The sequence below is a fragment of the Ursus arctos genome, unplaced genomic scaffold (assembly GCF_023065955.2).
Source record: "Ursus arctos isolate Adak ecotype North America unplaced genomic scaffold, UrsArc2.0 scaffold_27, whole genome shotgun sequence".
Lineage (NCBI taxonomy): Eukaryota > Metazoa > Chordata > Mammalia > Carnivora > Ursidae > Ursus > Ursus arctos.
This window is the reverse complement of record NW_026622952.1, coordinates 9817738-9889826: the sequence shown is the minus strand read 5'-3', so window position 1 is coordinate 9889826 and position 72089 is coordinate 9817738. Positions and strand designations below refer to the sequence as shown.

Below are 72089 nucleotides of genomic sequence, written 5' to 3'. Positions count from 1 at the left end.
AAGATCTCTCCATAACTTTCAAATAAACAATACAATAGTATTAATGCTAGTCACCATGCTGTAACTTATATTCCCATATCTTATTTTATAACTGGAAGATTGTACCTTTTGACTCCACCCATTTTGCCCCCAATCCCACCCCCCACCCTGCCTCTGGCAACCATCTCTCTGTTCTATTTCTGTAATTTTTTTTTCTTTTTTAGATTTCACACATAAGTGGGATGTTAGGGTATTTGTCTTTCTCTGTCTGCCTTTTTTTCACTAGCATAATGTCTTTAAGGTCCCTTCACGTTGTTGCAAATGGCAAGATTTCTTTCTTTTATGTGATTCAATAATATCATTATATAATTATACCACATTTTCTTTATCCATTTATCCTTTGATGGACACTTAGGTAGCTTCCATATCTTGACTACTGTAAATAATGCTGCGATAAACATGAGGTTGCATATATCTTTTTGAGTTAGTGTTTTTATTTTCTTTGAATAAGTACCCAGAAGTAGAATTACTGGATCATATGGCAGTTCTCTTTTTAATTTTTTGAGAAACTTCCATACTGTTTTCCATAGTGGCTGCACCTATTTACATTCCCACCAACAATGCACAAGAGTTCCCTTTCTCCATATCCTTGTCAACACTTGTTATTTCTTTTTGATAATACTCATTCTAACAAGTGTGCGTTAATATCTCATGTGGTTTTGATTTGTATTTCCCTGATGATGAGTGATGTTGAGCCTATTTTATGTACCTGTTGGCCATCTACATGTCTTCTTTGGAAAAATGTCTATTCAGATCCTCTGCCTATTTTTAAAATCTCATTGTTTTTGTTGTTTCTAGTTTTTTGTTTTATGCTATTGAGTTGTATGAGTTCTTTATATATTTTGGACATTAGACCCTTGTCAGATATATGATTTGCAAATATTTCCTGCTTTGGTAAGTTGCCTTTTCATTTTGTTGATGGTTTCCTCTGGTTGTGCCGGAGCTTTTTACATTTATATGGTCCCACTTGTCTTTTGTGGTTCCACAGAAATTTCGGATTATTTGTTCTATTTCTGTAAAAATGCCATTGTGATTTTGATAGGGATTGCACTGAATCTATAGGGATTGCACTGAATCTATAGACTGCTTTGGGTATCATGGTCATTTTAACAGTATTAATTTTTCCAATCCATGAGCATGGAATCTCTTTCCATTTATTTGTGTCTTCCTCAATTTCTTTCAGTATCTTCGTTTTCATTGTACTGGTCTTTCACCTCCTTGGTGTTATATTATATCATCTGCAAATAGTGACAGTTTTACTTCTTCCTTTCCAATTTGGACGCTTTTTTTTTTTTCTTGCTTAACTGCCCTGGCTAGGACTTCCAATACTGTGTTGAATAAAAGTGGCAAGAGTGAGCATCCTTGTCTTGGTCCTGATCTTGTTTCAGCATTTTGCCATTGGGTATGATGCTAACTGTGGACTTCATAGACTCAATTTCTCTAATAGCTATAGGCCTATTCAGAATATCTATTTCTTCTTGCGTGAGTTTTGGTATACTGTGTCTTTTAAGGAATTGGTCCATTTCATTTTGATTATCAAATGTGTGAGCATAGAGTTGTTCGTAGTATACCTTTACTATCCTTTTAATATCTGTGGGACTTTCGTGATGTCTCCCCTTTCATTTCTGATATTCATGATATGTGTCCTCTTTTCTCCTTAGTTAGCCTGGCTAGAGATTTACCAATTTTATTGATTATTCAAGGAACTAATTTTTGGTTTCATTAATTTTCTCCATTGGTTTCCTGTTTTCAATTTTGTAGATTTCTGCTCTTACTTTTTTTCTTCTTCTCTTACTTTGGTTTCAATTTGCTCTTCTTTTTCTAGTTTGCTAAAGTGGGAGCTTAAATGTCTGATTTTAGATCTTTCTTCTTTTATTCACTCAGTGCTATGAATTTCCCTCTAAACACTGCTTTTGGCACATTCCACACATTTTGGTAAGTTGTACTTTTACCCTCATTTAGTTCAAAATATTTTTAAACTTCACATGAAATTTCTTCTTTGCCCTGTGTGCTATTAAGAGGTGTGTTGTTTAATCTTTATATATTTTTTTATTTGTTGCCGTGTTCTTTGTTGATATTTTTGTCTTTTGGTCTTTTTCTGCCTTTTGTAATTTTAATTGAGCATTTTGTATGTTTCCATTTTCCCTCCTTTCTTAGTATATCATTCATACTTTTTTCTTTTACTCTTTTTAGTGGTTGCCCTACAGTTTGCAATATACATGTAAAACTAATCCGACTCCATTTTCAAATAACACTGTACTTCATAGTTTGTGCTAATATCTTATAACAACAAAATTACCCTAATTCCTCCCTCCTGTCTCTTGTGCCATTGCTCCTATTCATTTCACTTATATTTGGTGTGTGTGTGTGTGTGTGTGTGTGTGCGCGTGTGTTATACCTTTTGAAGCTACCCCACAATTCTAGTGTTGTCTGTTCTGGTCTATTTTCTCTTTGCTTTTAGTTTTGACAGTTTGTATTGAGATATCCTTAAGCTCAGACATTTTTTTCTCAGCCATGACCAATCTGTTATGAAGCCTATCAAAGGCATTCTTCATTTCTGTTACAGTGTTTTGTTTTGTTTTTTAAGATTTTATTTATTTATTTATTTGACAGAGATAGAGACAGCCAGCGAGAGAGGGAACACAAGCAGGGGGAGTGGGAGAGGAAGAAGCAGGCTCCCAGCAGAGGAGCCTGATGTGGGGCTCAATCCCAGACTGCTGGGATCATGCCCTGAGCTGAAGGCAGACACTTAACAACTGAGCCACCCAGGACCCCCCCCCCCCCCGTTACAGTGTTTTTGATCTTTAATATTTCTTTTTCTCTTTTCTCCACAATTTCCCTTGTCTGCTATATTTCCTGTCTGTTCTTACATCCTGTTTACTTTATCCATGAAAGACTAGTATATTAATCTAGTTGTTAGTTGTTTTAATTCCAGGTCTGTCAATTTCAACATGCCTGCCGTATCTGAGTCTGACTTTGATGCTTTTCCTGTCTCTTAAAATGGATTTTTTTGCCTTTCAGTATGTCTTATAGTTCCTTCTTGATAGGCAGGCATGAGATGTACTAAGTAGGAGAAACTTTTGTAAATATATTTTAATTATGTTAGTGAGGTGTTAGGCTAGGGGAAGTATTCCTTAGTCGTATGATTAGGTTTCATTCCTTTAGTGAGAGTTTGCCTCTGAACTGTGAACTTCGCTAATTCTTTCTAGTTTTTCCTTTCCTAGATGGAACAGGATGGAACAGGTTTTTTTAATGGTAAAAGGTTTGGATAAATATTTCACAAATATGATAGATTGAAAACAAGCACATCAAAATATGGTCAACACCATTAACCATTAGGAAAATATAAGTTAAAACTATGAGTTACAGCTATATATATAATATGTGTTACTTCATTTATAGAATATTCTATAAATGGCAAAATTAGGACAGAAAACATATCAAGGGTTGCTATGGACTGAAGGTGGGGAAAGGATTGACTAGGCACGATAAAACATTTGTGGTGGTGGAAATGTTCTATAACTTGTTTGTAGTGGTGATTTCACAATAATGCAGTTCTCAAAATTCATAGAATTAAATACCAAAAAAGGCAAATTTTAGAATATATCAAATACATATGAATAAACTTGACTTTTAAAAAGTAAACATTAAAGCATAGAAAATAAAGTGAAGGGGCGCCTGGGTGGCACAGTCGTTAAGCGTCTGCCTTCAGCTCAGGGCGTGATCCTGGTGTTCTGGGATCGAGCCCCACATCAGGCTCCTCCTCTAAGAGCCTGCTTCTTCCTCTCCCACTCCCCCTGCTTGTGTTCCCTCTCTCACTGGCTGTCTCTCTCTGTCAAATAAATAAATAAAAGCTTTAAAAAAAAAAGAAAAGAAAGTGAAGACTATGTATGATGGAATTATTGAATAAATTATGCATATACACAGGATAGAAAAATATTAGTTGATATAAAATAATTTCCACAAAACATTCAGTGAGAAAGGCATCATTCAATAATCAAACATAAGTGTAAATGAGGTTCCCAGAAGGAGCACCAAAATATTGACAAATTTTTAAAAATACTTAAAATTATAATTTAAGAAATATTTCTAGAAACCAAAGATTGGAATGTGCAGAATAATTAGCAAACTATGTTCCAGAAAGGGTGTCACAAAATGATCCATATTGAAACCCATCCCAGTAAGGTTAAGAATATATCCTAACTTAGCCAGTCAAAAATCTATTCACTGGTGAAGGGGTAAGTAGCAGCTGGCATGAAATTTTTCCAAAGAAATATTCAAAGATAGAAGACAGGAAAGTAAGGCAAAATAGACAGAAACATTGGTAGGAAAAGGCATTTTTTCTATGACTGATCAATGGAAAGAAAAAAAAATGTTACCTTTGGGAGAAGCTGGGTGAATACACAGGACTGTATTAATTTCACACATTTTTGAGGGTCTATAATTAATTCAGAGAGGGCAGGGAGACAAGATGTTACCTAACCTAAAAAAATACAAATAAACTAAAATACACAGAATAAAAAATGATACAGCAGAGATAACTAAATAACTGAAAATTCAGGAAAAATTCAAATTCTGAAAGTAAGGGTTTTTTTTTCCCTCTTAGGGAAGTGATTGTTGGATACAATTGATTTTATTGATCCACATCTCAAACCTGTTCATCTTCCCTCCATCAGAAGCTGCTCTATTCATGTATGGCACCACCATTTCTCACCTGCCTTCCAACTCATCTCTTTGATTCTATCTTACACTTCTCGATCATTCTTCACACAATAGCCAAAGTAACCTTTTTAAAATGTCAACTCTACCAGGTCACCAAAAAAGTCCCTTTGCTATATTAAATATTTTTTAAAAATTTCTTCCACATTATCTTCTATTTTTTAAGGTTTATTTGTTCATGTAACTTTTTAAATTTTCATCTTTATGTAAGTATGGAGTCTTTTTTCCCAAATAGTTAACTATTTAAACATTTAAACAGTTAGCTAGATTCAGGTATTAAATAGGACTTTCTCAACATATTTATTTGTGATGCCAGTTTTATTATATAACAAATCCAAAATACTCTTGTCTATTCTTGAGTTATTTCCTCTCTTAAGTTGGTCCCTCTGTTAATTTTATTTTGTTGTCTTGTTTTTATTTTAATTTATAGTATATTATAAGACCTGGTAAGAAATCTTCCCTTATTACTTTTATTTTTTATAATAATTTTTTATTATGTTATGTTAGTCACCATTCCCTTATTACTTTTGATATTCAAAATTTTTAATTTTAATTTTTGAATCTTCAATCAAACATTTGTCAGGGTTCCCAATCATTTTATTTTTAGAGAATTCTTTATTCATGCTTCCAAATTTTAAAAAAAAGACCTTTGAGATTTTCAATTCATTTGTGTTTAAACATATAAAGTAAGTTGGCATCCATCAAACAATCAATCTTCTTGTCCAAGAATGAAATGAGCCTACTGGCTTAATTCCTGATCATTTCAAAATTTTTCATTGATGATGCTTCTAATTGATGAGGCTTTCAGTTACTTAAACTTTTTTCCTCCAATGGTCTTATCTTCCTCCCTACCTCATTTATTCACTCCTATAATCATATCTTAGGCCTCTTATGCCAATAATTACATCTCTTCTATATCAATTCCACACACCACCTCCTGTCTTTCCAGTTCACTGCCTTTAGAAACCCAACTCCAAAGGCCCTTAAATCCTTAGTTCTTATAATCTCTTTTCACTTTCCTCCACACTCTTTACATCCTCACCAGTTTCCATACACAGTTTAGATACTAGGTTCTCATTATATTGATGATTATTCTTTTGTATAGATATAGTCAACTAAGCTGCCCTTCTCTCCATAGATCCTACTCGAAATTAGATCCTCCATTAGATCCTACTAGAAATTAAACCCTGATTAAATTCAATTCTCTTTCTACTTATACCAGTATCCATGTAGCAGAATGTGGTTGGAGAAAAGCATATACCCTGCTGACTACCCTCACTCTGAATTCATGACCACCATCCTCAAAGGGCCCTCAGTACCCTGGGACAATCCTACTTCCTTTACCTATTCCATTCGATTTCCACATCACCTAGTAACTACTTCATACATTTGTTGCCGCCTCTAATCATCTTTCCCTTTCTCCTCATTTTCAACTGTTGATGTTGCTTTCAATTAAGAGAATAAAAACAATTACCAAAACAAAACAAAAACTTTCACATGCTCATATCAGTACAACTTCTATGTCACCTACACTTGTGTCCATACAGCCTAACTTCCATTCTGTTTCAAGAGTTGAACTCTTTGTGTGGCTTTCTAAAACCACACAATGGTGATATAAATCTACCTGTAAACTGAATTCCATTCCCTTTTGCTTACCCAAAAACAGAGCTCTAGTAATTGTTCCCTACTACTACCGCATCACAAGATTACCCTTCTCTATAGATTAAGTCCAATCAGTATATGAACTTTTCCCCATATTAAAAAAAAAATGTTATGTGAAGACCTCTTTCACCAAACACCTCATTTATCAGCTTCTCTTTGCAACAAAATTTCTGAAGAGTTGTCTATCTGTGTGATTCCCAATTCTCTTCCCTTCCATTTTGTTTAGAACTACTCCAGTTATACTTACACTCCCACATTCTATCAAAAAAGATTTTATCAAGATCACTGAAGGTCTCTTTCCTGTTAAATTTAATGATCAATCCTCATCAATCTATCACTAGCATCTAACTTGATGATTATATCCTCTGATTCCTTTTTTTTCTTTTTTCTTTTTTTCTTTTCTTTTAGGTTGGTTGCCCGGACAGCACAGTTTCTTTCTTCCTCTCCACTTTTCATCTCCTTGGCTGGTTTTTCCTCATCTTTCCTCCAACCTCCTAAAAGGGACTGTCTCAAGTCCCCATCCTTGGTACTTTTCTCTATCTGTATTCTCAACCTTGGTGATCTCTTTCAGTTCCAAATATTTTTATTAGGTCGAATCATATGAAATTGCTGTCATTTACAGTCAAAAATCATCAAGCATTGTCAGTTGTATATGGTTTAACTTCTATCCCATCTACATGGTGCCACTTCTCAGCTCAGATGTATCTTCTAATATGGCCAGATGTCTACTCAGCATTTCCTTTGGCTGTCTAATAGACATCTCACCCTAAAGTGTCATGACTGAACTCCTGCTCATTTCCACCAACCCACTCCTTTTTCATGCTATCCCATTTAAATTGATGGCAATTCCATCTTTTCAGTTGCCCAAACCAAAAGTCTGAGTCATCTTTGCTCTCTTTTTCCTACTTCCCATATGCAAGCTGCCAAAAACAAACAAACAAAAATCCTATTGGTTCTACCTTCTACCTATATCTAGAATCCAACCAACTTTCCATGTCCCTCCCCCCGCCCCCACTCTTAGCCTGGTACTAATCACCATCTTCTTTCTCCTGGATTTTTGCATTTATTTTCTAACTCCTTGCTTCTGCCTTTACCCTGCATGCGCTATTCCCAACAAAGTAGCCACAGTCATCTTTTTAGAACATAAGTCAGATTATTTCACTTCCCTTCTCAAAACCACCCATGGCTCTCATATCACTCTGAGTAAAAGTCAAATTAAATGCATTAATCTTTTGGACCCTACTAATTTGGCTTTCAGTGACTTCATATTCTTATATTAGCCTCCCTCCATCGTTGGACTTTGGCCTTGATGTTCCTTTTGCCTGGAGTCTCCTTCCCCAGACAACAAAGGAGTGAACTTCCATACCTATCTCATATTCTTTCTTGAATGTAACATTTTCAGTGAAGCCTACCTGAGCAATCAGCCCTCCCACTGAGCCCACTGAGGTACTCTCAATCTCTGCAACCCTGGTGAATTTCTTTTAATTATTCCATAGCACTAACCATCTTCTAGCACACTACGCAATTTATGTATTATATTCATGGCTTACTTTTATCTCTCCCTGTCAAAACGCAAGCTCCGAGATTGTCTTCTTTGTTTATGGAGTGTAGTCTAAGTACCTGGAATAGTGTCTGGTACATAGTAGGTAATAAATATATATTGATTTACCCATAAGTGTACTTATTCTTTAATTTTAAAAACATTACCTCAATATTAGAAAAATCTACAAAATTTTACTTTCCATATTGATTGAGCTGAACTCTCTGCCATATAAAATTGTTACAGTTCTATTTCTCCAATTAATATCAGCCAGATATTCCTACCTTAAACTACGGACAAGCCTCATTTTCCCCTGATAGCTATCGCTTTTTGTTCATGCTTCCCTGCTTTTTTCTTTGGACTCCAAAATGCTGTCCAAAATCTTTGCCATGGCCTGTGTTGACATGCAAATTTAAACAGAAATATCACTATATTTACAGTCTTTAAAACCTCCATGACGACTCACAATATAAAGTTTCTTTAATAACCACAGGTTTCCTAAATCCAGTTTTAACAGAAATGAAATTTCTTTAACTGATTTTTTTCCCCTCTCCTTAAACTTTTTAGCTGACACACTAAATTGATGCAAGTCATGTGATGTATTGGAATATGAATCTGCCATCCATCTTGATACATCCCAATTCAATGTGTCAGCTGAATTCATTTTCAAAAGCCCTGCAGCTCCACAGAAATGCAGCTTTTTAAAGTCACATAAAAATAATAAAAGATCGAAGGTTGGATGTTAACTTTTTAAAACACCACAAGCAATAAAAGGGACCCCTCAACATGAAGTGCTCCATCCCCATCCCTCATAATGGTATGCACCACTCGACAATGATATCCAGGATATGGCCCATCGATCTTGGACTTCTTCCATGTTCTGTTTCTACAGTAATCCAAAAATCTTTATAATTAAGTGATCTCACATATACGCTGCCATCCCACATGCGGACATCACAGCTGCCATAGAATATAACATTTGCATGTAACAAAAAATCTTGCTCTCTACTCCTTTCAGTAACAGCATTCTCTCTAGCCGTCCCAAATGAGGGATGTGTAACTGACGAATATATGTCTCTATATATAATAGAAATAAATTGTGAAATCAGATGTTGCATCTTCAATGTTCATTTATTGGCCCTGGATTTCGGTATAAGAGGTCTGTTTCTCTTTGCCGAAAACAAATGCTTAGAAGAAATGTTCTCATTATGTAATGGTTAATTTTATGTGTCAACTTGGTGAGGCTATGGTATCCAGATATTTGGTCAAACACTAGTCTAGATGCTACAGTCAAAATATTTAAAAAATCAGATTAACATGTTAATTAGTAGACTTTGAGTAAAGCAGGTTACCCTTCGTAATGTAGGAGGCCTCATCCAATGAGTTGAAGGCCTTAAGAGAAAAGACTGATGTCCTCAAGGAAGAGGGTTTTTGCCTTCGGTCTGTCTTCAGACTTGAACTGCAGCATCAATTGGGTCTCTAGCCTGCTGGCTTTCCCTGAAAATTTTGGATTTACCATCCTCCACATTCCAATGAGCCAAGTCCCTAAAATAAATCTCTCTCATGCTCCTCTCTCTCTCATTAACATGTAATACATATATGTTAAGAGACATATATTATATCATTCATGTATGATACATTATGTATATATTTATATATACATCCTATTGGTTCTGTTTCTTTGGAGAACCCTGACAAATACACCTGATGTGGAATACTACTAAGAAACAATCTTCGAAAATAATATGAAGGAAAGTTAAAATTGTCATCCCCTCTTTCTTAAATTTGGTATCAACGAACCAAGAAGCTTATTCATTCAGTTATTTTTAAGAATCCATGTCTCTAAGAAGGAAAATATTTCCTAATTTGGACTCACAACAGAAGATTATATAACACTTGTCATGATGGTATATTTCATGATGTAAATGTTTCTCTTTGCTAGTATAGGCTCTTAAGTATCTTTTACAGATGGTTTTAGAGAGCACTACCCTTGGATTACATTTGCAAAATTGTTTTTTTAATCAAAGTGTTTGAAACACTGGGCTTAAAAGTTATTCTCAAAAGTCTTTTTTCTTTTTTTTCCAAAATAACATAAGTAGGAAAAATAGGCTAATGTCAGAGCATATTTAATATGCTTGAACCTTAGGGGTGGGGAGAAGTAAGTTGCTTATCTGGGTGAAGCACACTCTTTCTTACAATCAGGAATCAAATTTGGCCATCTCTGTTTTGCATTTAGCAAAACTATGTGACCAAAAAATTTCTGAAATATTTTATATTTCTTTTTGAGTCATGGTTTAATATGAAACTGCAAGACATTGTGGTGGTTACAACTATGAATTTGAATTTGAATTTTTGCCACTTAATAGCCATGCAACATGGGGTGAGTTTTAAGTCCTCTGGGCTTCTGTTTCTCATCTACACAGAGAGAAAATGATTATATCTTCCTCATGTTCTGTGCTGCTTAAGTGAGTTTAATGCATGTAAAACTCTTAGAATGTAAGAAACACTCAAGCCATGTGGTCTTTATGTACAATTCGAGAAGTTCTAGTTTATATTTCTGATGGCGTTTACGTGTAAAACTAGTTGAAACTAAGAGGCACATCTGAGTTGAGTGTAACAAACAGGAACTAGTTACTAATAATTTGATTTCACGAGTTTTGTTTGCTACATACGTTTGGGCATTTTGGCTAATTGAACACGAGCTGTGCGTCCATGTGATGGAGTTGCCCATGTCATGACTTCATTTGTGGATGCAGCCTGATGATGGTGACAAGTAATTAGCTCTCCTGGATAGAGGGTATCCTTCTGAGAAATTTTCTGAAAGCCATGCTCTTCTGCTATCGTAGCAACAACTTGTCGGCAAATAATTCATCTTCAAATTCATTTCAAAATAATTTTCCCATGAAATACTTGAATATTTTTCCTTGTTCATCCACCTTCAATCTCGTTCCCTTGCCATATCTCTAATGAGTTGCATTCTTTCTTTGCTATTAGATTACATCTCTTTTTTGTTTCTGTTTTTGCTTTTATGTCTTAATTTCCTGCCATAACAAAAAAGGGTATTAAATGCTTACCATTCATTTTACTTTGGATTCTCTTTCTCATTTTCACTTTGCATTTGTTGTATTGTTGTTCCTTTTGTTTAATGACAGAAAGTAAATCTAAAAATCACCTTCAGATATCATAATATGAATATCTAAAACATAAAATAATCCATTAAACAATTTCCTCCTAAATAAATTGACTGGATCTCAGTCGGCTTTTCAACCATATTTTTTCTATTGTCTCTTTAATCTACAAAATCAAACTAAATTCATATCCTCCCCTCAACTACAAGGGAAAAATAAATCTTTACTTTTCCCCCACTGTTTCTTTTTTACGTAAGGTAGTTGCCATATGGACATGTTAAAAATGACATCTAAAATTGTATGTATGCAGATGTTCCACAAATACTGGTTTTAGAGAAATACATTTTTTTCTGAAAATCTGGAACATCAGACATGTTCCATCTTTATTTAATGGAACAGTCTAAACCTTGCTAAAATTATAACTTTCATGATTGATTACATCATTGATCAAACCAAAGCTATTCTGGCATTAACATCTGTTAATCAACCAGATGTTCTCTATGGTTTCAGTGACTGAAGAAGACTCTTTCCCTGCTGGTTGTGGACTAATGGGGAAGTGTTTTTTGTAAGGGACATTGCTCAGTGCTGAAGAAGGAACAATATAAATTCTAAAAAAGCAAAAATGGATAATGAGTCTCTTTAGATTTGTACTCTGGCACACTGGAGTTGAATATATACAATCTGTGTTCTTCTTTGGGTTAATAAGTATGAGTCACTTTCTGACATCAATTCCAGTCTTATTTTAAGGGAACATATTTTGACTCCCTTTCAGTGAAACATCTGCAATCCACACACACATGCATACACACACACAAATAAGTTACTTGTAAACCAAAGATCTTTACCTAGTTTGTAACTCAATCTCTTTCTAACCTTTGGCTTATCCAAGTGAAATGTCAATATAGAAATATACCTACTAGCAGTAATGCCAAGCTCTCAGTGACTAATTCATAATCAGAATCTCTTAGTTACAGGCATGTGGAATAAAAAAAAAAGAATGTTCCAGTGAACTTAGTTTTATCTTTTTTGTTTAGATGAAGGAAGGAAGGAAGGAAGGAAGGAAGGAAGGCAGGCAGGCAATATCATAGTCTTTGATTTGTCTTATCCCTAAGGATGTCTTAAATTGACATAGGGCCCAAAGTTATCCCTAAGAAATATGAGCTCAAAGGAAATTTTAATTTTTTTGATCTTCCTTTCCATCTCATTCCATCCCTACTATTTACATAAGATCTGCTCTAAAAGAAACCAAAAGTTATAAGTTGCAAAACATTTTAGCCTTAGAGGTCTAAGGGGAAAAGGTAATCCCAAAACTAAGGATTGGTTTTCGTGTTATAGGAAGCTGAGGAAATATTTACAGGTTTAAGCCCTGGCTTGTTTTAGCAGCAGTTCACAGATCAGCCTTGGCTCCTCCCCTCTCTCCTTGCCCAGCACATGCATGTAATCCCTGTCCAGGTAAGCAGCCACGGCAAGGGAAAAGCAGGACTCAGCACACCTACCCAAAGACAATGTAAGTAATACCACACTGGAGCTGCATGATGCTCTTCCTGTCACATGTTTTTCCCCTTACATCATCTCATTTTCGTCCTGACAACAAATCTGTAAGATAAGCATGGTACCACTGATTTCATAGCCAAGGGAACTAAGGGTCAGAACAATCAGGTGGCCACCCAGGGCCCACACATTCTGAGAGGCAGCTGGAATTCTAACCCAGTTTTCAAATCTCACGGTAGAGGAGTTCTTCCTCTATTCTCCATAGTAAAGGAGGAAGCTCACTGAAATGACAGTGAAAGGTCAGAAGGATCAGCGCTGAACAAGCTGCCACTTCTTCCTCTGTGTCACAAATTCTCTCAATCACATACACGGACCCAAAGACACACACTCAGATGTGCTCACACGTCATCCTGGATCCCTCATGGGGGGAGGACATCTCCAGAGACAGGAGTCGGCCATGTGACAATTGTCTGTATCCATGGAGAGTGAAAGAACACTGATAAGTTTATGCTCATAAACAACCCTTTAAAAAAAAAATAAAAAGAGCCAAGAAGCGCCTGGGTGGCTCAGTTGGTTAAGCATTGGACTCTTGATTTTGGCTCAGGTCATGGTCTCAGGGTCATGAGATCAAGCTCCAGGTCAGGCTCCACACTCAGCACAGTTTGTTGGAGATTCTCTTTCTCCCTCTGCCCCTCCCCCCCAAAAAATAAATAAATATTAACTTAAAAAAAGAGCCAAAAGAATTCATATTTTGGAATGATTCTTGCCGGGTGGGACAATTACTAACCTCTTCTGAATCCATGCACTGTGTTGAGTTTGTATCCATCCATATTTCACCTTAGAAAAATCACAGTGAGAATTAATAGCAACTCTCTCAACAGTTAGAGGGTTGAAGAGACTTTGATTTTACAGCAGAAAATTGGCATTACCATTTTGAGTTTCTCATACAATATTCCAGATTTTCTAGATATTCCAATTTTCCAGAGTTAGGAAGAGCTGGCTTTTTCAGGAGACAAATCGCTTCCTTTCCCAGCTGAGTAAGTTTCCAGCTGCAGCCAAAGCCAACCTGAAAAATCTCCATTTCTCCTTTTCACAAGACGACCACAGACTCAGGTGGTATGAAGGAGAAAGGAACTAACTCCGTGAGGTCTACCTCACAGCTGAGAAGTAATAAAAATTGCTTCTACTTCGTAATATGGCTCCTATTCACCTTCCTGTCTTCTGTCTGGACTAGGGGAGAATTTTTCAGCTAAGTTGCCACATAAAAACACCATTTTCTAGCACCCTTAAAACTTTAGAAAAAGCAGTCCTCTGTAGATCTTAAGAGATTCCCAAAGACAAGCTCAGCTAATTGTTGACACAAGACAGAAGATTCAGCCCACCACCCTTAGTCTCAGTCTCTCCAAGATTAATCCTTTTTTTTTCTTTCTTTTTTTTTTTTTTTTTTTTTTTTTTTTTTGCCTTTACTTATGTGGTGACTGGTAAGCTCTGTAGCCTTGTGATTACAAAGTAGGTTGTCTTGGGATATAAGAGTTTGTGTTCAAACGCCAGCTCTACCAATTCTTACCCTCGCTTTTTTCATCTGTTTAGTGGGGATAATGATAAGTAACTTTCAGGGTGATAATGAAGAGTCTAAGAGTAAAATACACAAAGCACTTAGCACATTGTCTAGTACACAGCAAGTGCTTAATAAACAGTAACTCGACAGAGAGCATAGGACTATATATATACCCACAAAGAAAAATAAGGAATATATCTCATACACTTCAAAAAAAAAAAAAAAACTAAAATAAAGGAGAAAGAAAACTGCTTAAGATATAAGTCACAACTGAATTCTAATTCTTTTCAAAAGTCTTTCTGAAGTTTAATAATTTTAAAAATCCTGCATGTAGTTATCATACTATATTCCTAGTCCTCTTTACAACACCTCAATCTGCTAAATCCCAATCCCCAGCTCCAGTGTTAACCCTTCTAATTGAACTTGTTAATGCTATTGGCTCAGAGGAACAAGGTAACAGCCAATCAAGACACGGAAGGCAAAACTCTCTTCACATTGTCCTTTATAATTTAAAGGAATTGAATGCCTTGTATACTCAATAGGCAATTCAGAGCAATGTCAGGTTGATTTCCCAAAGGGTAGAATTCGATGTTATAATCATCACACATATGGAATCCAGCTTCACACACTGGAAAAAGAGCAAAGCTAGAATGTATTCCTTGTTTGAAGTTAATTAAAGTGGTAGTGAAACAACCCATAAAACACTGTCTGCAGTCAACTAATTCTACTCTAGCGAGGATCTTGATTTATCTTGCTTCTGGTGCATATATTTTTTCAGTTCTGCTGCTCAAATAAACAAGAGAGTCTTTTTTGTGTGAAAAATTACCAGAGGCACTTCAAAGTGGATATTTCAAGGGCTCACGGCTGGTCTTTTTCAGGCTGTCCATTTCAGGTTACACAAAAAAGAAACAAAACTCTTCTCTGGTTTTATTTCCCCTCTGTATTTTAGTAAGGCTTTGGCCTTCGAACACACACACGATCATTTAGAGAGCGAGATCACTCTCCATTGTTTTAAGGCCACCTAGGATACAAACAGAGGCACGTCAGTCATTTACACAGGCTAAATATGGAAACCAGACTTTTTTTCTGTTTATCTACTTCTCTTCTCCTCCCTGCACCAAGAACAGAGTCTGAATAGGTTATAAGTCCTCATGAATGCCTGTTGTGAAGGCATACATAAATTCTTGTTTTTTAACCTCTTTATGTCCACTCACGTTCTCTTTGTATAATCAGTAAGAATCAGGCAATTCCTAGATGCCACAAGCTATTCTTCCTTTTCCAAAATTTCACACCAGGAGGCTTCTCTGAATTCACTATCACGTCCATCCCAATGGTCTAACTGTTGTCCTCTTGTCTTGCTAGCACTCGCATTTAGAATTACTTACTAGATGGCTAGCATTGCGCGAAGAGTATTATAATCAGTGACTTTCTTAAACCTTAAAACACTCCTGGCAGGTAGATATCATTTTCATTTTTAGGGAGGAGGAAATGAAGGTTAGAGAATGTTAATGATGTGATCCAAGCTGCATCATAGGGATGATACTAAGGCAGAGTTCCTTTCCTTGTGGTTATACTGCATTGCCTTAACTAATAATTTGACTCAAATTTGTAAAGAGAGAAGGGACTTAGAGAACATTGAGTCCAACTGCTTCATTTCACATGTGGGGAAACTAAGTGAGATTAAATGTTTAGCCCAAGGTGTCAGGGCTAAGCAGATCTAAATTAGAAGCCATAATCCAAATTCAAGTCTATGCTCTTGTCACATTTCTAGAATCCACAATCTACTGTATAATTCAGCTCAACAAATACCACACTTGCCAATGCTTGTATTCATTGCTAACCGATGCCCTACTTTACCTAGTCTCCTGCCGCTTTACCTTTCTTGCACTTTTTTTGTCTTCACCAATTCTCATTTCTCAGTCTCTCTTTTCCTCTGCCCCTCCCCTGCTGTATGTGACGTTTTGAACTCCTCTTCCTTTTGCCCTAGTCTGCTTTGGCTCCTTTGGCTGTCTTGTCTCCCTATTTTTTTCCCACATACCTGACTGCCTTTTTCAACCTCCTTTGCTTACTTCTCCTCCTCCATCATGTCTCATAATACATGGCCGCTCATGGTTCATCGATGGTTTTCCCTTCATCTCAATCATGACTTTGTTTATACTACCCCCTCTATCCTAATAATTCCCATGTCAGAAACTCCATCCTGATGCTCAAACTCCAATTTAACACTATGTGCAGAATATTTCAAGCAGCATGGAGTTAACACATGCAACACTAAACATGTCCAACCTTGAACTCATTTTCTTTCTTTCTCATCAAACTTGCTTTTTAAAATTTTTGGTTCCATGGCATTGCCATCTACTGATCATCGTAGCAGAAATTGACCCATTGTTCACCAATATCCATGTTCTATTTCTTAATGCCACCCATTTCCTGATTCCCTTGAGGTTAAATGGATCGTGTGACTTCATGGAATTTGGGTGGAAGTGGTGTGAACACTTTCTGAGTCTGATCCTAAAGCCCTATGAAACATTCCACTCTGTCTTCCTCTCTTACCTCACCTCTTGGCTCGATACAGAGGCTTCAAGTGTAGGAATTCAAGTTCCTGCAAGGTTGTGGAGCTCAGAATGGTAGGAGCCCAGGTGTCTGAATTACTTCATGGAACAGAGCTGGTCATGGTCACTCCTCTGTCAACTCTCATTAGAATGGAAGTAAAAAGAAAAAAAAATCATTTTTACTGTGTTCAGCCACTGTGTGGGGGTTGTCACAGAAAATAGCTTACCCTGACCAACAGCATCACCTAAGTAAGTAACTTTAGTCATTAATCACCCTGTTCTTTTAGTTCTTTTATAGACCCAGTCATTCCCAATTCCCATTACTTCTTCCTAACTATCATTTTTTTAATCTCTCCATTTTTACCACTATTATCCCAGTGTAATTGTTCCCATTTATTTCATGTTTTCATATCTTTTACTAGATCTAATGCACTTTATTCTCCATTGTCCTTTGCGACAAATATTTAGTCAAATTCTTTTGTTAACACAAGTCAACATCTAAAATATCAAGGCTTAAAATAATTCCATGGCCTTAAATCATTGCTATCAGGGTGAAGTCTAAACTCGCTATCTTAACTCAAAAGATTGTTGACAGTTTTCTTTTCTACTCTTTTGCTGCTCCAAATCATTCAGCGTTTTACTTAAACTATTCACACCCTTATTCCATCGATTTATTTATTCTATTTATAAGTACGTAATTATAAAGAATCATAATTCTTTTTTCTCTGCTGTCAAAATTTGTCAAGGACGAAAACCATATCCATGGTACTTTCTCGAATCCAAGGTCAGACATGATTCCTATACTCTTTGTGTGCGTAACTGCTATCACATCATTCACCTTAGTTCTGAATATCCTTGTCTCTTCACTACTTTGAGAAATTCTTACAGCCAAATATAGGGTTTTTTCCCAGTGTTTATTTTCTGGTTCCGAGTATTCATTTTCTAGACCAGGCTTTATACTTAAAATAAGTCCCAATAAAGATTTGGCAAATTTTTGAGGAAAGAAATGTACAAATGCAATGTCAAACATATTGCACTTGTGAACTGCATTGCTAGGCATTGCTATTTATTAAAATGGTTCATGATATACTGTCTTCGTTCAAAACAAGGTCTAATGGTCTCTGTCTGTATATTCCAACTCATCAAAGATTTGTTATTGTTGTTTTTTTATAGTTGTTCATTTATCTCAACTCTTTGAAGAGGTTGGAGTTCAAAGCTGCCTTTTAACTTTTTTTTTCATTTTTTTATGACATATTTTAGGCTTTCTTGAATTAAGAAGCATAAAACCACTTACCTTAGAAATTGCATGAGATCAAAGTAAGATACCTCTGGAAGGACACTGAAGAATTAGGAAACGGTAGTAATATTACCATATAATCATTTTAATTTACCTATTTTTCAAAGCCAAAAGAATCCTCCTTCGCTTCTCTAGACCACCAGTGACCCCCTCCTATAAACACATAGAACATGATGTATCACTCATTTGCTAATTAATTGCTACCTTTTTAACATTCTCTGTTGCTGCTTAATACTATTATTATGCTACTTAATTTCAATAAGCACACACCTTATCGCTGCTAGATTTTAAACGCTTTAAGCATAAAACCTCCCTTGGATATGAGTGGTCTCCTCCATAACTTATTAAAATAATGACTCAATTTTTGTTTTGTTTTAATCCTTAGAATACACAGTGAAATATTCATGCTTTTTGTTTTATTTGGAGAAGGGGGGACATTTCTTTGGCTTAGTTTGGTTAATTTAACTTTATTTTCTATGTTTGGCCTTTGCTATCCCTTACTTGAGTAATGGTGGTCAAGGCCCTTAAGTCCAGCAAAGCTCACGTGGTGTATTTTAATTGAACGGGAGCTATTTGGTGGGATGATATTAAGGGAAATCATTTGTGATTCATATTATTTTGCTCAGTACATGAGTGTCTAAGCATACATGATTCTAGAATTGGTTTTGAGAAATGACAAAAAGAGAGGACAAGATTCACTCTGTGTTAATAATAGTGGAGTTTAAATGCCAAGACTGATTTTCACTCACTATTTTCACTCCTCTGGGCCCTGGGACAGTCAGCTATCCTTCACTTCTTTTTTTTTTTTTTTTTTTTACCATATATACTGTCAGGAGAGAATTTGCCTCTTTCATGGCTATGTACTTGCCTCAGATTCTTATTCATATATCATTTGAGTGAGGGAGAATCGAAAGCAAATGAGGGCTTGCAACTGGGTCCTCGAGGCTATTTAATTAAGAAATAAACCCCAAAGTGGCCCATCTGTCTTCCTGCACCCTCCATTTTGAACTGGGGAGAAAGAGAGAGGAAGTAGTCAGAAGTAGGGGCAGAATTGAAGCTAATTATAAGAAAATTAGAACACCAGTGTTGCTAAGCATCCCTCTTTCTCTTCTCCCCATAACAACAACAGCAACAAGAAATTGCAAGTGACTCCAGTTACTTTTGGAATGGGAAGGTAAGGCTCTATAGGTATTCAGCGTTTTTCAGAATTTTCTGCAGGGCAGCTCCATTCCAGCCTCAACGCTGCCATAATGCCTGGCCAAGCAAGTATCCACTCAAGAAACCATCTCTCCACCGGGCAGCACCCTGCCTACGATGTGGAGGATGGACAGTTTCATATGTTGGAATGTCAGTATACAACCTGCTGTTCAAGTTCTCTGGAACCCCCGCGCCAGAAAGTCTGCTTGCAGAAAGGAAATCCTTAATCGAATGTTCAAAGCTCATGACCTCTAAGGAGGTCTGAACTTTTCTCCCCACGACCACCCAACAGATGGAAAAAAGAGAAATCTACTGCCATGGTGTCTGAGGGATGAAAATCTCAGTTAATATTTGTTAATAGCCGGAAATCCTCAGACAGTATTTCTCTTCATTTCATCTGCAAATCCCTCACTGTCCTTTTATGTATAACAGAGTTAATTCCCAGAGCCGGCACGAAAATAACAGACACTGACAGCTTCTCCTTCAGCTCAGTTTGGGGAACGTGTAGTGTCGGGTTCAAAATGGCGCTCCCCTGTCCTGTTGCCTTCTGTTCCCTAGCGAAAAGAAAACTTCAGCCAAACTTAATGAAATCTTCCTCGAAGTCAATTTGCATTGGTCTGTCCCCTGCCCTTTGTTACCAATAGGTGGAGCTGCTGCAAAGCAGATCAATATACATACAGTGCCTACGGGATTGTGTTAGACAGCTGCAGAGACTTGCACGCACTCAAGCATATGCGCTCCGGGACACCCCAACAGCAGGGGCACTAGCCGTAATTCTATCACCAAAAATGGTATTTATTCATTAAGCGGGTGAGCATCCACAAATGAAAACAGCATATCTGTAAAGGACCCAAACTTTGACCTGTATTTAAATAAATCTAGGCTTTCCTTTCACCATTTTTGGATTTCTTCGCTTTAAATGAGCTTAGCCATAGTTTACCTCATTAAACTATTTTACATATTCATTGCATTACAATTCCCTCAGCAAGTCCTGTCAGAGTATTATTGTCAGTTTTAACTATAAGAAACAAGTTTTGATTTGTTCCCCCTTTCTTCCCTTACCTGACACTGTCAGCCCTGGCTTTGAGGAAAATAGGGTCTAATCACGCCATGGGCCATGGACAAGGACAAAAGCTCTGACTTCAGAAATCTCTCAGAGACAAGGAAGTAAAATCAAAACTGGATCAAAGAAGATATACACACATATACCCATAGTTATACATACATATATACACATATATGTTTATCTTCCCTACAAAATTCATCCATGCTTTATTCATCAATGCCTTTTCATATCTTGACAGAGAAAATATAGTCATTTTATTAAAATGACGTGCATAAAGGGAGGTTAAAATAACAGCCACAAGTAGAAAATCACTCCTATACATCTGAAATGAGTTGCTGATCACATGAGGAGAAGCTGCAGGAAGTACAAGCTAACTAAGGCCAACGGTCCTGCCCGCCTTGTGCTTGTCCATCTTTCTGTCACAATTGTGGGGATCGTTAGCTGGTGAGGGACATTGGAGCTGTGCTTCAGAGAGTGACGATCCCACAGAGGATGTCGTGTGGACCTATACAAACTCTTCCAAACTCACAAGACATCTCTGATTTTTTTGCTTCGTAGAAGAAGGACTTAAGCCTTCCAAAATTGGTTCTGAATATTTTTCCCCATAATTCTGGCAAAGCATCGATTTCCAGTGACACCCAATATAACCTCCCCGCAAATCATTCCCTTCCCCAAGAGACTATTAAACGAAACTGTCTCCAAAAGCCACATCATTAAGGGAGAACGGACAAATGGTCATTTCATGAGCTTGGAAGAACGGGACAGTAGTATTCCAAGGCCAGAGCAGATACCAGTGGGAACGGTTCACATTCAAGTTACTGGAACTCACTTGTTCTCAGCTTGAGTTGCATCACCAGTCCCTGCCAAGCTCAGCCTTTCTAACAAGGGTCGTCTCCCCAGAAATAGGTTTAGCGCATTCAGCTCAGTGGTCAGTGCATCTGAAACCTAAGCTGAGGACCATTATAGGTTTCTGGGCATTCTTAGGATATCCCATTGGCTGAAGTTCCATGATTAATATTTTCAAATATCTGGTTTCAGGAAGTCTGTCTGTTCTATGTTAGATAATAATGCATTTCTTTATAAGAGGAATGTGACCGTATCAAGGAAACATCTCTGACACCCTGACCTCCATCCAAATAGAAAATTATTGAACCATAAATCCAATGTTATGAAAATCAATTGCTAAACCTCCTACAGCTAACCATTGTTTGTTCCTGCTTCCATGCACGATACTATGTGTCTCTCCAGATGATCTTTTAAATTAATTCATAATTTTCTTTAAAAAGATATATTGTATCTTCCATTTCTAAAGGTAGAATACTTGTAACACAATTGAATTATTTCTCCTTGATAGTGCAAACATTCTTAGAGTCAACTTAGTCAATGCAGGGTATATCTTAGATGACCATCGAGAAATTCCCTCTATTTCTGGTCTCTCTCCCACTCTGCTTCCCTACTTCTAATTCACCAAATAACATTTTAAAGAAACAAACAAAAAGCAAATGCTTGAGCTTACTTCAAGAGATCCTGTCCACTTGCTATGCAAGCAGAGATTTTAGAACCAGAAATTTAGTGAAAGATTATAGTTTATTAAATTTCCTTTGAGCAGCACGTTTCCAAAGCATCATTTCAGAACACCCATTACACATTCATTGGTCTCAGTGAAGTTTTATTAAGTTCTTAGTCAGTGGGGCAAAGTGAAATTTTAAGGCTCAAACTCCTCAAAGTGGTTCATCTCAATCATAGAACAATATTCTTAATGGTATTCATCACTCTTTAAAACTATTTATTTATAAGCATTTTCTCTCTGACAGCCAAACTAAATCTTGACCAAAAAAGATTTGAATAGTGTTTGATACATAGGGACTCAATAATTGTGAATAAGTAAACAATGTCTTGCACATGCTGGTGTTGTACGTGAATATAATATAAAAAGTTAATTCACCTTCATTCATGGTTGGTGGGACTGCAAAGTGATATAGGCAGTTTCGAAACCAGTTTTCCAGTGTCTTGTGGGATTAAACACGTTTGCCATATGACCCAGCATATGTGAGACCCAGCAATCCCACTTCTAGGTATTTACTGAAGTGAAATGAAAACTTACGCCCACCAAAAAAACCTGTACACAGATGTTTATAGCAACTTTATTCATAATAGAGCTGAAATGGGAAACAACCAAGGTGTCCTTCCATAGGTAAATGGATAAATGAACTGTGGTACATCCATACAATGGAGTATTACTCAGCGATGAAAAGGAATGAGCTCTTCATGAAATTTAAATTCATTTTTCAATTTAAGTCAAAGAAACCAGACCCCAAAAGCTACATATGGTATGGTCCGTCTATGTGACATTCTTGAGAAGGCTAAGCTATAGGGGTGGAAAACAGGTATTTGTTTGAGGGATTCGAGGAGGGAGAGTGATTGACGCACCCGGGCACTTACGGGAATTTACGAGGTGATAGAACAGTTCTGCATGGCACTAGGGAGGTATAAATGACTTTGTGCATTTGTCAAACCCCACAGAACCATACACCACAAATGAACTTTATTACATGCTAATTAAACAAACAAATAAACAGAACATGCTGGGAATCCCAGATGGAATGCAGACTCTGACAAATGAATCTAACTGTATTACAGATATGTGAGAAAATCACTCTGAAGGGAGTGAGGTAAAAAATGAGCTGACCTAAGTAGATTTGGCATGCAGTGGTTTAACTGGAACATGTAGGACTGAAGACAAATAAGAACTTTCCCTAAGCACCGTACTGTGGTTGGTAAGTTTGTTTTCCGGGGGTACAGATAAGCAATTCTGAAGCTACTCTGTGTATACTCTAGCGAGTTTAACACTCAGTAAATGACTTGTAAGTAATGGAAGCCAAATCTCTCACTGCCAAAGGAAGAAGTGGGTTAGAGTGAGAAGTGCTGTGTGTGTGTGTGTGTGTACATGTATACAGAGAGAGAGAAGTGGGGAAAGGGAGGAAAGGTGCTGAAATGTAGGTATGAGTATATCCATAGGATAGTATCCGTACAGATAAATTTCCTATATCTGCGCAGTGAGAGGATCAAAAAGCAATGGAAGGCTAGCAGCGCAAGCACGCGCAGCTAGTGCCCGGGTCTTGGTTTCTAAATGCCATTCTCTGATACTAGCAACCAGGGCTTCCTGGAAAAATAGTTGATGCTAGGGTTCAGGGAATACAAGATAATACTGGAACATCTTGAAATTCCAGAAATTAAAGCAGTGTTCAAAAAAAAAAAGCAAAGAAATGGAGGCACCTGAGTGGCTCAGTTGGTTAAGTATCTGACTCTTGATCTCAGCTCAGGTCTCGATGTCATGGTCATGAGTTCAAGCCCGACGTTGGGCTCCACACTGGGCGTGATGCCTACTTAAAAAAAAAAAAACAGTGGAGGCATGTCAAAAAGACACGATATTCCAAAGGCCAACACTGGAACAAAATAAAGAGAATACTGGATTATAACACAAATAATGATATAAAGAAACATCTATGCCATATTAACATAAATAAGTGATTGAGTAAATGAATAAATGTTCAAGTGGACAAATATTCTATACAGAAGAAACCCAAGTGATTAATACCGAAATGAGGGAAATAGAAAAGCACGTTTAGACCACCATAGTAATCACTGCTTTTTGCAAGATTCACTAATAGATGCTAAAGTTAACGAGCAAATGTTAAGAAGAAACAGGATAAATGAATAGCTTCAAAGCGTGTCTCCCAGAACAATTAATAATTGCCATTGTCATCATTACTATATTTCCAGAAATTCTTTCATACTCCTTCCTACAGGAGATGGACCTTAACTTCCCTTCTCTGAAATGTGGGCTAGCTAGACTCAGTGACTCACTCCTAATGAAAAGACTATGAAAGGGAAAAAAATAATAACTTAGTAGAGAAACCTAACAGACAAAACTTAATAAAGTGTTTGAGGCTAACATTACCAGTGATAAGTCACAGTGGCATCACGTGCCCTCTGGTATAACGTGATGTTAAGGACACTTCATCTCTTCGGTATTCTTCTTCAAAATCCATAACCTCCATCTTGTCATGAGAAAACCCAAGACAAACACAAATGGAGATGCAGTCTACAGAACACTTTAGTGCCCTTCAAAAGTGTCAAGGTCATACACACATACACACAAAGTCTGAGAAACTATCACATATTGGTGAGACAAGATGACATGATGATTAAATGCAATGTGGAATCCTGGATTGGATCCTGGAACAGAAAAAGGTCATATTGGAAAACACAGGGAAATCCAAACCAACTCTGCAGTTTAGTTAGTAGTCTCATACCAAGAGAATGTCTTAGTTTAGATAAACGTGCCATGATTACATAAGATGTTAACATCATGGGAAACTGGGTGGAGGGCATCCAGGACTCTCTGTACTATCTTCTCAGCACTCCTGTAGATCTAACATCATTTCAAAATACAACTTTAAAAAGAAAAACAAGTTGATTAATGGTACATGCCAAATGAGTAGTGAAGACCGGAAACGAAGAAAGGACATCACTGGGAGCGTGAATGTTACAACAAGGGAGCAGGTAAGGACTTGGGTGTGGCAGGGTGGTTGGAATTTGGACACGGAGAAAGTAAGAGGAAGGGGTAGCATGAGCAGAGTTGGAGCAGGGAAGAGCACAGCTCGGTGGGGGGGGCCGTGAATGAGCCGGTCCAACTAAATCTCAGGCTCAAAGTTAGCAGGGCTCCTTTGTTGGATAAATAATGGTTTTGCAGTGTGGGCATTGGATTTAATGGCTTGCAATATTCATTTTTCTAAACAAAAATATCTTTACTCTTATTCTTAGACAAAAGGGCGACTTCCTTAAAATAATCCAGACATTATCTCATCAACTTGTGACTGGTAAAGACATAGTGTTTGTTGTGATTGGGTTTAGGATTTTTTTCAGCTATCCGTGAATCCACTAGTGGTCCAAATGGTTGATAAAACATCTGTTTATGTCAGTGTCTCAGAAGGAGGTTACGTAGAAAAATTAAGACCTTTGAGTCTGACTGACTGATAATAATGTGCTATGACACTTGATATGACATGACCTTCCCTGGATCACTATGTTTTTACACAGTTGCCCGTCAAAGACCCCTCCCAGGGCTCCAGAGTGACTGTCCTCGGATATTGGCTATTTCTCCTCATGAGGAGGAGAGGAGGTTCCTACCCAAAAGTCTTGTCATCTTTGTACATGAGGGATTGGAGCTATCTTTTCTGGAAATGCTAGTAGTGTTTTTATATGATTTAACATTTATTTTCATTAAGGAGTCTGCCTAGAATGACTGCCATTGTGTATTTTCACATCCCCCATAATTCCCACCTAGAATGCTTCCTGCGGCCCTCAAGAGCCCTCTGTAGTCTTCTTTACTGTGTATATCATCTTTGCCACTTGGACATTTTATGGGAGAACTACAAAGCTAGTCCTGTAGGGGGCTAGCATGCTACTTAGCTGAAGTTCCGCTGATGATAGGAGCTGTAGCTAAAGCGTGGAAGCTAATTCCCGTCACTGTCTTTGTTTATTGACAATCATTAAATGCTACTGGCAAGGTGCTTCCACATAGCAATGCTGCCATCCAAAAGCAAACACACATTGCCCCTCCTCATTGCAATCAGCCCTTACACACATACATACACACACACACACACACACACACAGACTGACACACACCCTTTGCTTTCATCACAGGGAATCAAGCCTAGAAGTAGTTGTCTGCTTTTGGAGAGGAATTTTCTTTCTTTCCTGCTAGTAATGAAAAGTGTTAAAAATGTGTCCATGAAAACTCTGTCTCCTAGGAATTCACTGCTGCTTGAGCCAAGATCTCAGTGGTAACAAATTACTGAGGGGGCTGGGGAGGGACTCTTGATGGCTTGGGGTGTCTTCATCAAATTCCAGGCACAAATCTGAAGAGTCACTGGAAAAGGAACCCTGGAAACTGAGTATATACTTTGCACCCCCCCAAATGTGATCAAATATAGATAACTTTTAATAATCCTAGTTTTGTTCTTAAAAGTAATTATGGTCTAGTCCAGAGAGCACTGGAGATTAGCTCTGCCTGACAAGAGTCTTATTGTAGGGGTTGGCAGGAAAACATTTTCTAGGCTATGGACTTAATTAAACTGAAAATACAGAATGTTAACGTTAAAACCTTAGACTCACAGTGCGGTTTGATCCAGCAAGGAAAAAAAAAAAAGCCTCTTAATCCATGCAGCAAATAATGGTGCATTAGAATGTGAATTTGGTGCCAATGAGGGATGCCAGCCAGAGTTCCAGAGGCCAAGAGAAAAGCCAGATAATTGTAACCCAGAGCCTTCACCACATCCTCCCTGCCCACCTGGTACCTTGGCCCTATCCTGGGGATACCATCCTCTTTACAGAGCAGCGAGACCCTGAATTCAGACCTTGGTAGTGCTTTGGAGATTCAAACAAACACGTCTTTGGAGAAGGGACACCCCATGTTCTACAGGGAATGGGACAGTGCTTCAAAATGGATTTTTCCTCGCTGTGCCATGCTGATGAATTTGCCTGCATGGTTCTTTCAACTCTCCCCATGCTCTCAAATCCTTTTTCTTTGGCACACACACACCTGAAAATCATTTGAGCTGAGTCCCTAAGAAAACTGAGACACGGGCCTCCTTTTTATGAGCAGTGCCAAACAGGAGCAAACACTGTCTGCTCCTACTCGTAAATTCTGTTTCATTTCAACAAGGAAGCATGCTCTTTCTCTGTCACCATCTCACACACACACACACACACACACTTGCACACATCGACTCACAGAAATTTTCTCCCTTTCAGCTCATGATCAATAGGAGGATACACTCCTTGGGAAAGTTGCAGAGTGGGCCTCCTGCATCTCGAAGACAAGCGAAACTCTGGGAAAGCTTTTCCTGGAAGAACCATCCGAGTGATCAGCATGAAGCCTGATTTCAGTCACCAGGAGAGAAACTGAGTGAACATTGACCAGGGTGAGTTGGTATCTACCAAGTTGCTTCACCAGCTAAACTTGTTACTGGCTGTCCTGACATGATGGCTTGACATTAGATAAACAGATACCCAGGATGAGAAATCGCTGAGGAAAATAATTGCACCTGGCGGAGAGGGATGGTGTGACATTTCTGGATCCCCAACTGCCTTTTCTAAGAAATCATTCTCTGGCATCAAAAAGTCTCAGAGTTAAAATTAAGGGATTTTATTCTCTGTAAAGGAAAAAAAAACAGTCAAACAAAAAATTTTAATAGGAAAACAATACCATGGTTTCTTTCGCACCTCCGATGAGAAACTCAAAAATCAATTTACAAAGAAAGTCTTGCTTTTCTTGTGAATTAGGAACTCTGCAGATGAAACGTTCCCCTCTTTGACTTCAATTTCTGCTGCAAAGCTGAGAAGCAGCCAGCTGATGTTCTTGAAAGCTCCCCTTGTTGAGGACATACGATGTCCAGTTTTTTCGATAAAATGATCTTTTCCTGTCTTATGCATACACCTTCCCTTTTCTCCTCCTTGATACATCAACAGATACACGCAAGAATCTGCACTCAAGACTTTGTCTTCAACGTCCCTCTAGACATCATGCTCACATCTAACCTGAATAGTCTCAAATACTGCTTGATGAAATCATTTTCTTTGCTTGACAAAAAGGAGTTTCAAGCTTTGAAATATAATGATTTTTTTAAATCTAAGCTCATTACAATCACCTTGTAAATAATCGGTAATGACCCTCTTTTAACCTTTAATTCTATCTTGGGCTATAGCTAAAAGATTCATGAAAGTCGGAGGAAGGGGTATTCTCACTCTCCATCAAGCAATTTGTTCTCAAATGTGTCTTCCAGAGGGCGCCGTCTCATGCATGGACCCCTTGCTTTCCTTCCGGGGTGGCCTTCTCCTTACTAGCACACTCATTTTTAAAGAATGGTTTGTTTTAAAATGAAAAAGTGACTTCTGGAATTGAGAAAACGCTACCTTTAAAAGGAAGAGAAGAGAGGGGGCCGCACCCATCCTCTGCCATGTGCCCTTTTGCTTTTCTCCTTGTGATAAGCATATGCCAGGCATCACTAATCTCAAGTAGCAAATAAGGAGCTTGGGTGTGACTCACGCACAGCTCAGCTGAGAGGTGGGACCCCAAACCAGGCTTCCGTTACTGCTGAGCCTACCTTCCCTCTGCCACAGGGTGCCCCTCCCCAAGGTCATTAAATGGGCATACGAGAACTAGCAGAAAATGTCCAGGAAGTCTAAAACTGGGCATTTTTTGTTTCCTTGCCTTTCCAATAAAATATTAAGTCCTTAAGCTTCAGTTTTTAATATTAATGTCATGAGATTTTTTTTAAGAAGCACTAGTAGAAATCAGTTAATGTAAAATAATCTTTAGAAACTAATAAATATATATGATTAATTCCAAGAAAAATAGGGAAAATTTTACCTCTCTTTAAGCATCTTCTAGGTTTCTTTTAAAAATGCCAAGAAAGGGAAAATGGCAGTGCTGAAAGCCAGAAACTTAACAGAAAGAATCTGTTCCTTTAATTACCCAAGCTGAATGGAATATAAAAGCACACCGGAACGATGAGAAATCTTCTTTTTCCTCTTGGGGAAAGAAATCTATCTTATATTAGTAACAAGAGCAAGAAAGCATTTGTAACTCTTTGTGTAAAGCATTTACAAGTATACTTAGATCAACAGGCAAAGAATCACTACCCCCCACAAATATAAATACAATGTTAGCATTGTACCCTTAAAAACCTAATTTATGCAACTCAATTTATTGACAGTGTGAATTAAAATGTTGTGTGTGGTAGAGGAAGAAACTTGAGGAATCATATGCATGAAAATCTGTATAGCAATGAATACATAACATCTAATTGAATTCTCATTTGTTTATGAATTTTATAGTTATAATTACTTTTCATAGAAGGTAATGATCAGAGCCCTATTACGAAGACCAGCTGAATATCGTACCAGTATTAGAAATAAATTTTATAGGAAATAGAAAGGAAATAGTTATATATTGCATGTATCTGGTTTTAATGTGTAATGTGTCTGTGTGTATACTGCTTATTATGTATATACGCACATACATAATGTATAATATGTCTGTGTGTATACTGTTTCTATGTATACACACACAGACACATTATACATTAAATACACACACATTATACATTACACACACACATTTACTTGTAATTTACAAGTAATCCCTTCTGTGTCAGGGGTTGGCAAACTACACTCAAGGGCCACATCCTGCCCCTTTTTGTAAATAAAGTTTTATTAGAACACAGCCACACTCATTTGTTGACATATTATCTATAGTTGCTTTCATGCACACACAATGGCAGAGCTGAGTAAATAGAGTCAGTCTGGCCTGCAAAGCCTAAAATATCTACCATTTGGCCCTTTACGGAAGAAGTCTGCCAATCCCTGACCCATAACTACTGATCAATTTTTGTGGGATTGAGTTTCGTTAAGGATCTTTCCTGAATGTATTGCAGCAACAGATTGTATAAGTTGGTGAACAGGTAAATTCATATGCTTGAATAAACTCTGTGATTATGTTTCTGTTCAACATGATAAAAGTGAAAACTTATTTTATATATATTGTGGTATATAAGCAAATATTGACATGTATAGGCACAAGTTCCTATGAACGTTCAAGGAAAATTAAAAGTTGCTCCTTATCAGCTCTGAGGCCTTGGCCTTTCTAGGCCTCAGTTTCCCCATTGGTAAAATGATGATAATAGTAGGCATATTATTGTCTGCAAGCATCATATTACAATAAAGATGAAAGGAAATGAGTGCTTGGCAGAGTGCCCAGCACAGACTAAGCACTTAATAAATGTAAGTTACTAATATTTGTATTACTGTTGTAGCTATTACCAGGAATCTTTGCCCACAAGCAGGCACCTCTATCCATCTCTAAGAGGTGGTGTGTGATCTTTTAGACTTCAAATCGTTATCCGAAAATGTTAGTTTTGCCATCTAAACAAGTGTGTAGAGCCTTAATGTGCCAATGGTCTGGATTCCAGATTCTTGTCGGAGCTTAATCTGGGGGAGCTCTTATTCAACTCATGTGAAAAGAAAACTCACAATGATTGGAATATGCTAAAGGTGGTATAAGGAAAATGCTATTCATCCATCCTTACAAGCTTTCTTGAGTTTGTTTTGTATCAAGTTCACTGGTAAAGAGAACACATAACCTGGGGCACCTGGGTGGCTCAGTCGTTAAGCGTCTGCCTTCGGTTCAGGGCGTGATCCCGGCGTTCTGGGATCGAGCCCCCCATCGGGCTGCTCGGCTGGGAGCCTGCTTCTTCCTCTCCCACTCCCCTTGACTGTGTTCCCTCTCTCGCTGGCTGTCTCTCTCTCTCTTGTCAAATAAATAAATAAGAAAGTCTTTAAAAAAAAAGAGAGAGAGAACACATAATCTAGAATGTATTCCTTCACCTGGCATCAATCTGTCCAGTGCCAGGGAACACCTTTAGGACATCACAAACACTAGCCTGGCCTTATAAAAAGTACTCTAGATTGAGGGTTTGGGACATCCAATGACATACGGGGTCTACTTCTTTCCTGTACCGCTTTCTCATCAACTCAACCTGGTTTTTGAGTTGTTGGTGCCAGTTAACACTTTCTTGGCTCTAGTTCTGGTTTCTCTCTCTTGCGTGGCCTTTATCTTGTCTTATATATTCCATCATCGCCATGTTCAACTCTGTTTTTACTTAATTGCAGAGAATTAATACGATAAATTTGGTGTTTCTTCAGCAAACCTTCACCTCTGTTGGTACCACATTAGAGATAGTTATAATACTTTTACTGAATTAAAATCTAATATGACATCTTGATTTTTATATAAGATCATGAGAAGACATGGGCAATGATAAGTTCATGGGCACCTGGCTGATTAGGTCAGTAGAGCATGCAACTCTTGATCTTGGGGTTATGAGTTCAAGCCCCATGTTGGGGATAGAGATTACTTAAAAATAAATAAAATATTTTTAAAAAGAGAGAAATGTGCTCATGAAGTAAGTTTTTGCATCTTCTAGCAAATTTTCTTTAGAAGGATTCATTTGTTATTAATCAGGAGCTCTAACTTGAGGATTTGTATCAAGTTGTTCTGCACAGAATTTAGTGTCAGACATGGTCTCTTCTAAATGAAGTGCATGTTTTTTCAAGCTGTGAAGGCAATATACCATTTCTTATCTATCATGTATCTATCTATCTATCTATCTATCTATCTATCTATCTATTTATCATCTATCTAGGGACTGAATATCTGGAAGTTCTGACTAAATACAATGTGTAAGTGCAATTACTACAAAATCCAAGTTTCTGTGAAATTTTTTATTCCATTTTCTGTGAAGCCACAGATCTCTTTTGGGGACTTAAGAGCAACACAAAACCAACCCCCAAAATATGTTTTTTATTGTGAGATTTTTCTGATTTTTTGTTCTTATGATTTATAGATAAGTTGGGTATAGTATTAGCACACCATTCGTTCTGAGTAAATAAGCACTACTTTAAAATACGTGACAATGATGCCCTCTATACATGTTTGAAAAAAGAGAGTCCCTTTGTGAAAATGCATGGAGAGAAAATCAGACGCTTTCAAGTCTGTGTATTGTTACAGAGATCCACTGATATGGTATATCGGTATTTTAGCTTAATAAAGATAGAGAAACAGTAGTCTACCTGTAAATAGTGATTGTTATATAAGGTAGGATGCTAGATCTTGGGAAATACAAAAGATGAAATAAATAACACTTGCTTAAAGGAAATCATCATTCTTTTCCATGGCTTCACACAAAAATTCAATATCATCCCTCTTGGTTGTAAGAGTCAACCAGGTCCACGTGGGTGGTGGCCCTTAGGGGCCTCTCACCCCACAGCAGTTAGATGGCCATGAGGCCAGAGTCATCTGGAGGCTTTCTCACTCATGTGTGGTGCCTGAGTTGTACGTCAGGATATCTGCTTGGGCTTGTCTTTCTTGTTCTCACACCTTCTCTCCATGCAGCCTTTCCAAATGGGTTCCTTCATGGCATGGCAGCCTTGGAGTCAGTGAACTTCTCACCATGGCAACTGGCTTCCCCTAAGCATGTGTACCAAGAGCTTAAACTCATTTTAAGAGATAACACAATAGTAATATTTTTAAAGATTTATTTGTTTGAAAGAGAGAGCATGAACTGGGGAGGGGTAGAGGGAGAGGGGCAGAGAGAATCCTCAGGCAGGCTCCGCACTGAGCATGGAGCCCAACGCCAGACTTCCTCCCATGACCCTGCAATCACAACCTGAGCCAAAACCGAGAATCGGTCGCTTAACCGACTGAGGCACTCAAGTGCCCCGACAATAGTAATATTTTAATGAGCACCTCTTTCTATGCCAGATATTGTGAATATCTTTTTTTTTATTCTCCTAATAACCTTGCAAGATGAGTCTATTTTAAAGATGAGGAAACCGAGATTTAGAATTGTTACCTAATTGTGTCAGTCCATATTGCTGCAACGTTGGCAATCTAGGTTGTCAGATCCGGTTGTTTTGTCCAATTTAAATCCAAGCTCTTCTCTCACTAGAACCCATATCCTTTCTCCTATGCTGGCCACTGCTCATAAAACCATGAAAAATTAAATGGCACTACAAGAGATAAATAACAGTTCCATACGCAATACACATGAATCCGGCATGATTAATTGCCAAATTAAAATACAGATAACAAGTACTCTAGGAGTACAGCAGACGGAGAATTCCCTATGAACTAGTATTTCTGAGGACCTTTCTTAGAATAAGTGATCTAAGTGCCACAAAGTTTTGTTCACAAACTGAAGATAATTCAACAAGGTATACATCTTATTTTTCGTTTATCAGGTGTGTTTTGCCTCAAAATTCTGCGGCTATCGTTTTCCCTGGCATAGACATTAAAATTCCAGATCTGTAAAGGGCAGAGCCGATGCCACTTTCCTCAAGTGGCTTGGATAATAACTCTTGGTCATCTAGAGGGTTTTGCTGATTTCCTTTTTACTGTATTAGATTATATGACCATTATTATTTAAGCCTAAAAGAGAGTCCAATGCGCTGATTAAAGCAGGAAGAAAGGACTATTTCATTAGAAGAGGCAGTTGTACTTTCCTTTATGGGGAGAATGATGATCAAAATGCTAAATCGGAGTATTTGCTCGTTGCAGAGAGAGAGGCCTTGGACGACCCTAAAATGCTCTTCACACTCTGCTTTGTGCCTCTTGGATGTGTCAGTAGCAAGTTTAGAGCCTCAGCCTCTGTCGACTCTAGTTTCCTTCTGCACCCTCCTCCCTACTGAGAGTCTCCAGTGAGGGTCTCTCCCAACAAACACAGTCTCCATAAAAAGGGACAGAAATGACACATGCTCATAGGAGACCTGCAGACAATTCATCTTCACGCTGATTCAATTGCCCAAATCAAGTAAAGTGGGCCCATGACAAATTACACAGTGGAGCCCTTTGATGAGTTTGCAAGCTGGAATTTCACAGAATCCGGTGTCACCAGAGCGAGAGCTGAGGGGAGTAAAGTTGCCCAGGGCAAGTCTACATACAAGTGTTGTCCAGACTTTTTTTTTTTTTTTTTAATGATGCTTCCTGTTCCTGGACTTACACATTTGTAAGACTTCTGTGGCACCCTCCTGAGTCTTTTGATTTGGTAAAAAGAGTAATCCAGTGATCCCATCAGGTACCTAGACTCCATGCTTCTGGAGGCAGGAATGTAGGCAAGACATTCAGAGCCTTCCAGGCATCTAAGGTAATGCTTGCCCACAGGATATTTGCTTTGCAAGTCAAAACCTCTCGAATGTCTGCCTGCTTGCCTACTTGATACTCAAGCGATATCAAACTCTGGCAGTTGGCTTCCTACCAAGTCATGCTCTGGAACTTGTCCCTGTCCTTTGCCATCGTTCTTCAAGTGCCTTACTCCTGCTTAGCTTCAAGTTTCAGCTCAGGTATTTCCCCTCCAGGAAACTGTCCAAAGCCCCATTCCACGCCATGCACACCTCTATCACATCCCTGAGCTTAGTCTGTCCGAGGCGTCCGTGCAGCATATCTGACTCTGTCAGCTCGCTGAGAATAAAGTCATTTCTTTTTCATCCTTGCACCTCCGTGCCCAGCTCCAGACCTGACTCGTAGTTTGAGCACAGTCGTATTTGTTGCATGGAAGAATGGGATGAAACAGGAACTCAACGGGGCGAACGAGGGAGCCGGGCATCCCAGATGTCCCCAGTGGCTTCCACATCCTTTGGAAAAGGGTCGCTTGTGCAGGGATTTTGTTCAGATGAACTCCACACTGACTCCCAGAAGCACAACTCACATTTTTTTCCCACTTTTTAAAATTCAAAACTGCTATTGAAAACAGAATTGGGAGCTTCTAACAAGTAACCGAATCTGTCCCACTTCCCTTAGGAGTTGTAGGAAGACCCAAGAGGAAAGAGGTAGAAACTGATGCCACCGGGGGGGGGGGGGGTGCACAGGTGTCAGGGCTAGAGCGGGGGTTTCTGATTATCACCAGAGAAGCCCTGAATCCAGGAAAGCAGGCAGAATGGAGTGATACCACACGGAAGAGGTGTGCTCTCCTGGCACAGGAGAAAAGACAGCAAGCCAAAGAGGTTAAGCATAAATGGAAAGGAATTCAAGTTAATTTCCTAGAAGAACTGACACTATTTGAGACTTGCTTGGATGTGCCAGATATTAAACAGCCATGGGCTGAATGGATAGTGAGTGCTGGCCGCCTTGCAGTGCCTTCCAGAGGTCAGCTGTACACGCTGGCCTGCACCGCAGCAGATCAGACATGAGAAAGTGCGGGATGCTGGCTGCCCCTGTGAAGGATCCCAGTGCCGATCAGCAGATCACAAACTTATTTAAGGCAAGAGGAGACAAAGCAGGTACCAGGGCCCCCCTAAGGCTTTCTGATGAGCTTGGAAGGCAAGGCAATGGGACTCAGCAGACAGTCCTCCAAAATCAGTGAACCATCAATTGCATCTCCTTGGGGAGCAGGAGATGGTGCCAACATGAAAGGACAGGAGGGCATTTCCTTCACTGTCATGCTGTGAAGCTGCTGGCAGCTTAGTCCCAGCCTCGCTTGCTCCAGTGCTATCTGAATCAGATCTTCTGCCAAAAGGCCGCTTTTGCAAGAGATGGGGCTAATGTTTCTTGTTGGGTGTCAAGAAAAAGAGTGAAAGAATTGCGTCGTCTTGCTCAGTCTTCTCATCAGTGAATGGGATTCATGACCCTGGACAGAGGGAGATTTTGGATTCTTCGGGTCAAGTCCTGTCCCCGAGAGCAAGGCACGCAGGTTGCCCTGAGCTATTGAGAGATGCTCCTGGACAGAGGAGAACAATGAATTGCGGTTCCCAACTGCATACTGACCATTTCCTATTAGCTCACTATCCTTTGCAGTAAATCAGCTCAGTCCCCATTACAATAGGTGGCAATAGTGCGTTACTTGTCAGCAACATGCCACAATAATAAGGCTCTTTCAGACGGCTTCTCAAATACCGATTGTGATGTCTGTGGAGAAATAGAACTGCTTTTAAAAAGAATATGAGCATAGCTCTGTAATAAGGCCAGATCCAGTGTTGAAACAGGAGGGCTTCTGAATTTTCTTGCATCATGACGAGAACTTTATTGCAGCGAGCATGGTGAAAATTCATTATTTAATTGAAAACTGTTTATGAAATTGAGGTCCTGTTAATTCAGCAACAAAAATATAGCCTCCAAAATGTTCAACGCCTGCTGAAACTACAAATTATCTGGTGGACTCTGGAACCAGCCAGAAGGATGGGATTCGAAGTTTGCCTCTGCAGCTTACCACCCATATGACTACAGGTGGGCTACTTAGACCCCCGTAACTTCTTTGTCTAACAGAGGTCATAAAAAAATGTCTATACAGGTTTGTGAATTAAGCAGGATAATGTCTGTAATGTGCTGTAACAATGTCTGTAACACAAGGGTCTGATCAATGTCATTTATTATTATGCCCAATGTTTTCAGTTTCTAACATTGGAAGACCAGACGCACCATTTAATTCAGGAAACCCATAGGATGCCTGCTCCTTCTTCTTGCCCTTCCCTTCATGCCAATATAGATTTGAATTCCCAGCAACTATTCCAGGGGGATTGAATCCTGAGCTTCCCAAAGGGAGAAATAAAGAGACCAAAGTCAGCTCGTCCCCACTGGGTTGGCACCTGACAAAGATTTGAAGTGGCTGCAAGGCATCACGGCGAATGGCTGAAAATCACATTGTCAGCCTGAAACGCATCAAAGCTATTTGCTGGCTCGAGCCACCCCAGAGAGAATCTCCATTCGGCTTCTTCGGTGCAGAATCACGTTTGGCTCTGGCAGGATGGAAACTAACTTACCATCCCATATGGCACCTAGTTTGTAGTAAGCACTTGATGAGAAAGAAATCATGACAGTCATAACCCCTTTTCACCCACAAACAATACTCAGGGACATCTGTCGCCATTATCACCACTGCCACAAATTCTGATATTACTTGGTGCCGCGGAAAACCTGATGAAGCTCTTCGCTTTGTAAGCCAAGAAGGAGGGTATCTTGCCTAAACTGCGAAATTAAGGAAGTTTGCCAGTAGTATCAAGCGTGCCCCCCCACCCCCGCCCCCATGGCTGTGTTGTTAGCATATGGAGAGCACTGATACATACGTTCACTTTAAGTTATTTTTCTGGTGCTTAATTCCACTTCATCAGCCGGAATCTTCCTCCTTGTACCTTCAGATGATCCAGAGTGAGAGCCACCCTCGTATTTCCTTTTGGCTTCGATGATGCACGTGCCTGCCCCCTCCCACCAGAAAGGTCTCTGCAAACTTGGGGAAGAAGTCCAGCTAGACCCCTGCTGAGTTCCTCCTTGCTCTCTGACTGCATCAAGCCACTGCTGGTGCACGGGTCTCATGAGCCTGGAATAATTCAGCTTTTTAGCGACCAGGACTAGGCAGTGTTCCTGGGACAGTGGTTTATAAGAAATATAAAATCACTTTTAGTTTCTTCGTAGATTTAAGGTTGTGCTACATTCTGCGCTATTTCTACCCAGAAGGAAGCGAGTTAATGACAGAAGGAGGTAGTTTTCCAAACTCCAGAATTGGACAAACGTCAGCCCAAAATAGAACCCCCCATTTTTATTCTCCTAATATCTTAGCAGATCTCAATATTCTGGTTGGCTAGGAGGAAAGAAAATTTCCATACCTGATGACTTCAAAGCAATGAGTAAGTCAAAGTCCAGTGAAATGTGTTCAGTCTGGGCAAACACAATCCACAACGTAAGCGATAAGTGAGACATCACTCCCTCCTGTTGCTTGGACACTGATGTCTTTCGGGAGCACTTGGCTAGCGTCTGCACTTCCGTACACGCTCTTCCTCATTTACTCATCATTTTGCATCAAAGATTGGGCTAATGGTGAGATATTCTGACTCACAAAATCAGCTAGAAAAACTTGGAATTTAGTTTTTCTATTTGTCACTTAAAATCATTAGCATGCATGAGCCCAATTCCACCAAAAAACTGCTCGATGCATACATAATATATTATTTATTATGTATATTCCAAAGCGGTCCCAAGACAAATCTTCTGAAGGCCTGAAAATAAAAACTGAGGCTTAGATGAGTAGAGTTATTGTTGACTCATAAGAGATTGAGTGTCACACTCTGTTTTCTGTCACCTGTGTTCAGGTGAGTCCTTCCACCCACCCCTCAAATTACCTGTCTTCTGTAATCCTCTTTTGTCATCTCTAGAATGAGGGAAATAATCTCCCTGTCTCATAGAGTTGTCATAATGATTAAATGAGCTCATCCACAAATGACACTTAACCTCGTGCCTACACCACATTCAGCCCTTAGCGAGCATTACCCATGATGATGATGTGACGATTTCTATTTCACTTTGCATTTTATTAAACATTTCCATGTAGACGAGCCTATGGGATTTTCTTCCCTATTTCACTCTTTTGTTCCTCATTACTAAAAGGAGAAGAGTGTTTAAAAGATGGCCAAAAGCAGCAAGAGCAAGTTTTCATTGCCTTGTAAAATGCTCCCCTCTTAAGGAGGTGAGTATCCAAGGCAAGGGAAGAGAATTTCCAGAGACTAGCTTGTTTTAAGTGAGGATCCTAGGAACAGCAGTAGAAAAGGAGGGTGGTTGTCTCAACTGCGCGTGGGGTACACAGAACCTCCTTTCCGGGAGCCCACAGGAGGTGAACTTGTCACTGACTGAATGGAGACCCAGGAGAAAGGAAGATGATATTTACACCATTGCCTGAACACAGAGTCTGTTCCCAATTGGCTGCTAGTACAAGCAGAGCCTTTGGGGAATGGAACGACGTAAATACTTCTCAGATATTGAGGACCCAAAGGCAAGGTAACATAAGTCTTCCATCAGTGTTTCAACTGATGGCCAGCTTCATTCTCTGAGGGAGGTAGGATTATTATCCACATTAACAGTGTAGACAGCAGTTTTTTCATAGCCTTCTTGGGGCTCACATTTGTTTTTTTATCACGATAAAAAAAATATAACAGGAGATCTCTCCTCCACAAATCATGAAGTGTGCGGTACAGTATTGTTAATTGTAAGCAAAATGATATACAGCAGACCTCTAGAACTTCTTCATCTTGCATAACTGAAACTTTATACATAAAGAACGGCAACTTCCCATTTCTCTCTCCCTCTGGAGAGAGGCACCATCATTCTACTGTCTGTTTCAGGAGTTTGACTACTTTCGATACCTCATAGAAATGGAATCATGCAGTATTTATACCTCGCTGGCTTATTTTACTTCATATAATGTCCTCAAGGTTCGTCTACATTGTTGTGTGTGTCAGGATTTCTTTCTTTCTTAAGGCTGAATGATATCCTATTGTGTCCACACATGACACAGGGAGAGAGCTCTGGTATCTCTTCCTCTATTTATAAGCCTTAGCAGGCAAGGGTCCCTCCTTTATGACTTCATTTAACCTTTATTACCTCCTTATAAGCCTTATCTCCAAATATAGTCACGTTGAGGTGAGGGCTTCAACAAATTAATTTTAGGGGAAAGAAACATTCCATCCATTGCATGCACCATTCTGCATGTGGAGGTAAGAAGTAAGAGAAACATTTGGGCTTCTTGCTGCACCAACATATCAAAGGTTGTTGTTCAATCTCTGAGCGTTATTCTCGGGTAACTTTTGCAAGTTTGGATGGTTGATTTTCTATCCAAAAGAAAAGGAAGAAAATCCATGGTGGGTTAGTGGCGAGCTCTGGATCTGCGAGAGGGGTTTTCTTCCATCCGGTCAGCGTGAGGTTTCCTTAGGACAGAGCTCTTCACGTGCTGCTGATCATATGTCAACATCGATTCACCATAAGATTTTCACTATCTAAGGCTGATAGGGCGAGGGAAGTCTTGCGTTTCTATGACCACTGGACTGGCCAGCTCCGGCAGGCTGGGGGTTGAGATTTTGTGCTCATGGGACTTCAGTGTAACTTTTGATTATAATAAGAACAAGAGGAATCAGAAGCAGTGGATAGAAGCAGCTGGACCCAAACCTTTCATCCAACTACCCTGCCACCGTCACCCTCCCAACTAGGCTTCAGCTGACGGAGGAAGACGATTTTCTCTTGCTCCTTTCACTTACCAACCTCAGCAGTCATTAACACTTCCAGAGATCCTCCTTGTAAGTTCAGTGTGCCGCTTTCGTATCCCGGAGATGGTCTTAAGCGGGTTCCTCTTCCCAGGGTTGTTTAACTGTATGTGCTTTTTTGGGGGGGTGGGGGGCCATCACCACTGCTTTCTCACACTTTTTCTAACATAGAACATATAGGTACACTTAGTAACCTTTATATTATTTATTTTACTAAGTTAATATTCCTTGTCTGAGGTCCAAATCGAAAGATATTCCAGGGTTTAAATGATCTTGAAATACCAGGATTCGAGGTGATTCCCTCCATGCAAGACAGCTTATGCCACCATAATGTGTTTTTTGTTTGTGAGTTTTTCCAGTTTTATTGACATGTAATGGATATATAACGTTGCATAGATTTAAGGGGTACGACCTAATGATTTGATACATGTATACATTATAAAATGATCACCACAATAAGTTTAGTTAACATCATCACCTCACTAGTTATTTTTCTTGTGATGAGAGCTTTTAATATCTACTATCTTTGCAAATTTCAAATACACAATACAGTATTGTTAACCGCAAACTCACACATATACAGTGAACTAATACTTGACAAGGAAGCTAAGAATATTCAATAAGAAATTGTCAATAGAGAAAAGACCATCTCTTCAAGAAACGATGCTGGGAAAATTGGGTATTCACATGCAAAAGAATGAAACTAGATTCCTATCTTGCACCTTTCACAACAATTAACTCAAAATAGACTAAACATTTAAATGTAAGTCCTGAAACCAGAAAGCTCCTAGAAGAAAATAAGGAAAAAGCTCCTTGACAATGGACTTGGCAATGATTTTTTTTTTTTGTAAAGGACACCAAAAGCACAAGCAACGAAAGCAAAAATAAGCAAGCAGGACTACATGTTTTATTAATAATGTAAGGATGATAACTAATATTTATTTGTCCTTACTATATGTCAATAATATGCGAAATACTTAATATAGCTTATAACAGTCAATCTCATAACAACTCCTTGAAGTAGATGCTGGGGAAGTATCCCTAGTATGTAGATGAAGTAATTAAATTAAGAGAGGTCAATGGCTTGCTGAGTGACAGACAAGAAGAGAGAGTAAAATCAGGATTTGAGCCTAGGGGGTCCAAATTTCTGTCTTTACTTGTAACCACTGTGTTCAGAGGATGCTCTGATCTACCATCTTTCTGGTCACACCTTTCTTCTTCCCTTACTTGATTTATTGCCTTTCCCTACATCTCAGTAGGGCTGGTGGTTGTGAGTAATCGTGGCATAAGGCATTCATTTATTGAACAAATATTTATGATAGCCCATGAATGTGTAAAAGCCATTTCAATTGGTAGAAAGGGAAAAATATAGATCCATGAAGAATTAATTTTCTAAATTCCCAGATTATTTCTTTTCCCACATCTTCTGTGTGAAATATAATCTCTCTATCCCGCTCTCTCCTCTAGAGGCCCTATAGCTTTTTGCACTTAACGAGCCCTATTTTACATCATGCAAGGCTGTGCACAACAATGTGTAAGATGTTTTAAAGACCATCTTGGGTAACTTTGCTGTACCGTTCGAATCTGAAACGTTTTCCCCTAAACCCACAATTTTCCATATAGTCAAGCTGCTAAATTGCCTCTCTGAGAGGCAGAAATTACTCTGCTGATTTGATTTCTTTTGTTTTCTTCAGCAAGTGTAAGATATTACCGATTTCTTTTTAATCCTACCACGATTGCCATGTCTCCCTCCTCACTTTGAAAACTCTAGACAGATTTCAACCACAAGTACCTGCAGAAACATCAATTTTTACAGAATGAGGAAAAGTTACATGCTCTAATGTTTTAACTGGCATCCTCAACCCTCTCTGCGAACTTTCTGGCCCAATTTCTAACAGCAAACAGGCAATCTTGGCAGCCAGGAGTCAGCATCATCTTCTGGTTGTGCTTCTATGTCTCCTGTTTGTCAAGCAGTGATTGCAAGGCAGCCTTAAAGGTCGCCCTTAAGAATCAGAGGCAGATGTTTCTTGAAGACTTTTCTACGTGCTAATTAGTCAATATGAGAAGATACGGACCTTTGTGTTAAGAAAATTTGTCAGAGAGGTGACTCTCCTTCTGGTAAAGACGGAGTTGGACTCTTGTTCTTCGCATATCAGAGTTACTTAAAATTAGAAGCAAGCAAGTAGTTAATGACTAGCTTCTTCCCCTGAACCTGGATCATGACACAATTAAGTCAAGAGAATATCAAGTAGGGATAATTTTTCTCAGTTACAGAACAAGTAAAGTATTATAAGGATTTATGCCACTTCTTTAAATAACCGAATCCAATGATTCAAGAGCTTGAATTTGACTATGTACTTGTGACCAGAATCCCATTTTTGTACCTACTCTACTGAAAATACAGCACCTCCTAAGAGTTTCTGCTTCGGCGAGAAGCTTCTCTACAGAATTCGGTCAGATTTTGAATGTCTATTCTCCTCATTTTAGAATGTTTTGTTCGTTCACTCTCAGAGTTGGTTTATGACTTAGCCATATATTGGCTTTTTTCTGTGGTGTCTGAGTCGGCATATTTTAGGACTTCAAGGTGGAGATTTCATCATAATTTACATGAGACACGTATTAGGAAAGAAAGCTGTGTGCTTCTGTGAATAAAAACAAACTACTTGGAAATTTCTGATTTAAGGGGCTCCTGGGTGGTTCAGTCAGTTAAGCATCTGCCTTTGGCTCAGGTCATGATCCCAGGGTCCTGTGATCGAGTCCCGCATCGGGCTCCCTGCTCCTCCGCTCTCGTGCTCTCTCCAGCTATCTCTGTTTCTCTCTCTCTCAAATAAATAAATAAAATCCTTTTTAAAAAATTCTGATTTAAACACACGTGTGTGTGCACACACAAACACAACCTAAATTTGATATATATGAGAATTCACTCTCAGAAGAAAACTTTGGCTTTATTCAAGTTAAAATGGAAAGGCCTAGAATACACCTTTCAAGTTAAGTGATTATTTTGATGAAGCATGTTTTAACTGGTTTTTATATACCTGAAATGATTTTCATATTGAGATAAATCAAAGCCTTTAACTAAGTAATGAATTGAATGTTATTGGCCATAATCTCTTATGCAGAATTTTAGACTTTAGATAATATTTATGTGGATGCTCGTAAGTATGAAAACTAGGCAGAGGAGTTAATTTGTCCTTACCTGGTATTAAGCCTTCTTGCTTTTCATGGTGCAGGGCTGGCTGAACAGAGCCGAGGTGACCTGTGTGTGAGGGAGAGAGCCTCAGGGAGAGGCTGGGGGCTCACCAGGCACAGACCTTGCGGTGTCCATTTCAGTACACCTTCGGGAGAATCATAGAATCTCTCATCACCTCATGACCTTCTGCCATTTCTGTACCAATTCCCAACCCTAAGCCTTCCATCCTGTGCGCTCCCAATCTTTTAACTCCCAGTGGCTGAACATGAGGAGAAAAGTCATGAACACGTATTCTCTGTTATCTCCTAACTCATCTGTCCCAACTCAATTAGACTGCCTGTGGACTACCCAGACGAAATTGTATTTTTTTTTAAAGATTTTATTTATTTATTTGACAGAGATAGAGACAGCCAGCGAGAGAGGGAACACAAGCAGGGGGAGTGGGAGAGGAAGAAGCAGGCTCATAGCGAAGGAGCCTGATGTGGGACTCGATCCCAGAACACCGGGATCACGCCCTGAGCCGAAGGCAGACGCTTAACCGCCGTGCCACCCAGGCGCCCCCAAAATTGTATTTATCATGTCTTCTCTCCTTTAATAGCCCACAGCAGGTGATTCTACATCCCTTCCATAGTCTTTGGATGCCCTGTGTCATCTCCACATCCCTACCTCTCAAGGGGTGGCCTTTTTTTCTTCTTCTTTACCTCGTTGAGAAATTCTAGCTCATCCAGCCTTAATTCCTAATCCCATTTCTACTTCACCTGACCGTTGCGTCCCATCATCTCAGAGTTCCCCTGAATGTTGCCCCGAGCTCTTTTCCCTCCTGTCCTGAGGAACAAGACATCTCTCCATGTTACTGACACTATAGTCTTTTGCGTCTCCTGAGAACTTCTTTCTATTTCTTTTTCTTCACAGTTTTATTTCGTGGCGGCTTTCCATTGGCTTTTCCCTTTTGTTTTTCTTTGTGTTCAAGTCTCTTCGTGTATAAAAATAACTAAAAGCTAACAAATAAAAAGCACCCTAGTATGTAATGGCAAGAATTTAAATCAGAATCTTCCCTTTGTCCTCTAGGAAATCATAGAAAGAAATGATGGAAAAAATAAGTGCCCACAAAAAAGATACACGCAGTCCATTTAAAATGAAACAAGAAGAGAGAAAGCTGCTAGGCGAGGGGCAGAGCTGTCAGGGAGCTGGCGTGGTATTTGGCATCAAGAGCAGAAGTGAGCTATGAATGAAATGAAAGGACCTCAGTGCAGGAGTCCCCAGCAAGCACTGGCAAAAATAATTCCAAAAGGTAAAGGTCACATCCTAAGGTCCAAAAACTGCCTAGGAATGCTGAGAACAGAGCTGGGAATTTTCCAGGAGACTCAATGCACAGAGATGGCAAGAAAAATGGCAACAGAGGCTGGAGCCAGCAGTGGCTGATTGAGAAAGCGTTTAGTGAAATATCCCCGAAATAGATCCCATGAAGACAGCCCTTGCCAGCCCAGAGCTGGTAGCAGAAGCCCTCCTGGACTAAATTAATTTCAGAAAAGGGTGGAGGCCTCTTCAGAAGTCATAGAGAGAAGCACATGGAAGTCATTCCTTGCCCCACACTTTCCCAGTCCCACCTACCATGGAAACCTGCAAATAACTGGTCTGGAAAAACCTAACCCAGTTGACCTTGAGTCATAAAAGAACAGTGGCACAGAATCCATTCAAAAATACTATTAAAAATGTGGAAAGGAGGGGCGCCTGGGTGGCACGGCGGTTAAGCGTCTGCCTTCGGCTCAGGGCGTGATCCCAGCGTTCTGGGATCGAGCCCCACATCAGGCTCCTCTGCTATGAGCCTGCTTCTTCCTCTCCCACTCCCCCTGCTTGTGTTCCCTCTCTCGCTGGCTGTCTCTATCTCTGTCGAATAAATAAATAAAATCTTTAAAAAAAAAAAATGTGTAAAGGAGCAGTAAAACTTTCCAACAGGAGAACAGTCACCAGAAAAATATTGTCAAGTTGTAGCTGAAGATTTAGCCAAAGATTCCACCATTAAAATGAGTTATGAAGCAATCACAGCAAGAAGGAAGACCACAAAGCAGGAAAATGGAGCATGCGGGAAATGGCCACACAATGCAGACAAGTGAAACAAGAGCCGACAACACTCAGAGAAGGAAGAGACGAAAGACAAAAGGATTGCACAAATGAAGATTATCGGAAAGAACACAGGAGAAGAGTTATTGTGGCTATCAGTAGCCCCGAGGGGACAGTAGAAATGATAAAAGAAAAGAAATAAAATAGATGAACTCTTTTAACTCTAAGAAGTGTAGAGGAGAAAGGCAAAGGGCAGGCAACATATTCCTGTTTGGAATCCTTAAAATCCAACAACAAAAGCATTGGAACAAAACAAATCTTTTAAAATGTAATCCAAGAAACTTTTCTGAAAATAGAGAAACTCAGCCTACATTTTGTTCCAGAAAATATGGACGAGAATAGTCAACTCTATGATGAATATTAGTAAATTCACTGAATGTTAAAGATACTAAAAGAATCCTCCAGGTATAAAATTTTTTTTTAAAAAATCCTAAGGGAAAGAAAGCCTCTATATAATCAGGGTAACATCAGACTTGTCTCTCTACCACGATATCAAACACCAGCAGACCAAAGACAGTGAAGTCATACTTACAAAATACAAAAGGCACATAGATTATGAGTCAAAATTTTATATCTAGCTAAGCTATCCTTTAAGCATGTAAGGTATAAAAAGCCATATATGATAGCTACAGATAGTTTAAAATGGAAAATTTCTAAGAATACTTTTTCTGTAAACTCTACTTAAGACTTTTACTCAGAGGAGAAATGACTGCAGAAAGTTTAGCAACAGACTGAGGGATGAACTAGGAATATGTTTTGCTACAACTACAATTAAGTGTGGAGATAAGGGTAACAGCTTCGTATGGAAATACAAGATGGCTTGGTAACATACGAAGAAAACAGCTCACACAAAGAAGAACAGAAGAACATAGACCTAGACAAGAGGAAGCAGCGGACAAAGCAAAAGCCTTTATTTTAGGTCTTGGATCTGCAATGCAAGAGCACAAGTTCAGGTAGCTTCCTAAATTATATCCTGTTGACATAAACGCCTCTATTAGCAGGGCACCTGGGTGGCTAAGTCAGGCGACAGACTTAGTTTTGGCTCAGGTCGTGATTGCGGGGCTGGGATGGAGCCCTGCGTCAGGCTCCATGCTCAGCACACAGTCTCCTTTAGATTTTCTCTCCCTCCCTCTCTGTTCCTCTCCCCCACAACTCTCTCTAAAATAAATAAATCTTTTTTTAAAAAAAGCCCTTTACTAGCAAATGGCAGAAGTATTAGGAAACATATACAAGTTGTTTTCCAAAAATGATGATCAGAAGATCTAATTACATTTTACCATTTATTGGTTTTCTGCGTATGTTATGACAGTCACTAGGAAAATAGGTTTTTCAGTATCCAACTTTTATCAAGAATGTGGGTGTAATGATCTGTGTTCAGTCATCTGCCCTTGCCCAGCTCAGTAGTTCAATGTAGTTTCAGTTTCAGTCTCAAAAGGCAGGATAGGGGCGCCTGGGTGGCTCAGTCAGTTGAGCATCTGCCTTCGGCTCAGGTCGTGATCTCAGGGTCCTGGGATTGAGCTCCACTCCACGTCAGGCTCCTTGCTGGGGATGGGGGGGGGTTCTTCTCCCTCTTCCTCTACCACTCCCCCTGCTTGTGCTCTCTCACTCTCTCTTGCGCGCGCGCTCGTTCTCACTCTATTTCAATAAATAAAATCTTAAAAAAAAAAAAAAGGGCAGGATAAAGTTTTCGTCCCCCAAAATAGAGTCTGCAATGTTCAGAGAGTTTACAGAAGTTCACAAGTCAGAGGATAACCACAAAATAAACTTGCTAATGCCTCATTGTTAGTAGCCAAAAGGCAAGAGGTAGCATTGAAAGCTGGCAAATCAAATAACAGAAATATAAGCAGGGTTACAAATACAGTGGTAAACACAAAGGAAAAATACTTTGAGGGAGGAAGAGATAGAAAAGAGAGAAGGAAAGGAAGGAGGATAAAGAATACATGAAGATATCAACTGATTTTTCTAATGCTCATGGAAAGGAAACTAATAGATTGTAGGTATGATTATAATGGTTATCACCTGAAAATGCAAACTTTTTAAATATCAGAGAATGTACAATTTTTAAAAAGTGAATAGTAAACACAGTGGAGCCTACCCTCAGGAAAAATGAGTTAACTGGAGCCTAACTAACCTGGTGGAATGGAAATACCCAACTTGAAGCAACCCCAGCCATCCTCCACTACCCAAAGAAAGAGAAAAAGCCCTGAGAAACACTTCAAACAGTCACAGTCCAAAGGCATGGGCTCAATAAAAGACCGAGCCCTGGGGCGCCTGGGTGGCTCAGTCAGTTAAGTGTCGGACTCTTGATTTCAGCTCAGGTCATGATCTCAGGGTTGTGAGATCGAGCCCCGTGTCGGACTCTGCGCTGGGCATGGAGCCTGCTCAGGAATCTCTCTCTCCCTCTCCCTTTGCCCCTCCACCCCCTAAAAAAAAAAAAAAAAGCCTGAGCCCTGACTACAGCATTACTGACACTCCCACTTCCTCCACACCTCACTACTACATCACCAAGAGCCCACTGACAGCAGTAAACACAATGGATAACATATATTCATATTTGCTTATATTTGCATAAAGAAAAATTAAGAAAGAGATTCAAGAAAATGATTCACGTGCTGGCCTGTTAGAGGCCAATAGTCAAAAAGCAGAGTAAATGGGGACTTGTCTTAACATTACACTTTTCTCTTGGTTTGATTTTTTTTTTTTTACTAAACATTTTTACCTGTAAAAATGTATTTTTATTATTCAAAATAAAAATTAAGAAATTTTAAATTAAATATTTAAAAATAAGGGAAATTACATTCCGATAGCAAAAATTTCATCAGAAAACTGTCCTTTGATTGTGTTGTCCCTTCACACTACCATCTGACTTCCTTTTCATATACACACAGACTTCTTAAAAGTGTAACACATATTATTATAATAAAAGCATGAGTAAATTATATCAGCTTTCTCTACTTTCTCACCCTTTTCTGCTTACCACGTAAATATTTGCGGTTAACTTCCCAGGCCACCAATGATCTCATTGTGGACAAAGCTATAAAAATTATCATCATTAATATCCCTACTTTTACTTAACCGTTCTGTATAATGCTGTTGCTTAGTGAAATGTTGGTGAAGTAAGAATATTAGGGAAGCTCACTATTTAAAGGAAATCTAAAATGACTCTTTTTTTAGCAAATGATATTGATCTCTTTATTTGTTATATTGCAGGTTTTGATAGTTTCAATTTTGTTCAATGTTAGCTGGAATGATTTTGATTTTTCGAAATGAGATTTTAGTAAGAATATTACTTTTTGACTCTGCTATTTAAAAAAGGTTTGTGTGTATGATTATCTGTGCATTTGCAGAAGGCTTCACAAAATGTTCACAGTCCCACTCCGGGGCGTCAACTCACACATTATAATCTGGCCACCCAATTCCACATCACATAGCGCCTACTCATAGACGCTCCTTAAACACCATCCCAGGGCCTCTTCTCAGAATCTCCCCACCCTCACCCCCACCAGTTCTGAAAATGTTCGTTATGGTTGCCATAAGTTCATCGATAGGTACTTGCTTCCTCTAGTTAATGTCAGCTCCATTTTCCAGACTTGGTGTGAAGAAAAAGAATCTGAAATAGCATTTTGTCTGAAGTAATAAGGGATCACTAATTTTTCTGACACAATTGAAAGGAAATGTGTTTTAAAAATAGAAAAGAATGTATAACCTGCAAAATGGCCTTTGTTTTCCTCTCGGTGCCAATGCTTACTTCATTATGCTAATTCCAGAGGGCCAGCAAAAGAAAACTGACTTAAATCGAAGAGTAATCCATAGTGAAATTGACTAATCTGGCTTCAATTATTACTGAGTCTGTTAAATGCAAAAGTAGTACATTAAATTGAAAATAACAAAAGAGCAAACAGTGTTTCTAAATTGCTAATACATTGGAAAGCCAACGTCTTCCAGCACAAGGTATGCATGTAGCATAAGGCACATGTGTCAAAGGGGAATTTTGCAGCCTGTTCTTATAAAAACCTGTATGAAATGCTATCAGAATTCAAAAGCATTATCTTTAGCTCAGGCAAGTCAAAGAAGCATTTTTATGGGGCCAAACCAGGCACAAAAAAAGAAGAGCAGGTAAATGGCAATTAAGAATTTCATTAGGAAAAGCCATAAAACAATATAAATATTCACTACACTATGTAAAGGATTTCCGTTTTAACAGATACCTCACATCCACGTATCCCCTGCTCTCATCACACAGCAGCCTCTAGCATGACAGGTTGTCTTCTTAAGGACTGTCTCAATTCCAATTAAAACAGCATTCTCAAAACTATAGAAAGTATAGACAGTTTGCTATCATTCAGCGAAGGGAGGAAGGGAATACAAATGTGTATGTGTGTAAATATATGTGTGTGTGTGTGCATATACATATGATATGTATGTTTGCCTATATTGTTAAGGACACCTAGAAGGGGGTAGCTGAGAATAAGGTAAAAGGAACGACAATTGAAGCTAAACTTCTCTGAACGTAGCTTGTTTTCTAAATTAGAATTTGAAATCATGTACATGCATTATATAATTATAAAACAAAATGTAAATTTTAAAAATGATCCTAGAAATAAAAAATAAAATAAGTAATAACTGTGTAATTCAATTTTTGGCATGGCCAGTCAAAGAGGAAGTATTTCAACAGACTCTAAAACACAATAATTTGGCTGCATGTCCAGAGTGGGATAAATCCCGAAGGAAACAAATTGCAAAAGAAAAAAATGTAGCTGTTTTCAGTAATCATATTATTGGTGGTAATGTTGCATTATTTTTATGAGACTGTTGTGTCTATAATATGAGATAAAGCAAATGAGTAATTACATTGGTGTTACTGAGAACTAAGATTTGGGTCACGGGAAAAGTAAAATACTGATGTTAAGTAAAATCTCTTTAGTCTTGATTTTTAACTGGAAATACCAGTATAAATTCACAATGCATTTTGGGTTTTTTTAAATGTATGTTTTCCAGTTCTGTTCTTAGGAAGGCCTTAAAACGATGAACAATACCCCTCAAGCCAGTCATGGTCTCGATATGCCATCACCAACTGAGAAGAACCAGGAGTCTTTAAAGACGTAGCTGTTACCAGGAGGAAAAATATGTCTTGGATAGTTTTCAGAATAATCAAGGACAGGGTACCTGGGGAAGTGTTAGGAGTTAGGAAAAAACAAGATGAGCATTTCTACACCAGAAAGCAAGGAAGCTATCTGATGCGACTACACTGTGTCAAAAGAACTTCGGAGCCAACTTAAAAAGTTTCTCGCTGGTCAAAGACGAGACCATTTGAACATCAATAAAGGTAATGACCACAGTAGTTTGAAAAATACTAAACTATTTAAATCTATGAGTTCATAATGATACCTAAAAAGTCAGTCATCACCTTTGGAAAATATTAAGACTCACTATTTTGAAAACTCATAAATGGAAGAAAATAACCAAGCATTTAACCTTTAACAGTACACCTTAGGGCAACCAAAGAGTTGATGAAGACAGATTTCTCTATATAGAAGTATTCACAGTAATGACTGAAGAAGGAATGGTGGACTAGTACCCTTCTACAACCTCTAATAAATTAATTCATCTAATTAGTGATTTTTAGTAGCTACTACTATCATAACAACAGAGAAAGCTGGAAATTAGGTACCTCTTAGGGGAAGAACACACCACCACCTGTAAAGTAGTCTGGAAACAAATCTAACTTGAATGTGATGATTACCGATATACATGAAATACAGAGAACAGAGCGTGTTAGCATTATGGATATGACTTCCATAACACAGTCTATAACAAATTCTCCAGGAAAAATGACTGGATTTTATATCAACAAGTAAAAAAAAAAAAATGCAAGAAAAAAAAGAGAGATGGAGAAGACACTTAAGAGACATGCTAATTACAGTGCATGGATCTTGTTTGGATCCCGATTCAATATACAAAGAGTGGAATTTGTGACAAGTGAATGATTCATCTGATGCTGACTGCACCGCAGGAACATTCCCTGTCTGTTACAGATGTCAGAGGCAATAGTTCTTGGGCCTGCCACACTCTTCCTGCATTTCTCTGAGGATATTTTCTGGCCTCAGAAATAGGCCAGCAGTCCCAGGACATAACTCTCAACCAGTGAGATGTGACAGAGGATAAATACCCAGTCTCTTTGACCTCCTGTAGGATAATTCAGTCATGTGCCCCACACCGTGTCTCCAAGGGTCTCTAACGGGATTGGATCCCACTTAGCCACGACAGCACTTCTCCATTAGTACACTCTTTATTCACTTTCATTTCCTCCACTTGCCCTCTTCCTCCCCCTCAGAAAGTCTTCCTGGTATCACCTTCTAAGGTAGTTTATAGTCTTTGTCTTAGGGGTTACTAATTTGGGGGAACTTCAATTGAGACACTGGGAATTTTATAGTAATAGCATTTTATTTTTCTGGAGTGTGATTATAGGGTTGATGTTCTATTTTAAAAAGAGGTCCTTTTAGAGTTGCTTTCTAAAACCTTTATAGATAAAATTATATGATGTCTGTGATTTGTTTTTAAATTTATGAGTTGCTGGCAAAGTAGCTGAAGTTATAGACATGCAAGATTGCCTGTGATTTGATAATTGGTAAAGTTATACGGTGGGTGTATGGAGGTTTATTATACTGTTATCACTACTTTCAAAGATGTTTAATATTTTCTATAATAAAAAGTTTTATCAAACTAAGTCCATCCTAATGGAAGCTCTGGAAGGATTCAAAGAAAATAGAAGAATTGGTTGCCTCTAGTAGGGGTCACCAGAGGGTAGGAAAATATGTTGGAAGGGAGATTTTTCACTGTATGATTTTTTTACATCTATTAAAGTTTGACTATGAGACAGTATTGCATTTTCCAAAAAATATAATTCTATAATAATAAAACTAGAGTTTAGAAGAGAAAGTGAAAAGAAGTGTGATTGATCACATCACTTTCCTGCTTAAAACCCTTCATATGTAGCCCATTGGTATAAATGTAAAGAGTAAAATCTTTACATGTCCTAAAAGTCCCTACGGGATAGTCCATGTCCACTTCTCAAGTTTTAGCTCTTGAAAACTTGGCTCAATATACTCCAAACATGGACACCTGACTGGCTCAGTTGGTGGAGCATGCGACTCTTGATCTCAGGGTTGTGAGTTCGAGCCCCATGTTGGGTGTAGAGATTACTTAAAAATAAAATCTTAAAATATATTTTTTTCTCTCTTCAAGGACTTTGCACAAGCAATTCCTCTTCCTTAGGTGGACATTTCCTAATCCCAGTCTACATCCTCTGGTCATGATCATTGCATATATACTCACAGTACCCTATGCCCCTGATGATCACAATTGTGATTCCATTATTTTTGTATTATATAATAAAACATACAGCAGCTATGATTTTGTCCACAAACCCAGCTGTGTAAGGAACATATCTTATTTAGTGTCTGTTTGTCCCCTGTAAGGACTTCATCTTTATTTTTTTTTTTAAGATTTTATTTATTTATTTGTGAGAGAGAGAGAAAGCAAGAGTGAGAGAACACAAGCAGAGGGAGCAGCAGGCAGGGGGAGAAGCAGGCTCCCGCTGAGCAGAGAGCCTGAACTGGGGCTCGATTCTAGGATCCTGGGATCATGACCTGAGCCAAAGGCAGATACTTAACTGAATGAGCCACCCAGATGTCCCAGGACTTCATCTGTACAAGCACAGGTCCACTACCATGGTCCCTTTGAAAACTCCAGCATATGGTAGACACTCACTCAATATTTATCGGATGGAGAGAGAGGGAGGGAGGGATGGACAGATGGATGGACGGACAGATGGTCAAATAAGTGAATGAATAGATGCATCCATGGGTAGAATCTTTTGAATTTTAGCCATCGATTTTGTTGCGCAAAGATTTGAGTTAACATGTGGCTGATCATTGTATATCGGTGTTATAAAACCAAATGAAAGCCTTGGTTGTACACTAGGATAAGGAGAAAGGGAGGATACTTGGTTGAAGTGGACACCTCTAACTAAGTTGAGGCCGCTCCACCCCCGTTTGTCAGAGTAAGCATCAGTCTCTCTCTCTCAACACTTTCATGCTGCAGAGGGGACTCTGTGTTCTCCACTACAACCTGGGAATGTTAAAATCTCTTTGCAACATTATTACGGGTGCCATTGAGTAATAATGTATGTCAAAGTGCATTGTAAATGTCAAGGGTTTTAAAACTGAAGTTAGTCTGTACTTTAAATGATGTTAAAGTTAAACATGAAAGCCATTCTTGGGCGTGAAAATTCGTTACAAGAGACAAAATGCAGACATGGAATGTACCTGGATGAGAAGAAGATCGTGCTGACTATGGGTTTCCAGTGGAATTCAGTTGGCAAATTAGTTCTTCTTGTTCATTACACCTCATGTTTTTAGGATCAGTCTGTCCATTGGGAATGTAGCCTTCTCTGAATTCAAGATGAGATCCTCACCGAAGCACCCTTCTCCTTAGCGTTCGTGATGTATTGATCCTATAACCCAGACAACATCGTTTCATATTGTTGGGAAGGTGGGCATCCTGATAGCCTATGTTCATGACTCCAGCTTTCAGAGGGAATTGACGTGACTACAAGGGAGCGACTGTGCTAACCTGAAGGGAGGCAATTTGGGAACACACAGTAGGTACCTACAGGCTTCAGAGCTGTGTATTTTATGTTCATACACATCCACACCGCTGATATGCATTATTTCTTTTTTCAAACTGTCATGCAAGATCAGGCCCACCTCACCACAGGGGTGATTAAGAGAAGAAAAACTACAGACCTTCACCCACATGATTCCACAGAAAAGCATTCAGGGCATAGCCACTCCATGTGGGTTGGCATTCTTGAGGATAGTCCCCCTGCTCGATTGCCTCCCCATGCAGGGCAAAGCCACGTGATTAGTGAGGGGACCCCTACACATCTTAGACTCCAGATTGTACAAATATGATCGCCAGCAGTTTGCAGGAACTGCCCAGAAGTGCCTGCTGCCCAGAAGCTGGGACTCCTGTAAAGTTGCTGTGCCCCCCCTTCCTCTAGGAAAGATCCCATGAATCCCAAAGGAAGCTGGCCTTGGATGCACCCCCTCTAGCTTGGAGACTCCCCTTCCCCAACCTGTCCCACTAGCTCCTTGTCCAGACCACCTGGAAGAAGTCCAGGTTCATTTTCAAGTAGTCTTGCTTCTTGCATCACACCAAGCAATGCTACCATCTGTTCAAATTCACCTAGTTAGCAGGGGCATTCGGCACAAGAAACCAGAAGAGGGCCGACCTGTACTGCCAGTCAACTAAAAAATATAAGACTGAAAAATGGATTTAAATAAGCAGTTTCCAGGCACCCCTACCTGTGGATTCAGTTAAAGGGCTAACTTAAAACTCCCCAGTTTTTCTCCTGCTTATATAACCCCAAGGCCATCTCTTCTCAATTTAAAAATATGCATATTCATATGGCCATGAAATACCCCCTCGTTTCTATATAGAAAAGAGGAAGAGTGTGCTCAGAAATGAAGAAAGATCTTGAAATCCAGAGCACAAATGGGAGCAGTAAAGAGGAACCATTTATTTTCCGGCAGCAGGAGGGGATGCCCTCCCTTCAGATAGTTAACATAAGTTTTCTATGTTACAGACTGGTCAGATGAAAGGGAAGAGAGAAACGAGCAGGCGATGTGAAATGAGGTCAATGTTTCATCACCGATTTGAAGCAGATGCTGTCAGGACTTCAGTGGAAGTTCAGCAAGGTAAGGGGGGGTTCTGTGCCCTAGGAGCCGGCCACTCTTGGCTCCATTGGTGTTGCAAAAAAAAACCCCAAAAAAACAGCTCTTGGTCATGTAGGAGTTTCCAACAAAAATGTTCACCCTTCACAGAAGCAAAATTGTCACAAAAGTCACAGGAACAGCATGACTGTTTTGAACATTGCCTCTGATACTGTTTATATATCAAAAACAACTGAAAAAAAGTCTTTTAATTTCTAGGCAAAATCATTGTGGCAGGTTCTTGACGGTACAAGATATAATATACGCTCATGAAAACTATTTTCTTTTCATAGGCACTTAATCTGATTTTTTTCCAGCATAACAGGTGCAAATTTATCCACATATACTAAATTGTATTTTAAGTTAATTAAAAAAACACTTTCTGAAGAGAGTGAATATGTTGATTCCCCTTTCAGCGGGTTGTAATGACTCACAGAAGCAGCCTTTCTCCTTTCCTATGGCACTAACGCATACCCCTGAGTCAGCTACAAAATCAGCTGCGTCATGAAGCTGATCTGTAATTGCTGCAAGAAGTTCTCATTCATCTTCTGATGTTTCTTGGGAGCACCCAACGCCAGGCTCTGTGCTTATGGTGTCACTAATGTTTTGTCTCTCGCTGTCACCTATTTTTCCTTATTTATTCAAATGAGGATCTCTACTTATGCTTCAAACACCTTCTGAAAATTAAGTAAATTTCAAGTCACCAAATCCTCAATTCTTCCAGATTCTGCTAAGATTCTTAACTGGTACAGTATCCAGTTATGTGTGGTTTGACTCCTCCCCTTTTATTTGATTGTTTGGGAAGCACAAATAAGGTGAGATTGCTGTTTAAATATTGAGTGTTGGGGCGCCTGGGTGGCACAGCGGTTAAGCGCCTGCCTTCGGCTCAGGGCGTGATCCCGGCGTTCTGGGATCGAGCCCCACATCAGGCTCTGCTGCTGTGAGCCTGCTTCTTCCTCTCCCACTCCCCCTGCTTGTGTTCCCTCTCTCGCTGGCTGTCTCTCTCTGTGTCAAATAAATAAATAAAATCTTTAAAAAAAAAATATATATATATATATATATATATATTGAGTGTTGCAGGGTGTCTGGGTGGCTCAGTTGGTTAAGCAACCAACTGTGGATTTCAGCTCAGGTCATGATCTCAGGGCCCTGGGATGGAGCGCCTTGTCGGGATCCGTGTTCAGCAGGGAGTCTGCTTGAGGATTTTCTCTCTCTCTCTCTCTCTCTCTCCTTCTGCCCCCCCCACTCTCTCTCTTTCTCTAAAATAAATAATTTCAAAAAAAATATTAAGTGTTGCACAATGTCCATTGTCTTTGAATTCCACCCACCTCCATCACGCAATGGAGTAAGCATGGTGGCTGCCATTGTATCTATGGTTTTACAACCATGGAAGAGATTTTTCTGTGGAACAATCTGAATCCAAACCATTTACAAGGAGATATTACCTGAATTTAAACAAGGCCCAGCCACTCCCACATCACTAAAACACAGGCTGGAGAAAACCTCCACGATAACCAAAAGGCAGATCTTTTTAGCAGCAATACTATCATTCAACTCAGTTCCACTCTCCACCGCACGTGGCTTATTTATCATTTTGACAAGATTTGCGCCAGCAATTGTGACTATTCACTAGAGAGTCATGCACACTCATGAATTATTTTGGCAGAGCTTTGTTCTCATGTCTTCTTTGGATCACTATAGCAGGACTGTGAAGGGGCATGCACCCAAAATATCAGTTGGTACCAAGCCAGAAAGCGCTAAATGATGGTTTCGCTCAGTGTGGATATTTTTATAGCTCTTATTACTCTAAGTCCTAACTCAAGGAATTACTCCAATAAGGCAAAGTTTGTTCCTTCCTCTTTGTCTAAAATGTGAGGGGAAATGTTCATAGCAGCAATGTCCACAATAGCTAAATTGTGGAAGGAGCCGAGATGCCCTTCAACAGATGACTGGATTAAGAAGTTGTGGTCCATATATACAATGGAATATTACTCAGCTATCAGAAAGAACGAGTTCTCAACATTTGCTACAACATGGACGGCACTGGAGGAGATAATGCTAAGTGAAATAAGTCAAGCAGAGAAAGACAACTATCATATGATTTCTCTCATCTATAGAACATAAGAACTAGGATGATCAGTAGGGGAAGAAAGGGATAAAGAAAGGGGGGGTAATCAGAAGGGGGAATGAAGCATGAGAGACTATGGACTATGAGAAACAAACTGAGGGCTTCAGAGGGGAGGGGGGTGGGGGAATGGGATAGGCTGGTGATGGGTAGTAAAGGGCACGTATTGCATGGTGCACTGGGTGTTATACGCAACTAATGAATCATCGAGCCTTACATCAGAAACCGGGGATGTACTGTATGGTGACTAACATAATATAATAAAAAATCATTTAAAAAAAATAAAATAAAATGTGAGGGGAGAAGAAAGAGTCTGGATATAATTTTCTTGTCTCTCTCATATACATAAGAATATATATATAAACATATATATATGAATAGATGAATCTATGATTTTTCTATCTCAGGCATATACATATATGCATTCATTTTATACATATGTCTATGCCTATCTATTTATTGTACATATATACAGTGGTGCATATATATATAATGACTTTCTGATAGCCAATCAGTAGACTTGCATTTTTATTGGATCGACCGATTCTGTAACTGAGCACCTTGGAAAGCTTTGCATCACTTAATTACATGCTGGTAATTAAATAACTACATTCAGGGAGAAAAAACACCACCAAGCAGATGTCATATGCTCAAGGAATGTCATACTCGTTCTATAGATAAAAATGACTGTTAGTTAAAGTAGATCAATGTTTAGTGCAGTCTTTCCCATGCCGTGTTTGTGCTTGTCCTCAAACCATATGTACTCTATGCCGAGAGTATTTTTCCATTTCAATCCTAAAAGCCTCTTCCAAGGTGTCAGTGAAGAATCGCCTGTTTTCCCTTGTCTGTAGCATAGTGAGTGAGAATCTGAAATGAGCAGGTCATTTTCACAACCAAAACCAAACCACCCTTCCCTCTCTTGTTTTGTGATTTGCAGTTCACACTTCTCAAGAAACAGAATCCTCTTACACAAATACTTCTGCATAATACAATTCATTTAATTTATCTTTACCAGGTGGCTTTGCTCTGACTTGTTTCTTAGTACTTGAAACTCTGCCTTGTTTCTATTTCTCTTTCTGAGTACATTTTGTTTGTGTCATGGTTTTCGTAAGAACCCCTAGATGATAGGGACACTGCCTGCCTTGTGTTAAAAAAAATAAAAACCAATTGGTTAAATTGTCAAAGCTGCTTTTCTGTAATGCAGCAAGAGCAGCACTGACTGTGGCCAAGTTAATGTTGTGATGAACAGTGTGTTCATTCTTTGACAGAATACTCGAGCAATACACAATAGAACTGTCTCAAGTTATAAGGTAATGATCATGTTGACCTGGCATAAACAATAAAAACACATAAGTTGTTCATTTTTGAAGTGACATTAAGCAAAACGTAATTGTATTAAATACTGCTTTGGGTGGGGCGCCTGGGTGGCTCAGTCAGTTGGGTGTCCGACTCTTGATTTTGGCTGGGGTCATGATCTCGGGTCACAAGATTGAGCCCTGTGCAGAGCCTTGGAGCCCTGTGTTAGGGAGCTCTGGCTGTGGAGCCTGCTTGGGATTCTCTCTTTCCCTCCATCTCTCCCCACCCCCTCAACTCCATCCCACCCCCACTCTCATGCTCTCTCTTTCTTTAAAGGAAAAAGTACTGCTTTGGTGCAAACCTAACTGTATTTTGTTTTAATGGATGTAATTGATGCAGGTATATTTTTATAGGGAGTAATAAAACTTTATAAAAGGAATCCCCATCCCTACTTAGGAATTCAGGTATAAATTTGGAAAACAGGGGCGCCTGGGTGGCACAGCGGTTAAGCGCCTGCCTTCGGCTCAGGGCGTGATCCCAGCGTTACGGGATCGAGCCCCACATCAGGCTCCTCTGCTATGAGCCTGCTTCTTCCTCTCCCACTCCCCCTGCTTGTGTTCCCTCTCTCGCTGGCTGTCTCTATCTCTGTCAAATAAATAAATAAAATCTTTAAAAAAAAAAAAAATTTGGAAAACAGTCTACCCTAATGTTTGATCATAAAAGACTCAACACATATTTTAGATTAGCCATTCAAAGAAATCTTCAAAAAGAAAATAGTCCAACTATGGTGGATGACATTGGGCTATCTTCAAAATCACTTTGTATGTACATTATTTCATAGTGTCATAATACCAGAATATTTCAATGACTCAAACAACAGGAAAAAAAAGAAGCCTGTGAATTAAAAGATTTGTCAATGTGTTTTTATATTTTCCAAAACGGCCAGTGTAGAGGATGATTCTATTGCCCAGACTTCCTTATGCAGCTGGAAGACCCTAGAATGAAGAATGGTGATTTCTGATGTTATGATGATGTGTTAGAGGTACCTCTCCAGGTCCTCTCTGACCTTCATTACTCTGCCTGCCTACAGACTAGACGTCATTCACCAGAACTCCAACATACGCACTGCACACCATAATCTTGCAGCAACAGGTAAGATTATTTATTTAGAAATTCCTATTATTCTTTGTAAAAAGTAAGGATTCTTGTCTGTCCGTTTAATACAGGCTTGGAATTACAAAGCAGCCAGATCATTTCTGGTCAAATCACTGAGAATAAGTTCTTGAACCCACCCAGGTGAGACAAGATTTTGATTTGCAGTGACAGAAATAAAGTGCGAATGATCCTTGTAGTCATGCTTTAAATTGAATGCCAACTTCTTTCCGTCCAATGTAGCCAATTGTCTTTGTCACATGCTAGTTAGTAAGCAGTTAATGGACATACTTAAAAATAATGTGGTTTTTACAAAGCTAAGATTTTAGCTTCTATATCCTCAATTCATTTGTTCTAAAATTGTCAATATTCAGAAATAGCCTATATTTCTTTATGGTACAATCATTATCAAAATCATCGTCATCATGGGGTGCCTGAGTGGCTCAGTTGGTTGGGTGTCCAACTCTTTGTTTCAGCTCAGGTTATGATCTCGGGGTCATGGGATTGAGCCCCGTGTTGGGCACCATACTCATTGGGGAATCTGCTTGAGATTCTTTCTTCCTCCCCACCACTCCCAACCCCCCACGCTTCCACTTTCTATCTCTCTCTCTCTCTAAAATAAATAAATAAATCTTTTAAATTAATCATCATCACCACATTTGGACAGACAATAGAGCCATCTCATGATTCCATAGGCAAAGAGAGCATTCTTGCGGGGCTTTTTGTCCTCTTATTATTAAGTTACAAACATTCTTTAATTATTCTGGATATGTCTATAATCAAATATATGATTTGCAAATATTTTATCCCACACTGTAATTTATTTTATTTTCTAATGGTCTCTTTTGAAAAAAAAAGTTTTAAATTTTGACGAAGTCCAAATTTGGCCATTTTTTATTTATGGATGATGCTTTTGGTGTTATAGTATAGAAATCTTTACCTAATGCATGATCACAAAATTTCTTTTCTATTTTTTTTTAAAGATTTTATTTATTTATTCAACAGAGATGGAGACAGCCAGCGAGAGAGGAAACACAGCAGGAGAGTGGGAGAGGAAGAAGCAGGGTCACAGCGGAGGAGCCTGATGTGGGGCTCGATCCCATAATGCTGGGATCATGCCCTGAGCCGAAGGCAGACGTTTAACTGCTGTGCCACCCAGGTGCCCCTCTTTTCTATTTTTTAAAAGAAATTCCTGAGTTTTAGTTCTTACATTTATTTCTGTAATCCATTTTGAGTTCATTTTATGTATGGCGTGAGGTGTTAGACCAAGTTTCGTTTGTTGCATATGGATATTCGGTCAATATAGCACCATTTAGTGTAATTGTTATCTTCTCTCTATGTAATCTCCTTGGCACTTTTGTCAGAAATGAATTGATCATAAATGTGTAGGCATAGTTCTGGACTCTCTGTTCTGTTGGTTCTATGCCTACTGGTATGCCAATAACATTGCCTTGATTATTATAGCTTTACATTAACTTTTGAGATCTGGAAGTTTACATTCTCCCAACTTGCTCTTCTTAAAACAGTGTGATTCTTATGGGTTCTTTTCTTTCTGTATACATTTTAGGATTAGCTTGCTAATTTCTACAAATAAACTTACTGGAATTTTCATAGGCATTGTGTTGAATATGTAGATCAATTTGGGGAGAGTTCTATTTTTAGGTTGTTCATTGATCGTATATAAAAACACAGGTTTTTTTTGTTTTTGGGGGTTTTTTTTGTATATTGGTCTTGTATCCTGCAACCTTCCTATACTCACTTATTCGTTCTAGCAGATTTTTTTTTGTAGAATCCATAGATTTTTGCATACAAAATCATGCATCTGAATGATCCATCCATTCCAATTTTCAGTACTCTTTCTTTCTTCTTTTTCTGTTTTTCTTTTTATTTCACTGACTAGCACCATAACTACAAGGGTGAACATAAACAGTGGAAGTAAATATCCTTACAGTGTTCCATATCTTAAGAGAGTTGAGTTCTTCACTGTTAAGTGTGATGGTATCTATTGGTTTTTTTCTAGCTGTACTTTAACAGGTTGAGGAAGTTCTCTTTCATTCCTAGAGTGTTGAGACATCTTCTCATGAATGGATATTAAAATGTTTAAATGTTTTTGTGGTGAAATATACAAAACATAAAATTTACCCTTTAGCCATTTTTACATGTACAAGTCAGCACCATTAAATATATTCATCTTGTTATGCAATCATTCCTATCATCCATCTCCAGAACTTTTCCATTTTCCCAAGCCAAAAGTCTAAACCAATTAAAATAATTCCCCAATCCCTTTTTTCCTCGGCCCCTACAACCATTATTCTATTTTCTGTTCTGGGTACCTCATCTATGTGAAATTGCACAATATTTGTCCTTTGGGTCTGGCTGATTTCACTTAGCAAAATGTCCTCAAGGTTTGTCCACTTATAGCATCTGTCAGAATTTCATTCCTTTTTAAGGTCAAAAAATTTTATCACATTTTTTATCCATTAATCTGTCAATAGACATTTGAGTTGCTCTCACCTTTTGGCTATTGTGAATAATGTTAACATGAACAGGTAAGTAAATACTTGTTTGAGTCTCTGCATTCAATTCTTTTGGGTATATACCCAGAAGTAGAATTGCTGGATCATATGTAATTTTATTTTTAATTTATTGAGGGGACACTATACTGTTTTGCGTAGAAGTTGTACCATTTTACATCCCCACCAGCAATATACAAGTGTTCCAATTTCTCTGTATCCTCACCAACACTTGTTATTTTTGTTTTGTTTTGTTTTTGTAGCAGTCATCCGAATGAGCACGAAGTAATATCTGATTGTGGTTTGGACTTGCATTATCCTGATGACTAGTGATATTGAACATCTTTTCATGTGCTTATTGGCTGTGTATTTTATTTGGAGAAATGTCTATTTCTTTTTCAGAATCGTTGAGATGGTCATATTTCATTTTTTTCCCCTTCATTCTGTTTTTTTTTTTAAAGATTTTATTTATTTATTTCACAGAGATAGAGACAGCCAGTGAGAGAGGGAACACAAGCAGGGGGAGTGGGAGAGGAAGAAGCAGGCTCATAGCGGAGGAGCCTGATGTGGGGCTCGATCCCAGATCGCAGGGATCACGCCCTGAGCCGAAGGCAGACACTTAACCGCTGTGCCACCCAGGCGCCCCTCCCCTTCATTCTGTTAATTTGGTGTATAACATTGATAGGTTTTTCTGTTGAAATATTCTTGCATCCCACTCGGTCATGGTATTATGACCTCTTATAATGTTGCTGAATTTAGTTTGTTAGTATTTTGTTGAGCATTTTTGCATCAATATTGATAATATCTTAGGTTGTTTCCATGTCTTGACTGTGGTAAATAATATTTCAATGAATGTAGGCACAGACATGTCTTTGAGACAGGGATACATATTCAGAAGTGGAATTGATGGATCATATTAATCACTTCATTTTTAATTTTTTTGAGGAATCTTCATGCTGTTTTCCACAGTTGCTATACCAGTTTACATTTACACAAACAATGTACAGTGTTTCCTTTTCTCTACATCCTACGCAGTACTTGTTATCTCTTGTATTTTGGCAGTGGCCTTTCTAATGGATGTGAGGTAATATCTCATTGGGGTTTTGATTTGCGTTTCCCTGATGATTAGAAGGTTGAGCACCTCTCAAGTACCTGTTAGCCATTTGAATATTTTTTTCAGGAAAATCTCTGGCCAGATCCTTTGTCCATTTTGAATTGGATTATTAGATTTTTGGCTGTTGAATTATATAAATTACTTATAATTTTTAAATATTAAACCCTTATCAGATATATAGTTTGTAAAATAGTCTCCCATTCCATAGGTTGTCTTTTCATTTTGTTATCTCTTTTGCTGTGCAAAAACTTTTCAGTTTGATGTATTATTTTAATCTTTCATTACATTAATGCATAGAATTAAAAATAAAAATCATATGATCATCTTAATAAGTACAGAAAAAATATTTGAGAGGGGCGCCTGGGTGGCTCAGTTGGTTAAGTGGCTGCCTTCGGCTCAGGTCTTGATCCCAGAGTCCTGGGATCGAGCCCCAAATCGGGCTCCCTGCTCAGCGGAGAGCCTGCTTCTCCTCCCTCTGCCTGCTCTCTATCTCTCTGTCAAATAAATAAATAAAATCTCAAAAAAAAAAAAAAAAGATAAAACATTTGAGAGAATTCAAAATCGATTTATGATAAAAGCTTTGAATAAACTGGGTATTGAAAGAACATACCTCAACATAATAAAGGTGATATATGACAAGTCCATGGTTAACATCATACTCAATGGTAAAATGTTGAAAGCTTTTCCTCTAAGATCAAGAACACATCAAGGGTGTTCAGTCTCACCATTCCTATCCAATATAGCACTGCAATGTAATAAAAAGAAATAAAAGACATCCAACTAATAAAGGGAGAAGTAAAATTATCCTTGTTTGCAGCTGACACAATTTTATGTAGAGAAAATCATGAAGATTCTACCAAAAAACTATTGAATATAATCAACAAGCTCAGTAAATTTCAGAAAACAAAAATCACATAAAAAATCAGTAGTGTCTATACACTAACCACAAATTATGTGTAAAAGAAATAAATAAAACAATCCCATTTATAATAGTATAAAAAATAATAAAATACTTAAAAATAAATTAAACCAAGGGAGTGTAAGGACTGTACACAGAAAACTGTAAAGCACTCATGAAAGAAATTAAAAGACACAAGTAAATGGAAAGATATCTTGTGTTCATGGATTGGAAGAATTGATATTGATATTATTAAAATGTCCATACTACCAAAAGCCACCTATAAACTTGATGTAATTCTTAATCAAGATTCCAATAGTATCTTTTATGGATAAAAATCCTAAAATTTGTGTGGGACCACAAAAGACCCAAATAACCAAAGCAATCTTGAGAAAAAAGAACTAATGCTGAAAGTATCACAGTTCCACTTCCAAAGTATACTACGAAGCTTTAGTTATCAAAACAGTAAGGTTTTGGCATAAAAAACAGTTGTATAAACCAGATGAAGAGTCCAGAAATAATCTCAGGTATACAAAGTCAATATTTGACAAGGGAGCCAAGAATCCTCAGTGGAGAAGACAGTCTCTTCAATAAATGGTGCTGAAAAAAAATGGATATTCACATGTAAAAGAATGAAACTAGACCCCCGTCCTATACCACTCACAAAAGTCAAATTGAAATAGACTAAAGATTTAAATGTAAGACCTGAAACCATAAAAATCCTAGAAGAAAACAAACTTGTCACACTTACCTGTTTCTTTGGGTGACTCATAATTTTTCTTTAAAAATTGTTCATTTAAAATAATATATATTATAGCAACATCCTGGGTTCTCTTCTATTGTTTTTCCATTGTTTTGTTTTGAATGGCCAGCCTAGAATGAAACCATGGAATCTGTCTTCCATTCAGTGCAAATGATGTTTCTTCTTAGTTTTTGATTTTTCTATTTTATGTTCTAGTCTGGTTGCCTAGCGTTTGCCCTTATGTCTGCATAGCTTAATGGTTAGCGAGTTGATTTGGAAAGAGCTGATATCCAAACACCTGAAGCCCATAAGGCTGCCATCCTATGCATTTAGATCTCTTCGTGGTTTGGGAAGAACATTCAAACATAGAGCCAGTGCCCACATCTCCCTTGCCTTTTCGTTTTTGCTGGATTGCTCCTGTATGTAGTTTCCCAGTTACCCAGGGAGAGAGCGAGAACTTATCTCAGCACCTCTATGGCTCTCACCTTTCCAGAATCTCATATTAATTTCTGCATGATTGCTTGCCACAACTTGGGACCTCAGTCTGGGGACTGCACAGTTGCAGGTGTTTCCCATTCATTGCCTACTGAGTGTTCCATTTCAAGCTGACAAATCTACCAGATGTAACCCCTGCCCAAATTTGAGTCTCCCACTCTGGCAGCAAATCTGCTAGGATTGTTGCCACTCCTATGCTGGGAAAGCTGTAGTTCTTACCAGTCAAGTTAGGAAGGAAGGATAGGAGTGTCCCAGGCTAGAAGGCCACAGATTCTCACTGTTCTTACCCTCAAACTCTTCTCATTTTGTCTTCTTGGTTTCTCTCGCTTCCCCCCATTCTTTGAGCCCTGAAATGGCTTTTTTTCATCCAATAACTTTTTTTCTAGATGGTATGCATTGACACTCAATGCCTGCATAGGCGTTAAGTTTGTCTTCTTTACCAAGTTTGAATACTCTGATAGAGTTGTATTCCACAGACCACCAAGGTAAGTTAGACAAAGCAACACTCTATGGATTGCTTCTTAATTTTGATTTCATAAATTCTGTCTTGCAAACTTCTGTCTTCAGCTATTTCGGGGGAACTATATCAACCACAAACTCTTTCTAAACATCCCTATCTACTAATTGTATGTTGGACTGATGAAGTTGCAGAATATCGGTGAGGTTCAGTGGGGTGGAGTCCGGAGCCGACGACCAAGAAAGAATTCTTGAGGCATCTTTGGTGCAAAATTGGTGGTTTATTAAAGCACGAGAACAGGACCCGTGGGCAGAAAGAGCTGCTGCCCCGGGTTGTGAGAGGTGACAGATTATATACCATGGGGTTGGGGGAGGTGAGGAAAAAGGGAGGCTGAGAAAGCACTTTCATATGTAAAAGAAGACTCGCAGGATACTGGAGGCCTTGCTATTGTCAAGTTAAGGTCGTTGACCCCTTTAGAAGGTGTTAATAGTAAGATAGTTGGGAGCTTCCCTGGAGAATGTTACTTTCCTCCTATCACGTGTCCTTATCAATGGGCTGCCAGGTCCGGAAAGAAATTCCGTTTTATTTACATTTCCTTCTGCCTCAGCTTCCCTCAATTTTATGGAGGGGATGGTAATGTTAGGGCTTCAGGAAATTGAATTATGGGCCTCTGGAAGTTAGGCTATTGATAAGAAAGCTTCTTCCTTGTAAATCACTAGGACATGTATAAACTGAGGGAGACCCAGGCCTCCCAGGATTGTGATCTTTGTCAGTTAATCATTTGTTTTTCTCTTCCTTAGTTTTAGGGCAGCCAGGAGTGCCAAGGAATGTTGCATACATGGGGGGGGGGGGTGCAGGGTGTCAGCTTTTGCCTTGTCTTCAGCCAGCCTTCCGTTCCCTCATCAGGATTATAAACATACGGAGAAAAATGGCACACTCCCTGCAAACTTCCTGAGGGAAATGATCTCTTTAGTCTTTTTGTATAACATCTTGTTTCTTGCCAGTGTTTTCAATTATTTTAATTCATTAAATATTATAAAAAGTCTTATTTAAATTGGATAAACAAAATTGCAATATCTGAATTTTTCGGTAACGTGATTTTTAGCTTGCTGATTCTACTGATGGACTCTTCTTGACGCTTCTTTCCTGGTATTTGTCATACAGATTGTAAGTTTATATTTGTCTGGTTTTATGGGGAAAAAATTCCCAGTGTTCAAGGGTACTCTCCCCAAAGAGAGTACCTTCTGCTACATACCCTGGGCCTGGGACACGTTACCCATCTTGCCCAAGTTAGTTTCATGGTTTCATTTTCTATAACCCCATAGGTAGTACAATTTTGACCCTCAAACCTATATTCAGGAAGGCCTCACTTAAAAGTCTTAGAAATGTTGTTTTGTTTTTTTTAAAAACCTAGATCTGAGGCCAAGACAGATGAGTCTTTTTGTGACCTCTCTTTGTTGATAGATAGATATTTCTGGTCGACATTTTCAGTTGTGTTGAGGTACTTAATGGGTCCCTGGTTTGTATGCAGATCTCAAGTCTAATTCCTCCCTTTTGGAAGACCCAAGAATTAGCCTCTTGTCCTCAGAATTAGCATTAAAATGCAGGCCCCTAGGCTATAGACTTTGTTAAATTCCTCAGGACAACCACAGCCTCAAAGTAAGCTTATCATTCTGATTTTCAGGTTTTTAAAAAATTTTTGACTTCTGCATTTTCCCTTTAGTTTGATGGGAATTTGACAATGCACTACAGAGAAGTGATATTTTATCCAGCATTTCTAGTTTTGTTTTCTTTCCTCTGGGTGCCACAAGCAGAAATCACCATAGTGATGTTAGTAATTTTCAAAATTCTACTTAGAAAATCATACATGTATAAAGAAAAGAAAATCATACATGTATAAATAATATTTGTTCACTAGTCTCCATTCTGGTAAGTATAATTTAATAATACAGTTAATCTTTGAACCACATGGGTTTGAACTATGTGGGTCCACTTATATGTGGATTTTCTTTCAATAAATATATTTTTGAAATTTTTGGAGATTTGTGATATTTGAGAAAACTTGCAGACAAACCACATAACCTAGAAATGTTGAAACGTGAAGAAAAAAGTTAGGAATGTCGTGAATCCATAAAATACATGTCGATGTCTGTTTTATCATATACTACCATAAAATATGCACAAATCTATGACAAAAAGTTGAAATTTACTGACACTTACCCACACACATACAGACCAGACATGGCCCCATTCCCAGTCCAGGGAAATGTGAACAAATGTAAAAAGGCAGTATCAAATCGTGACTGCACAAAATTAACCGTACCACCTACTGTACTACTCTCATAATGTCGTAGTCACCTCCTGTTGCTATGGCCCTGAGCTCCAGTGTTGTGAGTATCCACTCAGAATGTCACGTGATCCTAATCATCTCCCCATGAATAGTTCCTCTCTCCAGTATATCACATATCGCAGGAAAAAAGTGATCTCTTGCATTTCTTGTGTATTTCTCATCCTGTTTAGTGCCACAGTGTAAATTTTGAATAACACCTTGGGACCTACACAAAGTACCACACTAGTGATTCTGGAGATTCTCCCAAGATGCAGAGGAAAGTCATGACACTACAAGAAAAAGTTGACTTGCTTGACGAGTACCACAGATTGAGGTCTACAGTTGGAGCTGCCCATTATTTCAAGGTAATGAATCCAGTAAAGACCATTGTGAGAAAAAGAAAGGGAAATTTGTGAAGCCATTGCTTTGGTGAAGCCAACTGACATGAAAATCCGCGACTTTTTGGAAGTGCCTTTTTATCCCGTATTGAAAATGCAGCTTTTGTGTGGGTGCAGGATTGCTATCAGGAAGGCATTCCTACCTATAGACTCTAACATGATTCAAGAGAAAGCTAAGTCCTTGTATGATGACTTAAAGCAAAAGGCAGGTGAAGCATCTAAAGCTGGAGAATTTAGTGCCAGCAGAAGATAGTTTGATAATTTTAGAGAGAGGTTTTGTTGCCAAATGGACCTGGGGAGACCCCTGGGCCCGGAGGCCTCTACCCAGCCCATCCCCTCGATATTGGAGGTTCTTGCTCTCTTCGCAAGACAGAATTCAAGGACAGACCAGACACCATGGTGAGCCTTGCACGTAGGAAAGTTTGTTAAAGTGAGAGTGTACTCCAAGAGGTGAGAACAGGGGAGCTAAGGGAGAGATGCGCCCAGGGTTTGCGTCTCTATGTTTTATGGACAGTTGTTTAACTAGGGAGTGGGATATTCATTATTTGGGGAGGAGATCTCTTTGAGAGCAGGGTTTCATGCCTTTTCTGCCTTACTCAGTAAGGGTTCTTGGCCTTCTTTGTCTTGGGCCTGTCTGGTTTGATCCAGCTTCTTGTACCTTTGTTTTTGGAGGGCTGCCAGGACAGTTCTCTAACTGCCCCCCGCCATAATAGGCCATGATTTCCCCCTTTGGTGGCCTCCAGGCATCCTGTTAAAACCTAACGAACTGCCTACCTTAACAGTTTGGCTTAAAAATTGCAAGATAACCGTATATGTAACTTCGGCCCACCAAGAGGCAGCCAACAAGTTCCTAGGTGCCATTAAGAGAATCATTGAGGACATCGGATATCTGCATGAACAGGTTTTTAATGCAGATGAAACTGGAAAAAAAAATGCCACAAAGGACATTTATTAATGAGGAAGAGAAGTGTGCACCAAAATTTAAGGTAGGAAGGAACTAAGTCTAATGTTTTGTGCAAATGCAGTTGGGTTTATGAACAAGACAGCCCTTGTCTATAAAATTAATAACCCTGAGCCTTGAAGGGCAAAGATAAACACCAGCTGCTGGTCATTCGGTTGTACAATAAGGAGGCCTGGATAATGAGAAACTTTTTCTGGTTCTCATTATTATTTTGGTTATGGTGATGCTTTGTCCCTGAAGTCAGGAAGTACCTTGCCAGTAACAGACTGCCTTTTGAAGTTCTTTTGATATTGGACCATGCTTCTGTCACCCAGAACCCCATGAATTCAACAGCAAAAGTGTCGAAGTAATCTATTTGCTCCAAAACACAATGTCTCTAATTCAGCGTCTAGATTGGGAGTCAAAGGACCTTTAAGGCTTATTACACACAATACTCTAAGGAAAGGATGGATTGTCAACCCCGTGGAAGAGAACCTTGATGAAGAGAACATCATGAAAGTCTAGAATGATTACACCATTAAAGATGCCATCATTGTTATAAAAAGAAGCCATGAAAACCATCAAACTGAAACAATAAATTCCTGCTGGAGAAAACTGTGTCCAGACGTTGTACGTGACTACACAGGATTTACAAAAGAACCGATCAAGGAAATCATAAGAGAGATTGTGGATACGGCCAGAAAGGCAGGACATGGAGGGTTTCAAGACACGGACCTGGGAGAAATTTAGGAGACACCACACCAGAGGAATTAACCAAAGACAGCCTGATGGAGATGTGTGCTTTTGAACCAGTGCCAGATAATGATGAAGAAAGCATAAAGGAAGCAATGCCAAAAAAAAACAAAAAAACAAAACCAAACACACGTTGACATTAGACCACATGGCAGGAAGGTTCTGATTATTCAAGACTGTTTTTGACTTCTTTTACAACAGGACCCTTCTATGATATGGGCACTGAAACTAAAGCAAATGGTAGAACGATTGGTACAAAAAATAGAAATATTTTTAGAGAAATGAAGGAGCAAAACACCCAGACAGAAACTAGGATGTATTTCTGTAAATGGAACCCCGGTGTGCTTGTCTCTCCCACCTCCCCTTCTGCCTCTACCGCCCCTGAGAGAGCAAGACCGACCTCCCCTCCTCCTCAGCCTGCTCAGTGTGAAGACAGTGAGGATCCACTTCCATTTAGGGAACAGGGAATAGAGACGATGCCGCACAGTTAAAAAAACTTACCTGTTGTGTGTGTGTGTCTTCATGTGAAAACCTAATAACTGTACAGCCGGGACTAGATGAGACATTCCGTGCCATCATCATCATCACCTAAATATTCATCGTGTGGCACATGACATGCAAGGCTTATGCAGAAGTGAGAGCCTATCTTTACATAAGCGTCAGGTGAGTGATTTTTTTGTTTGTTTCTTTTTTTTTTTTTTTAAGATTTTATTTATTTATTTGACAGAGAGAGAGACAGCCAGCGAGAGAGGGAACACAGGCAGGGGGAGTGGGAGAGGAAGAAGCAGGCTCCCAGCGGAGGAGCCTGATGTGGGGCTCGATCCCAGTGGCAGACGCTTAACCGCTGTGCCACCCAGGCGCCCCCAGGTGAGTGATATTTAATATCAAATTAAGAATGTGTTAATTTTTTTTTACTATTTCCTAACTTTGCTTTTGAAGAATAACTTTACTGGACAGTATGTCTCTCTCTCTCATAACCAGGGAAACTGTGTATCAGCATATCAACACAGGTAAGTGCTTTTAAAAAATAACAATTTTTCTAATACTGTATTATGAATATGACACAATACTGTAGTCCATAAAATTTTATAATGATTAATTCATTAGTGTATAGGCCAGGCTACCATGAAACAATCATATCAATGACATAAGGCTGCCTAACGGTAATCATATTGTTACTTCTTTATCAGGCATGAATCATTATACCTGCAAATAAATACGAATTTCTTTTTCACATTATCTTCCCATTTTTATGCCTAGTGTTGGTAATATGTAATATATCTACACTGTTTTGTATTATATAAGACAATATTGATGTAGGTACTGAGAGACGATTCACCTTGTAAACAGACAATGTAAACTCAGGGTATTGAGAAATATAGTACAGGACTATAAATGTATTTCCTCTTTCTTAGGATTTTCTTAACATTTTCTTTTCTCTAGCTTCCTTTATTGTTAAGTATACAATATAGAATACATACAACACATAAAATATGTTTTAATCAACTGTTTATGTTATCAAGCTTCCGGGCAACAGTAGGCTAGTGGTAGTCAAGTTTTTGGGGAGTCAAAAGTTATACATGGACTTCTGACTGTGTGGGAGATCTATGCCCCTCATGCGGGCATTGTTCCAAGGTCAACTGTAATGCATTACAGTGGCTGAATCATCCTGAACCTTGTTAAAAAATTAGAATGAGAGGGGTGCCTGGGTGGCTCAGTCCTTAGTGTCTGCCTTCGGCTCAGGGCGTGATCCCGGCGATCTGGGATCGAGCCCCATATCAGGCTCCTCCGCTATGAGCCTGCTTCTTCCTCTCCCACTCCCCCTGCTTGTGTTCCCTCTCTCGCTGGCTGTCTCTATCTCTGTCGAATAAATAAAAAAAAATCTAAAAAAAAAAAA

At 38.9% G+C, this 72089-nt stretch overlaps 1 long non-coding RNA gene across 1 annotated transcript; it reads left to right on the top strand.

Annotated features, from left to right (window-relative positions):
• Positions 1-24683: 24683 nt before the first annotated feature.
• Positions 24684-54959, top strand: LOC130541913 (uncharacterized). Its single transcript, XR_008956006.1, has 3 exons — positions 24684-24815; positions 27072-27241; positions 54854-54959. It is a non-coding gene; the product is annotated as an uncharacterized LOC130541913 (long non-coding RNA).
• Positions 54960-72089: the final 17130 nt, after the last annotated feature.